The sequence below is a fragment of the Barbus barbus genome, assembly GCF_936440315.1.
Source record: "Barbus barbus genome assembly, chromosome: 4".
In the NCBI taxonomy this organism is placed as follows: Eukaryota; Metazoa; Chordata; class Actinopteri; order Cypriniformes; family Cyprinidae; genus Barbus; species Barbus barbus.
The window spans coordinates 12,055,353-12,126,500 of NC_136732.1; the positions used below are offsets into that span (position 1 = coordinate 12,055,353).

The 71,148-nt window shown below is 36.6% G+C and overlaps 7 protein-coding genes and 1 gene segment (V, D, J or C); 5 read left to right on the top strand and 3 right to left on the bottom strand.

Annotated features, from left to right (window-relative positions):
• Positions 1–5,427, top strand: part of LOC306868064 (uncharacterized protein) — a gene marked incomplete at both ends in the record, with an annotated part of 6,284 nt that extends 857 nt beyond the window's left edge. Inside the window, 3 exons of the mRNA XM_079414056.1 lie at positions 1–324; positions 4,859–5,003; positions 5,087–5,427. The exon at positions 1–324 is cut by the window's left edge and continues 65 nt beyond it. Of these exons, the coding sequence (XP_079270182.1) occupies positions 1–324; positions 4,859–5,003; positions 5,087–5,427 (810 nt within the window). The remainder of the gene's footprint in view (positions 325–4,858; positions 5,004–5,086) is intronic.
• On the bottom strand, positions 801–3,469 carry LOC306860498 (Ig lambda chain C region-like). The segment is given in 3 exons: positions 3,388–3,469; positions 2,263–3,311; positions 801–1,306 (listed from the first exon to the last, which is right to left on the bottom strand).
• A 4,467-nt stretch (positions 5,428–9,894) lies between the features above and the next one.
• On the top strand, positions 9,895–12,073 carry LOC306868938 (ADP-ribosylation factor-like protein 16; the record flags this gene model as incomplete). 2 transcript variants are annotated; one of them, XM_079415417.1, is made up of 5 exons in its annotated part: positions 9,895–9,971; positions 10,193–10,249; positions 10,993–11,109; positions 11,405–11,520; positions 11,606–12,073. In XM_079415417.1, 4 exons carry the CDS (start codon positions 10,202–10,204, stop codon positions 11,778–11,780), a joined length of 456 nt encoding a protein of 151 aa, XP_079271543.1. In that variant the 3' UTR covers positions 11,781–12,073. The 2 variants fall into 2 exon arrangements, with proteins under 2 accessions (XP_079271543.1, XP_079271544.1); XM_079415418.1 differs by lacking the exon at positions 9,895–9,971 and adding an exon at positions 9,999–10,076 and having other exon boundaries at positions 10,202–10,249; positions 11,606–11,892.
• A 1,505-nt stretch (positions 12,074–13,578) lies between these two features.
• On the bottom strand, positions 13,579–36,452 carry LOC306862191 (epsin-3-like). Of its 2 annotated transcripts, XM_079404920.1 has the most exons (11): positions 36,185–36,452; positions 29,972–30,677; positions 24,382–24,500; positions 21,946–22,023; positions 21,745–21,837; positions 19,717–19,803; positions 19,266–19,404; positions 17,495–17,668; positions 17,268–17,363; positions 16,345–16,575; positions 13,579–16,256 (listed from the first exon to the last, which is right to left on the bottom strand). In XM_079404920.1, the coding sequence occupies exons 2-11, from the start codon at positions 30,558–30,560 to the stop codon at positions 15,970–15,972; spliced, it is 1,893 nt and encodes a 630-aa protein (XP_079261046.1). In that variant the 5' UTR covers positions 30,561–30,677; positions 36,185–36,452; the 3' UTR covers positions 13,579–15,969. The 2 variants fall into 2 exon arrangements, with proteins under 2 accessions (XP_079261046.1, XP_079261047.1); XM_079404921.1 differs by lacking the exon at positions 17,268–17,363 and having other exon boundaries at positions 13,585–16,256.
• Positions 36,453–46,099: 9,647 nt separating this feature from the next.
• Positions 46,100–47,258, top strand: LOC306868901 (GTP-binding protein Rhes-like; the record flags this gene model as incomplete). Its single annotated transcript, XM_079415362.1, has 2 exons — positions 46,100–46,643; positions 46,750–47,258. The coding sequence occupies 2 exons, from the start codon at positions 46,100–46,102 to the stop codon at positions 47,256–47,258; spliced, it is 1,053 nt and encodes a 350-aa protein (XP_079271488.1).
• A 1,820-nt stretch (positions 47,259–49,078) lies between these two features.
• On the bottom strand, positions 49,079–55,042 carry LOC306868664 (radical S-adenosyl methionine domain-containing protein 1, mitochondrial-like). Its single transcript, XM_079414946.1, has 9 exons — positions 54,842–55,042; positions 54,609–54,742; positions 52,089–52,293; positions 51,653–52,018; positions 51,374–51,437; positions 50,622–50,769; positions 50,479–50,533; positions 50,057–50,160; positions 49,079–49,934 (listed from the first exon to the last, which is right to left on the bottom strand). Exons 1-9 carry the CDS (start codon positions 54,977–54,979, stop codon positions 49,805–49,807), a joined length of 1,344 nt encoding a protein of 447 aa, XP_079271072.1. The 5' UTR covers positions 54,980–55,042; the 3' UTR covers positions 49,079–49,804.
• Positions 55,043–56,489: 1,447 nt separating this feature from the next.
• LOC306868666 (methyltransferase-like 26) lies at positions 56,490–59,961 on the top strand. 2 transcript variants are annotated; one of them, XM_079414949.1, is made up of 7 exons: positions 56,490–56,851; positions 56,935–57,151; positions 58,135–58,297; positions 58,388–58,447; positions 58,536–58,603; positions 59,176–59,254; positions 59,531–59,961. In XM_079414949.1, exons 1-7 carry the CDS (start codon positions 56,782–56,784, stop codon positions 59,585–59,587), a joined length of 714 nt encoding a protein of 237 aa, XP_079271075.1. In that variant the 5' UTR covers positions 56,490–56,781; the 3' UTR covers positions 59,588–59,961. The 2 variants fall into 2 exon arrangements, with proteins under 2 accessions (XP_079271075.1, XP_079271074.1); XM_079414948.1 differs by having other exon boundaries at positions 56,653–56,851; positions 58,135–58,447.
• Positions 59,962–60,132: 171 nt separating this feature from the next.
• LOC306868665 (ankyrin repeat domain-containing protein 40-like) lies at positions 60,133–70,552 on the top strand. The gene is made up of 5 exons (XM_079414947.1): positions 60,133–60,697; positions 62,078–62,226; positions 63,914–64,474; positions 65,547–65,728; positions 67,672–70,552. Exons 1-5 carry the CDS (start codon positions 60,564–60,566, stop codon positions 67,816–67,818), a joined length of 1,173 nt encoding a protein of 390 aa, XP_079271073.1. The 5' UTR covers positions 60,133–60,563; the 3' UTR covers positions 67,819–70,552.
• Positions 70,553–71,148: the final 596 nt, after the last annotated feature.

A 71,148-nucleotide genomic window follows, 5' to 3' on the forward strand; every position in this document is an offset into this window, starting at 1 on the left:
GCCACACTGGATTGTAATCTGGACACCGTCACTAATAGTGCTGCTCGATGGTATAAACAGATTCATGGAGGAGTTCCACAGTTTGTCTTATATTTCTACCATCCAAACAGTTCTCCTACATACGGATCCGGCTACTCCTCTCCTAAATTCAACTCAAATCACAAAACTAAATCAGATTATAGTCTGATCATCAGTAATGTGGATGTGGATGATTCTGCAGTGTATTACTGTCACACATGGGACAGCTCACAGCATGACAAAAACCTCCTCACTGCTCACATTCACTTCTGCTTTCTGCCTGCAGACTCTGTCACATTAGATACGGTAGGTTAAATTAATATAATAAAACACTGACAGAAAGCTGATTCTAACAGCAGGTGTTTCCTGTGTGTCATGACTGAAGAAAATCTCCACAGATCACTGCATCTGATAGAAGACAAACTTCAGCACTGTGTTTTTAGATCTATTCAGAAGATACATTAAAAAAAAACTCTCAAATTAATAGCATTATTATATGATCATTTCAAAATAACATTTTGACTGTGGAATTAGCAAATGATTTTGACTTTCATGTTTCTAGTGTTCAATAGACTGTTTTATCGATTATTATTATATTAATATTGAATTGATTTCTATTTGTTAATAAATTAAATCATATAATTAAAATTGTTCAGTATTCTAATTGCAAACATAGTTTGTTTTTAATAGTACTTCAAAATGGACGTAATAAATTGATGCTAAAATAATCATCTAAAACTTGTGCATACATGAGGACACAAAGCAACCAGAAAAGTTTGATTAACATGCAGTTTATTCAAATTTATAAAGCACAATAATGTACATTCAAACATAAAATGACATTCGTTCAGAAAATGTAGCAACTAATACTTTCTTTATTTTTAATAATTTCTATCCATGTTTTCTTCTACTCTATGCAAACAAACTGAATTACTCTCACATAAATCAAGAGGAGATCAAGCAGTTCAGTCGCTACAGTCAGATTTCTTGATGGTTTTTCTGGAGGTTTTTGAGGCAGCAGTCGCTTCACATGTCAGCTGTGTGTCTTTGTCCCACTCTGAGCTCTCAATGCTCAAATAACTGCTCATCTTGAACTTCTTATCAGGCTGCTGTTCAGCAGATCCAGTGAAGACGCCTTCAGTAACTGAGTTCCCGTTCACAAGCCAACGCACATCAGCTAAAGCCCCAGACATGTGATTGATCAGACACACCAGAGTGACTTTACTGGAGCTCAGCTCTTCTCTGGATGCACGGAGGATGTTCAGCTCAGGAGCAGCAGCAGCTGCATCTAAACACAAATCATAATCAACATCTGCAGACAGACCTTCATCTCCACAACTCAAATATTACAGTCTGACTATATATTTCAAACTTTATAAATCTCTAAAACTTCAAATATCAACAAATAAACAATTACTATTTTTTTGCATCATTTAATAATTTATGAAAAATGAAAGTGACGTGGCCAAGTATGGTTACCCCTACAATCCCTGCCGGACCTGAGACTCAAACTCACAACCTTTGAATTACAAGTCCGACTCTCTAACCATTAGGCCACGACTTGCCTTAAATAAATAACAATTATTTGCTCAAAGACAATCAGTTGATTTTCGTTTTGTCATTGTCAATTTAAATTGTCAAGTATCAATTTTTATTTTAGGTTAAATTGTACATGAATATATATGGCACTGTGTATATTTGAAGTGCTGGCACGTTTATGCTAGTTTTAATTATCTTTGTGTCTTCACCAGCTCGTTTTCAATGATCCTGCAGTTTGACAGATGATTGTTTAAAGTAAAATCTTCCATATAGTTTATCAGTTAATTCATAAAAGCTGCATGCTTAATAATTATAACAGAATTAACAAAACAGGTCAATTTCTCATGTGCTGTTTCACAAATAATGTACATAAATATATTTTTTTAAATAATTAAAAATATATATTTTACTAAATGTATTTATGAAATTCAAAGCTGATGCTCCTAAAAACAGAAGAACAGTCTGTTCAATACTATATACTACTAATAGCTGAATATAACATACAACTAAAACAGATAAAAGTTAAGGCTGTAGTGAAAGATTTGTTACTGGAGGCTCTGGATAAAACTGTCTGTGACTGAATTCCCACATTTAACTGTAAATAACTGAGGTAAACTAAAAAATAACGAGTTTATATATCTACAATGAGTAGACTATATGTAATACAGTGAGAAAAAATGTAATGACAGTGGAAAGATGACTTACCAGTCACAATGAGTTTTGTTCCTTGTCCGAATACCACAGTGACACATTTCATATGTTCAGCCGTACAAAAACCTCCTCAGTCTGTGAAGAGACACAAACAGAAGTGAAACACTCACTCAAGCTCAGCTGACTGTGTGCTTTACACATTTAATTGATGGAGAAATGATTCAGATTCAAACACAATCACTCTGTTTCAGTCTTCATGTTAGTTGTGTTTGACTGCTGTGTGTTAAAGTGCTTTGAAACACATCTCATATGTGGCTGTTGTTATCTGCAGGTGTCAGTGACTGGGGAGAATCCTGCTGTAGTCAATCACAGTGAATGAAGCTCATAAAGTCTCTCTGAACATGAACACATGGATCTACTGATGACGGACACTAAAGGAAAGGTTCCATACAAACCCATGGGACTTTCTGTCTTCTGAGGAGCACAAAAGGAGAAGTTTAGCAGAATGCCAGCTGCTCTTTTACATTTAATCAAAGCATAAAGTGATCAGTGACTGTCCAACTACAAACAGGGCAAAAAGCATGCAAATGCACCATAAGAGACAAATTTAATACATGAAGGTTAAGTAAAGAACTTGTGGAATATTCTTGGTTCTGTGATATGTTATTAATTCAACATGAATCTGAGATGTGAATTAGTGCTCTTTTCATCTGTAGTCTAGAAGCAGAAGTGAATGTGAGCACTGAGGACATTTTTGTCATGCTGTGAATCAGTGTGATATGTGTTCTTTAGCAGAGTTGTCCTATGTGTGACAGTAATACACTGCAGAATCATCCACATCCACATTACTGATGATCAGACTATAATCTGATTTAGATGAATGTGTTGATGCAAATTTAGGAGCAGAGAAACCAGATCCATATTCGACTGAGCTCCAATCATGATGGAATCTTAACACATGCTGAGGAACTCCTCCTGGAGTCTGTTTGTACCATCTGAAGAAGAACCAGTTACTGTCCCCAGATTACAGTCCAGTTTAGCTGTTTCTCCTTTACTGACTGTGATTAATGGACTCTGAGTCACTACAGTCACTCCACTGACACCTGCAGAATAAACACAACCTTTACATGAGATTGAGTGTCAAAGCACTTTAAATCCTCAGATCTGATGAACACTTACAGGTCAGAAGAGTGAAGAAAGCACAGGATATTGTGATCATCTTGTGATTTGGTGTTGATGTGTGAAGATGAGCAGTGCTGCAGAATAATGCTGAGATCAGATCAGAGAGAGAGACTTTAAGACAGTAAAGAGAAAGACCGCCCACCAAACACAACACACACTTCAACACGGACCAGAATGGATTAATACAGCAATTAAAAATGTATTTGTTCTTTTTTATGTGATATATTTTAATAATCGGTGGTGTAAATGGGCTCTTATAACCAGTGAATAAAACCCTTGCAGTGTGTTACAAAATGGATTAAATAAAATTACATGGAAAAAGTCAAAGACATAAAAGAGAATGTGTCATTTACATAGAACTATATACAAACTCCTGTGTGTGTGTGTGTGTGTGTGTATGTGTGTGTGTGTGTGTGTGTGTGCACCTGGTATTCATCACGTCCTGGGGACCAAATGTCCCCACAAGGATAGTAATACCAGTAAATCTTAATCTTGTGGGGACATTTTTTGGTCCCCATGAGGAAACAAGCTTATAAATCATACAGCATAAAGTTTTTTGAAAATCTAAAAATGCAGCATGTTTCCTGTGAGGGCTAAGTTTAGGTGTAGGGTTGGTGTAGGGCAATAGCACATACAGATTGTACAGTATAAAAACCATTATGCCTATGGGATGTCCCCATAAAACATGGAAACCCAACATGTGTGTGTGTGTGTGTGTGTGTGTGTGTGTGTGTGTGATTGACTATAGTCAATATACAATATGTATACATTGTTTAGGTGTATAATAACATGGGTATTACAGCATAAACATAGTATATATGGAAACTTCCTGTGTAAACCAAATGGTTTAAAACACACAAAGTGTCTGGTGTGAGGTGTAGATTTGGGGGTAGTGTTAGGGAAAGGGGATTGAAAATACAGTTTGTGCGGTATAAAAACCTTTATGCCTATACAGGGCCGGATTATCCATAGACGGGATTAGGCGAGTATACCCTGGGTCACCAGCCAATAGGGGGGCACCAAGTGATTAAGATAATTACTAGACCGTTCAAATATTTTCAATGTTTTGTAGCCTATATATTATTTTGCTGGAAGAGATTCAGGTGCATAGAAAATGAACAGTTAATGATACAATATATACAGAGAGAATATCAAATATATGCATGCATATAAAGAATTACGATTGGGTCAGATCACAGTGTATTTGTCCCCTCCCCCCAGTCAGAGTCCAGCATGTTTATTCACAAATGGATAGGCAAATGGTAAATTTTAAAAAAGAGAAAATATCACAACACATAGCCAGGGCTCTAGAATTCTCTATATCACTTAGAGAATTTGTGATTAAACTAACATTGATTTTGTAGGAATTATGAAATTTTGAAATATGATTGTTTTTCCCCCATATGTGAAATAACCCAGAATATTAAACCAGTGTCATGCACCGTTAGGATGAAGTGATTGGCTGAAGTCTGATCCTCCCTCTTTCAGAGTTTCTCTTCTCTATATGAGTTTCTCAGTCTCTCTGATTCTCTTCATCTCTCCTCTAAACTCAATCTGCTCATCGGTCGAGATGCTGATAATATTCTACTGCGTTATTCTCTCTCTTCTGTCATGTAAGTTACACATTTCACATGTTGTTTTCTCAGGGATGTCAAGGCTGATGAAACTGATTTTATTTACTGTAATTATTTTACAGCTGTCAGATGTGCAAAAGTGGTGACACAGAAACCTCCAATACTGACAGAAGAAAAAGGGAGATCTGTGACTATGGACTGTAACATTGAAAAGGACGAGAATAAATATGTCTTCTGGTATAAACAGATTCCAAGCACAGCTCCTCAGTTTGTGTTGAGATACTATCATTCTCACAGCGCCCCTGATAAATATGGAGATGGTTTTACCTCCAGCCGCTTCACATCTAAAGCTCGGTCAAATATTGACTATCAGCTGATCATCAGTAATGTGGATGTGGATGATTCTGCAGTGTATTACTGTAACACATGGGACGGCTCTGTTAATGAGGGGGTCTCACAGTGATTCACAGCATGACAAAAACCTCCTCACTGCTCACATTCACTTCTGCTTTAACACACGTCGCATGGTCTTGAATTCATTATACAATACGGACAGTTTTTGCAGTTGATTGCTGTACACTTCATGAATATATATTTAAATCACACACACATGTGTGGAAGCCAATAGTGATGAACCAGCCACCTGGAGGCATGCTGGAATGGATGTATTTATTTTGTTTAATAATTATTTACTTAATTCATGTATAATTGAAACAGTAAAAGGAATGTTTTGATGGATACATGTATAAATTTACTTTGGATGTTTGTTTTCTATATTCTATATTAAGGAAATATTTAGCATCTCAAAAAAGGAAAAGAAAAGATGTGCACCAAATAAATATTTCATCTATAGTGGACGCAGTGAGCTGTGACTCTGCTATACTGTACAAACTTTATATTCTATCCCCTAAAAAATGTCCCACAAGGAACAAAAAAACAAGATTTTGCTAAAATTGTGGGCACATTTTGTCAACACAACGTAGAGTTTGCCTGGATCACGCACACACACACACACACACATGCAGGTATTCCTATCATTATGGGGATATAGGGGATATAGGTCCGGATTGAGAACACAGTGTAGTGCCCTAGGGTGACCACATTTGAAGTGCCCCTGTCAGGATCCTGGACTGTTTTGTTGTGTTTTTGCTCCTCATGTGTTCCCTGTGACCCAGTTTCTCCCCAGTTGCCTTCCCATTACAAGGTAATATCTGACTCCTTAAAGTGGGCAGTTTTTGGTATTTTGTTTTGTAATGGCTTTTTTTTCTAATTTTATTAAGAGTGTGTCATTATGTCAAATTCAAAAATCTATATCTATAAGCTTTTCAAAAAATTCTAATTAACAAATAAAATAAGAAACCAATCAAAAGAAATCGATATTAACAAAATTTGTTTCCACTACTTGTTATGTTGATATTACTCGAGTAATGTATCGCAGTCGCAGACATTATTTTGATGAATGCAATGTTAATCAGAATCCACTCACTGCTCAAAATACTGGAGTTATGTTCATTACTAAATTATGCAAGCTCACAAACCCTCTTGTTATAATAACAAACAAAGTGTAGACAGGGTGTAAATAAGAAATTGGTTGTGCAGTGTAGAGAGCTTCATTGATTATAATGAACAGCTTTTAGTGACAGCTTTTAAAGATTATTAAGGGAATTTGCAAATGTGATATTAAATTACAACAGTTCAATACAATAAGTTAATATCAAGTGGTGTACATTGTATGACTTTAACAATGCCTGACTTTGCTCTATTTCGTAAAGGAAAATAGTTTCAAGCAGTCACAGCTGAGCCGCTGCGCATCTCCCTTTATGAATGAATCTAGCGAGTCAGTGATTCAATAAAGACAGTCACTTGCTTAGTTCCTGAATGAATCAGCAGTTCAAACGAATCAAATGAATGAATGATTCGGTGATAAAATCGTGACTTGAAGCCGCCACCTGCTGGCAGTTTTATTTTTATTTTTAAAATGTAATTTCAGTTATTTAAATAATTTCAATCAAACAGTAGCTCTATATTCAAAATGTTATATTTAAAACATTAATCTCACAACATTGTTATGAATTTAAAACATCCAGGCCACCTCTGAGAGCCTCTGTAAATGTCTGTAAATTTACCTACATGCCACTTTTGTGTTCTTCTGTGCCACCTTTGTAGTGGAAACTAATTTTGTTAATATCGATTTCTTTTGATTGGTAACTTCTTATTCTTATTCTACCTATTTTATTTTTTAATTAGAAATTTTTGAAAAGCTTATAGATATAGATTTTTGAATTTGACATAATGACACACTCTTAATAAAATTAGTAAAAAAAAAAAAATTAAAAAAAAAAAAAAACTGCCCACTTTAAGGAATCAAATATTACGTTGTAATGGGAAGGAAAATTTTTGTTATTGATCTTACTTCAAATGTGGTCACCCTAGGGCACTACACTGTGTTAATCCGGGCCTGTGCCTATGTCCCCATAATGATAGGAATACCTGCGTGTGTGTGTGTGTGTGTGTGTGTGTGTGTGTGTGTGTGTGTGTGTGTGTGTGTGTGTGTGTGTGTGCGTGATCCAGGCAAACTCTACGTTTTGTTGACAAAATGTGCCCACAATTTTAGCAAAATCTTGAATTTTTGGACCTTGTGGGACATTTTTTAGGGGATAGAATATAAAGTTTGTACAGTATAGCAGAGTCACAGCTCACTGCGTCCACTATAGAAGAAATACTTCTTTGGTGCACATCTTTTCTTTTCCTTTTTTGAGATGCTAAATAATTCCTTTATATTGTATATAGAAAACAAACATCCAAAGTAAATTTACACATGTATCCATCAAAACATTCCTTTTGCTGTTTAAATTTTACATTAATTTTTCCTCTTAAGTAAATAATTCTTAAACAAAATAAATACATCCATTCCAGCATGCCTCCAGGTGGCTGGTTCATCACTACAGGCTTCCACACATGTGTGTGTGATTTAAATATATATTCATGAAGTGTACAGCAATCATGGCACAACTGTAAAAACTGTCCGTATGTGATGTGTGTTAAAGCAGAAGTGAATGTGAGCAGTGAGGAGGTTTTTGTCATGCTGTGAATCACTGTGAGACCACCTCACTAACAGAGCTGTCCCATGTGTTACAGTAATACACTGCAGAATCATCCACATCCACATTACTGATGATCAGCTGATAGTCAATATTTGACCGAGCTTTAGATGTGAAGCGGCTGGAGGTAAAACCATCTCCATATTTGTTAGGGGCGCTGTGAGAATGATAGTATCTCAACACAAACTGAGGAGCTGTGCTTGGAATCTGTTTATACCAGTTGACATATTGGCCCTCGTCCTTTTCAATGTTACAGTCCATAGTCACAGATCTCCCTTTTTCTTCTGTCAGTATTGGAGGTTTCTGTGTCACCACTTTTGCACATCTGACAGCTGTAAAAAAATAAAAAATAAAACATAAAAATCAATCAGTTTCATCAGCCTTGACATCCCTGAGAAAACAACATGTGAAATGTGTAACTTACATGACAGAAGAGAGAGAATAACGCAGTAGAATATTATCAGCATCTCGACCGATGAGCAGATTGAGTTTAGAGGAGAGATGAAGAGAATCAGAGAGACTGAGAAACTCATATAGAGAAGAGAAACTCTGAAAGAGGGAGGATCAGACTTCAGCCAATCACTTCATCCTAACGGTGCATGACACTGGTTTAATATAGTTATTTCACATATGGGGGAAAAATCATAATGTTTTCATCATTCCTACTAAATGAATGTTAGTTTAATTATATAGTGATATAGAGAATTAAATGTATAATAGTTACTACTAATGTTAAATTTGCACAAATATTAACAAATAACAAAAGTAAACAAATAACAAATATTAAAGCATGACAAATCAAAGCATCTTTTATAGTTTCAAATGATGCTGCTGAAATAAATATTCAAATAAATATTTGTCATTGAATTATTCAAACTTACACTGTTAAAAATAAAATTATTTAGAAGATTTATTGGCATCTGTGTTTCCAGGAAAAACCTTTAACATCCATGAATTTTTTCCATTCCACAAAAAGTTCTTATAGTGGAAAAAGGTTCTTATAGCACATTTATTTATTTTTCAGAATGGTTCTTCTATGGCATTTCTGTGAAAACCCCCTTTTGAACACCATTAAACTCCAGAGCACCTGCAGGCCTGTAAGACCATAAATTATGAGAACAGAGAAACCTCACAATTTGCATACAACTATAAATGTCACTGAGAAAGATCTTTGATCTGATTGTGAAGGACAGGATGTAGCTGCACATGTAAGGAACGCTCAGGTTCATGTTTACTATAATACAGTATAAAGTGTAATGTGCACATGTAGGTAACCTGCAACATTTGTCAAAAACATCAGTAGCCTATACTGGTTACTGCATGGAACACTTTACCACAATGCAATGCACTTACAGTAACTAGGCTACAGTTTTGTCTTCCTGGTTTGCTGTAATACAGCATTAGTCAAACTTAACTTTATCTTGATTAGATTTGTTTGAAGGTTATATTCAAATAGCTGTTAGAGCATGTGTGTGACGAATGAACCAAGTAATATTTTTATTTCCAAGAGTATAACAACACTAACTGACTTACAATATGCAATATGATGGTTTAGATGAAAACAGTGTATCATACAACAGTTTAAAACACTTAACCTGTAAAAATTTACACTTTTTCATACACTGTTTAAAAAAGTGGATGGCAGTATGCAGTGCCTAGCAACATTGCTACCGGTTCTCATACTGTTTTAACAATAATAGATATTATACAGAATTTTCTGCTTAGTTTCCGCCAACTAATTACTTTAGGAGCCAGACACTAGAGGGCGCCAATCACTTAAAGAATAATGATTCATGACGCACGGAGACTTTTATTGTGTAAACAGCGTCGTTGCCGTGGCGACACAGGAAATACATCCATGTAATGATGATTAGCAGTCAGAAATCTGCGCTCTCGTGTTGATAAAGTAATTTCAGGATAAGCGGTCGCTGCGATGTGTTTATTGCTCGGTGCAACAGGAGTGGGAAAAACCCTTTTACTGAAGCGACTACAGAATATCCTTCAGCAGCTGAACTCTTAGATAGACTGCATGTTGTGCTTCTTTTAATGTAGTTCGGTACAGTTTGTGCTGCAGGTGTTATTAAACACTGTTATGAGTAGCTATGTCTTCTTTATCTGGACTAACAGGTGTGTCAGATGGGAGCACAGGCGGATTTGGGTGAAGCTCCTGTCACGCTGCCCACGGTGAGCTGCTTGGGTCCCGCTCAATAATGATGCCCTGTCAGCAAAATAAAGCTTTTCTAAGATTTCAGACGCTATATAAGATACACAGTGTGTCTGAGAGCTAAAATAATTGTGTTGCAGTCATGTACTGTATATGTTGAGAAGTCACTGGTGCTGAGGATGAAGTCAGTATGATTTTTTAGTTTAGGTTAATGGTCGATAAACATGGTACCAGGGTTAATAAGTTTTTCAGTAAATCATATCATCTTAAATGTAAAATTGTACACAAAATTTTTATTAAACAAAATTAAAATTTTATTAATGTGCATTTTTACTAATAAGTTTGAGGTCAAAAATACACTGTTAATTCAGAAAAATGGATTTATGTTTGCTTGTAGAAAATAAAGATCAAAGTTGACTTAAAGATGTCATAAAGATTAATATTGTGTGTGTCTGTGTGTGCGTGCCTAACCATATTTTGGGGACACATTTGTACCCAAAAGTGAACTAAACCTGACAAAATCTTCAAAAAAACTTGCCTTTGGGGATGTCCTCATTTGTAAAACTGGCACAACAAATAAAGTATACAATGTTTTTTTTATTGTAAAAATGCAGAAAGTCTTCTGTGAGGGTTAGGGTTAGGGTAGGGGTGTGGATTAGTTTATATATATTAGCTCTATAAGTCTCTATATGAAAACAATAGAAGTCTATGTAATGTCCCCATTTATATGGCTACGTAAATGTGTGTTTTTGTTTTTTTTTAGGTCGGCACCAACCTCACAGACCTCATCCTCCGGAAGAGAAAGATAACAGTTCGAGAGTTGGGAGGCTGTATGGGGCCCATTTGGCCAAAATACTACTCAGATTGTACGTCTGTTATAGTGAGTGTCAGAAATCCCTCTCCATCAGCTAACAGTCCATTTTCTGGTTGCTTTACAAGAGAAGGTCCATCTGCTTTGACCCTGTGAAATTTAAAGAAAACAGAAAAAGAATGAATAAAATTAAGAAATATTAAGTTAAATGTGACAGAAAAATGTTGTGACTTTGTTTTGTCTGGATTTCTCTTAATTTCTTTAAAGAGTCCTTGAGAGCGACTGGAGGTATATTTACAATGCGATCATGTTTCTCTTCATGTCTGATATCCATCTGTTCTTAACTGAATGAATGAAATTTCAGTTTGTGGTGGACTGTGCCAACATTGTCCAGATCTCGTCGTCTTGTGTCCAGCTGCTGTCTGTTCTCTCTGCGGAGCCGCTGCAGTCTGCTGCTGTACTCATACTCTTCAACAAGAGGTCAGCTGAGTTCACTCGCGCCTGAAGATTTAACTGAATAAATCCAGCACTAACCTAAGGCTCCTCACTCCACTTCTTTCCTCAGGGATCTTCCTTGCACCATGTCTCTTGTGGAGCTGAAGGCGTTGTTCAGGATGGATGACGTTATTAAAACTGCGCCTCAGTCGATCTCAACACTGGAGATCAGCGCTCGCTCCGGACAGGGCCTTCAGGAGCTGCTCAGCTGGCTGTTTTCAAACCGCTCTCATGATACAGGATAGATGAGTGCAGAGAACTGTGAGCTAATATTAAATCACAGGTCACAGTAAACAAACTTCAGACAAACGTGACGAGATGTTCAGTCCTCTCAGTGCTGTGTGAGCTCAGATCAGTCCCACACCACATGTTTGTGCAAACACACTCATTTGAGAAACAGCTGTGGAAAAATTTAGAAGAACTGGAGGACTTTTGATGAGCGTCATGTGGTTCCAAACCCATATGACTTCCTGTGCTCTGTTTAACAGTTTATTATGAAGTTAATTTCCACACAATAAAAGCTCCACTCTAAGCTCTCATATCTCATGTGTCCCACCGAAGAAAGTATTTTTGGAGTATTGAATATTGCGTTTCTTTACAGAATCTAAACTACAGTATTAGCGGCCGTTCACATAGAACATGATTTTGCCTTGAAAAACGTGAGATGGGGGCAGTGGAATGGGGAAAGAAAAGGCAAGATGTAGAATAAGCAATAAGCCCTGTGAAGTATGGTTTACAGTGAATTTATAACAGCTAAGGGGCGTTGCAGAGCGTCCCCTTAGATATAAATTCACTGTAAATCACGGCTTCACGGGGCTTATTGCTTTATTAAAATGGTTGTTCCATATACGTAGCAAGGTTTCACAAAAACAACGTAGTTCCTCAGAAACAGTTGTGGTAGCAACAGTGTGGTTGCCAAGCAACACACAGACGCAGAAACAAAGAGGTGTATGTTTATAGAGTATTTTACAACAGCTTCGAGCGTGGCTCGACAAATCAGAATCCAGGACTGGAACTTTCCGTTTTATAAACACTTTTTTAAAAAGCATTTTTTTTTTTTTTTATTGAATGCACCAATTTTAGAATTTTGTGCCATGTGCGAGATGCTAAAAAATGCACAATTAAACTTCTATCTAGCATATCTTTGCATAGAAAAACCAATGCAGTATAATGCAAGAATGCAGTTGAATGAAAAAAAAGCTGTCTACAGACAATTTAACCTTTTTAACAATTTAAACTTATTTTAATTTGAACGTTGCTTTTTAGAACCGTGCTTTGCACAAGTTGCATAAGCGCAAAGGTCCATCTAGAGCGGAGGAGCACAAATTGTTTACTAAGAGAGGCCAAAATTTGACTTTGATTAAGAGCTCAAAGTAATGTTTTTTAAAATTAGATTGTTATATTCTCTACATCTCAATGTAAAAATAAATGTTAAAAAGATAAATTTGAAATTAATATATCCTTAAGTGGCATGTGTTTTTTTTTTTTTTATATGATATGATGGGTCAAATCAAAGGGCATCAGGTGCTAACATTGGCCCGCAGACCCTAATTTGGGAACCTTCAGTCTAGAGCAAGTTTACATAGAGAAACAACAGAAGAAAAATCATGCAGGGCAGTGAAATTTGGGGGGTGGGGGGGGTTGTGATATCTAGAGTTGCCTTTTCTAAAAGTTCAACAGATTTTAGTTTAAGTGCCATGTTATTAGAACGGTGTAAGACTTTGCAAAAGAAGCAAATGGGTGAGCGCAATGGTCAAGCAAGCCTGTCTACTGCATGTTTACAAAACAATACCAAAAAAATGTGTAAATAGCCCTATGTGATTATGGCATGTAGTATAGGCTATATGAGACAATTTGGTCAAACAATTTCCATTCTTCAATTTGTGTTATTTCATAGTTTTCTAAAATGTGTAATATAGAATAAATGATGAGTATGTGCGTCCAAATATTTGACTTGCATCGTTTTCGTATGTAAGAAAAGGCAATCCAGAGGTAGAGGGTGTGAACCATAAACAAACACAAACCAGACGTATCGTTCATTTTCATCTTCATTCTTGTATTTGATGAGCAACATGTGCAACAGTCTCACATTCTGTTAGTATGTGGCATCAATTCAATCTGAACACCACGGTAAGTACATTCTCTTGCTGGAGGTCTTTTCATTCAACAGTCAATGCCCAAAATTACAAAATCATTATTTATACTTTACATTTTGCTGCTTAAACTATTAGCCCCAAAATCTTAGTCGCTTTTATCTGTCATTCTGGTGTGAGTGACCCATCAGGATGCGATCGGCTGTTCACAGATACCAGTCATGAAAGGACAGCATTGAAAGTCATCAGATACTCCAGACCAATAAAGGGACACTAAAGCAAAGCTAGAGATTGTTGCAGGAAATCAAGAGAATATGATAAAAACTGTATGAGAGACTTTGGACTTGTGCTTGATTATGTACTGGGTTTTATGGGACGAGTAACAAGTGTGTTATCCTTTCCAAAAACTATTATAATACTTAAAGGTGACACTGATGCTGTGGGAGTTGGATTAAATATTCTTAACCTTTAAATTGTGCCATTTCTTATAAAGCGGACATCAATCTGTATTGCCATGTAATGCATAGTTGACATTCACACATGATTATAGTTCAAGGGCGTTCACACATACAGTGATTTATGACTGGAGGTCATCGAGTGGCTGTGTTGGTGGTCATTGTGGATGTTCTTATTGCTGGATGTTATTGATGGGCTGCACAACTGGCCAAATCTTTTGAAAATCTAATTATAAATGGGACGTAGGGTCAGAAAATAGAGGGGTTTATATGTGCAGAGACAATATAAAGAGCTGTTAATTTGCTCACAGTAAATGGCTTGATATACTCATATCGAAGGTATTTTTCGTTCTTCACTTAGGAGTAAAAAGACATTTGAAATATTGTTAGGGAACATCTTAAATGCCACCCACCCTGCTGGGAGCGTGTTTAGATGAATATGTAAATATGTGTTGCAAGCTTTCAACTCAATTTCTTGTATAACACAGATCTCCAGTGTGTTCATGTTTTTTTTTAGTAATGGACGTCTGCCCTTGATGGACTGAACAGAAGAGATGAACCAGAGAAGATATCCATGTCAAAGAAGGCGGAGCCACAGAGCCACACCTACTTATTAATCTTAGTAATCGCCATGGAATAATGGTAGTTCAAATGTGTTTACTAGCTGGACTGAATCAAAGTATGTTTTGGCAAGCTGTTTAGAACTCCCAAAACAAACTAAACATCAGTTTGTCTTTTGATTCTGATTTGAAGTATATCAGGGACTTAAAGGCCGTGTCACGCCAAGCCAGTGCCCAGGTCGTCATTGGCTTAGTGTTTGCGATGTGTTCTGCATCTTTCAATCAACATTTAACTAAATGGAGCTGAATAATGGCACTGTTGTAAAGCTACTATACAGCTGAAATTAAAAGAATAGTTCACCCAAAAATTTAATTCTGTCATTAATTACTCACCCTCATGTCATTCCAGACCCCTAAGACCTTTGTTCATCTTCGTAACACAAATTAAGATATTTTTGATGAATAAAGTCGTTATTTTTGTTTTCTTTGCGCACAAAAAGTATTCTCGTAGCTTCACAACATTACGGTTGAACCACTGATGTCACATGAACTATTTTAACGACGTCCTTACTACCTTTCTGGGCCTTGAACATGTCAGTTGTGTTACTGTCTATGCAGGGTCAGAAAGCTCTCGGATTTCAGCAAAAATATCTTAATTTGTGTTCAGAAGATGAACGAAGGTCTTAAGGGTTTAAAACGACATGAGCGTGAGTAATTAATGGGTGAACTATCTCTTTAATTTTCTAATTAACAAATTGTACAATGCAAGACTGTTATATTTATGTTTATTACCATGAAGCTACTTTGAAGCAGTATAGCGCTATATAAATAAATTTAACTTGACTAGTCATCAGAATTTCTGGCGTTGACAGTTTTTTTGGTTTGGTCCAGACGCAGGCGACGCTAGGTAGCGACACAGTTGATTTTGCCACAAGTTCTTCAGTGTCAGTTTGGTGGGTCTGGACCCTTAACAAACTTCTACATCTTACTGAAACTCACTACAGTATCTCACAGCCGATGGATCAATGTGTGCACCAGTGTCTACTGGTCTCCACATTACATGACTGCTTATTTGCATAATATTGAACTTTTCTCAACTTTGTCACATCACTGGATATGGCCACACAGCATCACCATTTGTCACCATTGTTGAAAATGACTTATTTTTGTCACTGGAAACCACTGTACGTGTGAACGCCTCTTACGAGTGACTGCATAGAGCAAAACCAGGAAGCTATGAAATAAGCAAAGATATTAAAAAGTATGTTCCAGTTTTAAGTCAAGTCAGTGGTTAAATTGTCATTTCAAAAGCTTGTTTGGATCTGCTCATAGGAACGGATTCTGATTGTGTTGGTCTGGATCTCCAAGCATGGATGTCGTTGACAGCGGTAGCAGCGGCTGCGGCAGGTGTCCGGGGACCAGCGGCGGGACCTGCGCAGACTGTATGAAGGTAGTAGGCAGGGAGCTGGGTTGGTTGCTGTAAGCCATGGGCAGAGAGGCATTAAATGGGAGGGATGTGGGTACAGGAGTTGTGGAGCTGGGGCGCATCTGATTTAGTGTGAGACGGGCCGGTTCCTGTTGGAATGGATTAGAGGCCGATGGAGCAGTTATCCCTAAATAGGAAAGAGTATGCAATCAGTTACAATGTTATGGATTTAGAAACACATGGCAACAAGAAGTTTGATAAGGATGCATTCAGACCTGATAAAAACGGGTTGAAATTCTTGGAAGGAGGGTTGGAGGGAATCAAAGAATCCAGGTTGACAAGTGAAGCTCCGGTGGGACCCAGAAACGCCTCTGGTGCAAGGCAGGTTCGAGGACCTGTTTTTGGTAGACCTTCGCCAAGGGAAGACATATCAAAAGGCTCAGGACTACTGTGACCATTTATATTTGCCTGACCTCCATCCATAGCCTCATCAAAAAGATCATCATCTAAAAATATGAATCAAAAATAAAAGTAATGAGCTAAAAAACAAATAAATATAATATAATAAAAAATGCACATTACCATTCAAAAGTTTGGGGAATGTTTTTGAAATAAGTCTCTTCTGTTCACCAAGGCTGCATTTATTCAATCAAAAATACAGCAAAACTGTAATATTGTGAAATATTATTATAATTTAAAATAACTGTTTTTTATTTGAATATATATTCAAATGTAATGTATTCCTGTGATGCAAAGCTGAATTTTCAGCGTCATTACTCCAGTCTTTAGTGTCACATGATCCTTCAGAAATCATTCTAAAATACTGATTTGTTGCTCAAGAAACATTTCGTATTATTATCAATGATGAAAACAGTAGTGCTGCTTCTTATTTTTGTGGACATGATACTTTTTTCAAGAATCTTTGAGGAATAGAAAGTTTACCTTTTATAATATTGTAAATGTCTTTACTGTCATTTTTTTATCAAAGCATGAATTTCTTGGAAAATAAAAATAAAAGACCCCTTACAGACCCCTAACTTTTGAATAGTAAATATAAATTGTTTCTATATGACATAAAATGAAATTATTCACAAAAAAGGGGGGGAAAAAAAAGAAATTACAATTGTAAAAAGTGATTATTAATATTAATATATTAAAATAAATAGGAAAAATCAATGAACAGAGTCATTGTGATTGCCTGAGGGACTTCCTGCCCGAGGGGATGGGGTTTTGAGAGGACCAATAGATCCTTGTTTGTCTGCTACTAGAGGAGAAAAGGGATCCACTCCAGTTCCTACAGAATTTACAACAAATCTAAAATTGTTGGACTTACATAGAATCAACAGCATCTTCAGTTAGTGTATTTAGTATATTTAGCATCTTTAGTTATAATCTACATTGTTAACTAGAAGGTGAAGTCTGTACCACGTGCAGGGGAGATCCAGGTCTGATTCATGGACACAGGGCTCGGGGCGCTCTGAGGGGCATCCCATGGGTCAGGATGTGGCTGTCGCTGAGGCCAAGGCAGGGAACGAACACTTGATGCCGGTGGTGCCATCCATGAACTTCCATGCTGACGGGTTAAAGAGCTGGCTTCTCCTTCAACACAATCCAGCAGGTGTGTGCAGTTCAGATCAGTAATGCAGTATTATTAAGGCAATATTGCTAGAAATTTACAAAGGTGCACCATGTAATTTTTTGTTTATGTTTCATTGGCCAAAACAACAGTGGTCTTGGACTTCATACTGACACATATGTGAGTAGATCAGTGGTTCTCAACCTGGTGTCTGACATCCACTAGAGGGCCTCAGCACACTACTAAATGGCCAAATAATGCCTTAATATTGTTTAAAATTAGACAAAACTAGGTTTAAAATCAAGAAGACTAATTTCATTCATGTTTAAGCTGAAACTTTGTAAATGACTAGTCCTGGAGAGCCACAGCCCTGCAGAGTTCAGCTCCAACCCTAATTAAAACTCACCTACCTGTAGCTTCCTAGTTACCGTTCAGACCTTGATGAGCTTGTTCAGGTGTGTTTGGTCAGGGTTGAAGCAAAACTCTTGACAGTCTTGCATATGCAATCCATTAGAAGTAGATTACTTAATATATGAATGAAATATCATGCTGAACCACATTAATCTCCAGTCCTGTGCGTCTAGGTTTGAAAAGTGTTTAAAAAGTTCTGGTGCGCATGATGCATGGCAGACAGCAAAATAGCAAGAAAAGCTTGATGTGTACAATGAATGCATGTAAGCTGAGGTAAATTTAAATGATTTTGTTTTCTGCTTCAAATATACACTTTCATTTTACAATGTAACATTAACATTGCTGTAATTTAAATTTAGCCTTTGTAAATAAATAAATAAATAAAACATATGCGCAAACACAAATGTAATGCAATGTAAATAACTAGTGTTTCCAATGTCGATAGCGGACTTTGGTCAATTAATTGACTAGTTTAACACATTCCTAGTTTAAAATAATCTAAAACACCTCAAATCAAGATGTAACCAGGTTTCTGATTTTAATTTGTTTCCTTAATAACTGCCATTTTTACTTATACAAATTTACATACATTTGTCAATTATAAAATATTTTATTGGGTAAAAATTGCTATTTTAGCATAAAAAATTAATTTAACAAAAACAAAACTGCTATGCCAAACTAGGAAACTCATGAGGGACATCCATTTACTGGAATTATGAATTTTAATTATTTTTGTTTCTGTACATAAAAAGTTTGAAAATGAGCAGCTAAGCTCATTATAGCAGAAGTATCCGTAATATTTTGGGGTGCCTTGGAGTAAAATAGGTTAAGAGCCACTGGCATAGTAGCAGCTAACATTTTTGGCTACTAGTGTCATTGAGGAACGCCTATACTGATCCCTATTCACAGGCATATTCGTCATCCGTGATTCATCTCTTTTGAAAACTGAAAGAGTCCAAATGCAAGTAAAAACTGGCTATGACAAGTAAATGAATTACTCCAGTTTGAGCGCTGCTTTTAAGGATATGAGAAACAAAATGATTTATATGATGTGGCGATTGGCACAATGACCTGTGCTACAATATTTCCTAAAAAAAGTCATTTTGGTATTGTGATCTCAACAAGGCAATTTTAAACATAATTGTCAAAAAAATACTTGGTGGACCTTTAATGTTGACAAATTGCTGATATACAATCATATTAGCTTACCTATACTATCCCAGGGGTCAGACCTCAGAGGACCAGCCTGGGCTAAGCCACTATGGCCTCCGGATGAATCCCATGAACTGCCAGCAGAAGGCACATCAGGAGCTGGAGCAAAAATCTCTGCAAGATCCAGCATGGCAGACTGCCAAAGGAAAGAACAGAAAAGCACTTTCAGCACATTCAAAAAGATTTTTTAGGTCAATACAGCATGCATTTGTTCACAAGCGTTCACAAAAACCTTGCAACGTTTTCCCATATGCTTCTAAGGGAAGCAGAATGGTGGTCCACACCTCAAACCTGTCTGTGTCAATGTCTGTTTTTATCTCTTTCCTCTTATTTACAGTAGAAATAGCTACACATGATTTGTCAATCCATTTATCTGTTCAGTAAAAGCATTCATAAGACTCCTTCATATGTGCTAATAAAGAGCAAACAGGTTAAAAGAGTCTCATACTCTTCCTCCTTTGGCCTCCATTTCTAGTTTGCTCTCCTCAAGTGCTTTCTGGAGCAACGACTCGTCTCCCTGCCGGCTTCGCTCCTCCTAGTAACCAACAGACATAGAAGACGTCTCAGAGTTCAAGACATCCTTAAGAACACAACTAAAGCATGTGCACACAGTCATCCTATTTTAATTTAGTTATACATGACCAGTTTATATGACCATTTTCAAGCCATTTGTTTCTTCTGCACTCCTTTTGGCAAAATGCACGTTTGTTGTCAAGTTCAAGATAGTTTTTAATTTCCTTTTCAAAGTTGCATTACATTGTGACAAATTCACAAAACAATCCGCACTGAAATACACCATTAAAACTGATAGAATCAGACGTAAAATGACCATGAAGGTTGTTTAAATTCAACTTAAGGCGCTTTGCTAATGTTGTAATATGCAGAGCGGTAGGTGCTACATACAACCGGGAACTGCTGTTTTTTTTTGCATCAGAAATAATAATATGTATCCTATTTGCTCACTATGGTCGTGTCTGAAACCTGTTTTGCTGCCCAGCCAGTCGGTGACTAAACAGGTAGTGTTTTAGTATGAAGTCACCTCCTGAGGAAACTGGTCTGGACTGGACTCAGTTCACTTACAACACACCATAACATCTTGTGTAATGATCAAGAACAAATTTAACTGACGGACAACCAAATTAATATTTAATGACTACAGTGATTTTTTCTCAATAGAAATTGAATCATGAGTTGAAAACTATTTATCATTTATAAACAAATTTAATGTACTGCTGCCTTTAAAAAACCAACAGGTGAATATATCAGAGTAGACAGTATGTTAGGAAAGGGTGAGGCTGTATCTGAAAGTACCTTGATGCTGTCCTTCCTCTGGATATACTGCCTGAAAAACCTAAACACTAAATGAATCGCCAGCTCAAGGATTTCAGTCATTTATAGTATCAATAAATGGTTCTTTTGGTTTGGGAAGGATGTTTTGAGTTCTAATAATTACAGCATGTTTTCAAAGTACATTGAACTCAAGGAAAATCTGATTCCATCATAAAATGACCCTCCAAGGCTCCAGGCTACTTGTGAGATTAATAAAAAATTACAATTTTGGTACAAATACCTGTGCAACTGTGTGCAAATGAAAGGTTAAAACAGATTTGCAGAACTGAAGACTGGCCATTTTTGTCCCCTTGAGTTAATATAGACTTTTCTTTCCATCATAATTTCAGATAAATAATTCACCATATTACAAAACAGGAAAAAGCTTTATGCATTTTGTAGAAAAAATGTAGAATGTATCCCTTACTTTCTGTTCAACCCTGTTATGCTGTAACATTTGCCTTCTTAAAAATGGCTTAATATTTCTAAAATCAAAAAAGTCTTTATGAAAATATGGTTTAAACAGGGTTTTTCTTACTTGTATTTAAAGAAAGCACACTTTTATTTCTATGTAATAACACACTTTAAGTGTACTTTGTATAGATTTAATAGGACATTAAAGTATATTTTAGTCCATTTAAATGCTTATCAGTACATTCAGCAGTACACTGTAACCATATTTCAAAGACAATAGAAGTACTTATGAAAAGTAAGTCCTACTTGAGTGGGTAAAAAAAGCACTAAATTCAGATACCTGCATATATGAATATAAACTAGAAAACATTTAACAGCGATTAACGTGCAATTAAGTGTCTGAAAACATTACATTCAGTTCACAGTATTCTATCTTTCAGTATATTTTCTTAAAGTGCATGCTAAAGTGTACTTCTTTATCACAAGGGTTGCCAAAGGTACATAAATACTATTACAAAACAAAACTAACTACACAATAAATAACTACTGGTGTTTCTCCACAGTTGAGGGTAGGTAGAACTTTAAATGTGCCATTGAAGATCTCATATTTATGAATATCATCACTCCCATGGTAGACTTCTAATGAATATGGTACGTTTATATGTGGGACACTATTTCTTGAAACATCTAACAATATATATTAATCTATGCAGCTCATGAACCAGGGTTGTACCTGCTGATGTTCCTCTTTACTGAGAGTGAGGGCCAGCTGAAGCTGTGCCTCTTCATCCATGTCCAGAACAGCAGGAGGAGGAGGAGGTGCTGGCTAGAGAGATTCAATCACACAACACACAGACAGTGTCATTCACAACATACAGGCAGGTAATTAATGAGTGAAGGGGAGGTGTAGCAGTGACTTCTGGGATTGCAGTACCTTGTGCGCCTCCTCCTTACTGAGAGTCATTGCGATCTGAAGCTGTGTCTGTTCATCAATATCCACAGCAGGAACCGGCTGGAGGAGAAGAGTAATGAGGTTAGCGAAAAGCAAATGAACCAGAGAGTGCCGATCAAGTTATAGCTCACACAAACAAAAGTGTTAAAGTAGCTGTGCAGCTCGCATGCTAACTGTTATTCATCAGAGGAATAAATGAAAGAATTTTCCATTTCCATTATTTTACCACATCATTTTTTTGTTTGAATCAGTGACAATAACCCCAGACTATAAGCAAAGACAACACAAGCTGATGGATCTCAAACGAAAGTATAGCACATATTCCCTAAACATCAACAGGACAAGAGAGCAGCTCAATTCGGTCAGATTTAAGAGCGCTGGATCAATGCTCCAGTCCAGTAACACACTCAGAGTCATTGTGGCTTCCCATAGAATTGCATTATCAGTGAGAGAGGATGCTAATGCGCTCTCTTCACACACTGGCTACACTGTCAGAAGATGACTGAGATCTTTCTGGACAATGCTGAATGGAGACAGCAACATGTCGGTCTCACCTCAAGTGCACTACAAAAACAAATCATTAGCCCACATGCTAATTGGAAATTTGGTGCTGTACTAAATCCTCCAGCCAAATAATGAGTTGTTACAAACTTTTAATTGAAGACAAGTGACCTCCATGAAGCACATTACAAAGGCCATATTAATTCACTAAAGCAAAGGGCTCAGACTAGATAAAAAGTTTCATACAGCCTCTCAAGTGTTAAAGCCCCATGAAATTGCTGTTTCTTATTTCCTACTGATAGTGTTCAACCTTGCTTATCACATAACCAATAAGATATAAAATATAGATATAAAGATACTTGGTTTATGATGGACCTAATTTACTTTTTGTGTAAAATCCACAAAAGTCCAATTTTGATTTAGTAGATTATCTTTATTATAGCTATTGTTAACCCCAAAATTGTATTATTTACTCAGCCTCATGTTGTTCCAAAATGATAAGATTTTCATATATAGTTTTTTATTTAAATTTCTGTCCCTCCATTGAAAGTCCACTCCACCAAAACGCTGACACTTCAAATAGTTCATTAAGACTTTGTAAAAGTAATCCATAATCTATGACTCAAACACTTTAATCCAAGGTTTCTGATGAAACATGATCAGATTGTTTAGTATCAAATGCATCTAGAATACATTTCCCTTATTCTAAACAATGCTAAAGCTTTTTTGTATCTTTACATTAACCAAAACCCCAGTTACTTCAAATTTATTTAAACAGTTTTAATATTAAGCATTATGTGTGGCTTTTATTTGTTTCTAGTTGTTAACTAATAACTAGTAAATAACTTAGTTGGTGTTGCTGTTGGACAGTGTTACTTGATTTGTGTTACTTTTGTACAATAAATATTTTTGCATTTCTGCATTACTCTGAATCAAAGGCATAGAACACATTTACCTTATTCTATAAACCAGAAAACAATACTACACGGTAAAACAAAATTATTTTTAAACTGTACATAAAACAAAGATTATTGCAGTATTTTACAGAAAATACAATTTTAGTCTTTCTACTTCAAAACTTCACATTTATTAACGCGTTACTAGCAATTCACAAGCAATTTGAGTGAAATTTGTTTCCACTCCCAATTGTTTTCAGTGTATAAATTTTGTGTAACTTTATAGTAACCCAGTTACTTCAAGTTTGTTTAATTATTTTTAACATTCAGCATAATGTGTGGCTTTTATTTGTCAGTACTAGTTAACTACCAACTAGTGACTAATGTTTCAGTTGGTCTCAGTGTTATTTAGAAAGATTAATGACTTTTGTTATTCTTGCATGATTACTGTTTTAGTAATCTTTGCATTTCTGCTTTTCTTTTTGATGTTCAGACCGTTTATGGATCAAAGGCACATTTAATTTATTCTATAAACTAGAAAAAAATACAATATTTTTCTACCTTTATGAACTAAGTAACCCAAGTTTATTTAAACATTTATGTGCGGCTTTTATTTGTTACTACTAACTTGTCTCATACTTTATCAACTGGTGTTACTTTAGTAAGATGAATGACTTTTGTTACTTTTGTACAATAAATGTTTGGTCACACTTTAGTTTGGAGACCAATTCTCACTCTGAACTGACTATTAACTACGACTTATGCCTCAGACCCTATTTACTGCTTATTAATAGTTAGTGAGGCAGTTGTTAAGTTTATGTATTGGGTGGATTAAGGGATCTAAAATATGGTCATGCAGAATAAGACATTAATATGTGCATTACAAGTACTAATAAACAGCCAATATACTAGTAATATGCATGCTAATATGTGTGTGTGTGTGTGTGTGTGTGTGTGTGTGTGTGTGTGTGTGTGTGTGTGTGTGTGTGTGTGTGTGTAAAACAGTGAGTGTGAACCTCACCTTCTCGTTCTCCTCTCGGCTCATGGCCAAGGCCAGCTGCAGCTGGAGTTCCTCCTCTCCGCTCGTCTGTGGCCGGGCGCGCTCCAGATCTGGGGCCAGATTAGGGGAGGAAGAGGAGGCTGGGAGGAAGAAAAGAGAAAATGCTTAATTCAACTTCTTGCTTTGGATGAGAAAGGACAGGCACCACCGCTGAATGTTAAACAAGCACCCAAATCACTGTTGTTCCATGCTTGGGCTGGAATTGCTTCCCTGTGCCTGTTTGACTCTGCTGGTGAAACAATGGGGTGTCTGTGTGGGGCAGGAGAGCAGAGAAGGGGCGATGGGGCTTACATTATAATAACCCCCTCGGACAGGTTTTATCTGGCAGTTCATCCATCTATGGCATGTGCTGGACTTCTCAAATGAGAAGACAAAGTCTCATCTCAGTATTTCAGTTATTTTTTTTCATGTTTGATGTCTATATAAGCTTTTATTTGTTACTACTAACTGTTAACGCCTGTTATCATGGATGGTGTTTGCTGTTTTGGATGGTGACAAATTTGATCAATTTTATAAATTTGTCTCTTATTAAAATGTTTTTTAAATGTGTAAATAATCTTGTTCCAGAAATTATATGCCAATTAATATCAAAACAGAGTAGTAAGGGGATCACTACAAGAGGTACAACTAATCAGAATTGTACAGTACCAAAGAGAAAAACTAAATTTGCACAATCCACATTTACAGTTCAAGGTACACTGCTTTGGAACAGCCTGCCAGCTGAACTGAAAATACAAACAGAGTTGAACATTTTTCAAATAAATTTTCAAAAGCAGTGAACACTGATGGTCGTACACAGTCTCAGCTTTTTATTTTTTTTATTTGACTTCTGTTTGGTTGTTGTGTGATTATTGTTTTGCTGTTGTTAAAAACGCCTAACCAGGGACTGGGGCTGCAAATTAGCCTTTGTCTAGAAGCCTATATGTGGAGCATCGGCTGCTTGAAATTGTAGCAATGTTATACTGCATTGTCCCTGTTAAATAAACTAATAAATAAAAAAATGTAGGATATACATTTCGTATTCTCGTGATGCTCTGAAATTTCAGTAAATGAAAATAATCAAGTGAAATTTAGGTTTTTGTTTCAGCAGAAATTGTTTGTATGGTTTACAATATTGATTTACAATCAATATTGTAAACCTAGCACTAGCATTGACACTGACATGTTTCTCTGATGGTGTTTTGACTGTGTCTGTGTCTATTTTCTTCACAGGTAAACTACAACAGGTAAACATGTCAGTGTAAATGCTAGTGCTAGGTTTACAATATTGATTTCTCATTTTTAAACAAATTTCATTTTGATGAACCAAGCTCTTTTTTCTATGTGGATTTCAGTTCATTTGTGAATAAAACCTGACTAAACATTATTTGTAGAGTGCCTCTCATCCAATAATCGCAATAAGCTTTACTTTTGATATGAAACTAAGTCTGAGCTTTCATGTACTGTCAATTTTATTATAAAATTCAAACCATAAATGGTGGTTTTGATGCTCTTTAATGTGGCGCGACAACGCTGTAGCACATCAGTTCAAGCAGCATATGAACCGATCATACTACTAGTTACAGCATGAAATAAACATGAATGAACATTAGAAGGAAACAGTACAACTTACTGAAATGTACGTCCCATGTTAATCACTCAATCAGCCACAGAAAACATTACATTAGGTCAGCATAATATTTAACTCAAAAAAGCCAACTAATGTTCATAAACTTGTATTATAATATATAGTGTTACCTATGCAATTATGCATGCTATTGTCTTTTCTGTACGTTGATCTTTATATAAATATGTTGTTTTATTTATTCATTTACTGTGAATTACATGCTTGTCTGTATTGTTTTTTGTTTTTTAGAAGGAGATAGAACTGCTTCCTCAGTGAACACAGCCCTGGACCAGAAAAGAGGAAAGAAAGAACCAGAAACTGGCAGTGCCGTTTTCCAGTTGCGATCATTTCCACTACAGTGGCTCTGAATGGCGCGTCTGGCCTGGAATGCACTGGTTTACAGATAAGGTCAACTTGTAACATCATCTACTCTGGCTCATGAACATTTGACCCCGAAAACGGTGACCATTACCAAACTTTTCATTAAGCACCCAAGGAAACATGGGATGGGACATTTCTGTACTTTCCCAAAATACCTGGCATCATGACAAATATGTTGGTTTATTGTAAGTAAAAGTGAAACCACATTGCTCCTTGTGACATCAAAGGTTTTTCCCTAAAATGAAATGGTCTATTATTGGCTTATTTGGAAGGGTCATGAATAATAATGTTGAGCTCTGCTCTGATTGGCTGTTTCACTGTGCAGCTAATTTCAGTAGCTCACACAGCAGGAAGGAAACACAGGGAGGAAAATATATATTTCAATACTTTCTCTCTCGGTTATATCATCGGGTAATTATACTGTATATAAAATGCGGGCATCAGGGAGCCGCTATTAATATGCGGGGCACTGAAACTGCTTACAAATGCAAACTCTGTTTATACTATGGAGCGGCACTTACCACACATTTTACAAGATCAGATGCTTGTCAGTGGTGCTCAGGATCTGTAAATCATTTGCCATCATCCTCATCTCTCCTTACTCTGTTTATGTGGTAAGTGAAATCTTATGTAGGCTACCGCTAACAAGGAGCTAACCATGTCCCTTTAGTGGCTCGTGTTATTTTATTAGAACGCGTTATTTGCTTTCCCTGCCTTTCTGAAAACAGACACCAACCCATCCCTGCACTTCACATCCCCTGCACAGCCTGGAACATAACATTTATTTCCATGATCTGCCATTTTCGCTGTTGTCCTCGCTCGTATTTCTTCACAATACCTGCAGAACTTCTGATGGTTCGGCTGGCGGCTGGCCTAGAACGTGGGCGGGTATACGCAAATGTTGGGGGCGTAACTACTGTATTAGTGATCCCGACTGATACATCACAGTCTGTGTTATGTTCTGATTCGCCTATTTTTCAGTGGTCTTTTATATTCACAAGATTTAAATAAGAAGAAAGAAACAATGGTGTTTGAGGCTCACTGTATGTCATTTCCATGTACAGAACTTCTATTATTCAACTATGCCAAGGTAAATACAGTTTTTCTATGGCACCTTTAATAAACTGAGCACAAGTCTATCACTAAAGTACAGTCCATAGAAATTCATTTTGTAATCAAGTTAAACAGACTGTCTGAGGCAAAAGTGTGTTTGATTGAACGGGCCATGAGAAATATTTTCAGTTTTGGTCTCAGACACATTCAGACTGATGCCTTTTAAATGGACAGTCCTAGTGAGAATCCAAAAACAAATTTAGTTATCTTACACATTTATGAACAGCCAAAAGCATTGTAATACACATTTTTAATCTTCATGTTTAAACAGATTTCTTTCCCTAAATGTTCATGCTTATACATTAAACAATGGCCTTTAGGAAGACTCCACTGCATTTCACAGTGTGAGTTAATCTAGAGTTTTCACTATAAACGCACTGTAGATTCACTGTAAATGCAGTGATAAATGCTGTAGAGGCACATTCCCCACATGCATATACTGGAGTTCTGCTCTATAAATATGTGAAGAATTCAATTATTCAGAAAATGTGTTTTGTTTCACTGTGTTTTTCTCTGTAAATATGCAGAGGAAGAACATCTTTGATGTGTTTATGACAGTTTTGATATGCCATCGGTTTCACAGCTCAAAGCTCATCAATTTCATTTTCTAAACTGTGGGCAAAACTGAAGAAGCCAGCAAGGCAAACAACTACTGATACATGGAAAACGAGCTGTGTCAAAGTTTTCCAAAATATTTTATTATTTTATGTCCAAGAGGTGAAAGATACAGTTTGGAAACACATGAGAGTAAATTCATGACAGAACTGTCATTTTTAAGAGAACTATCCCTTTAAAACCGCATCATTCACAGACAAAAACCAACCTGAAGCCTTCAAAAATGAACATATAGTAAGCAAAGAGCCTCACAGAGTGAGTAAATGATTGAACATGGGAAGAATGTAGATGCATATCCGGACCACAGCAACAGATGCAACAAGTGATCAGATCTACTGTATATGGAGTCATCCACACCCTCATGAGGCACTTCACATTAAAACTGTATCACATTCTCACAAAAAGCGGAAGTAGAACTTCCAAAAGAATGAAGCATGTGGATTGAAAGCACAAGGCTGTGTGTGATACACCTCTCTATGTAAACTGTGTGTACATATTTTTCACTATTGACATAGATTATTCATTGGCTTAGTTCACTTCAGCAACTGATTGATTATAAAACCATTTTCAAACCCCCAGTCAATGAAGGATGGAAATACTATCCATTTAAGAGAAATCAAAGTGAAACAAATGTGTGCTCACTCCTGACAAACATTAAAGGTATAGTTCATCCAAAAATGAAAAATCTGTCATCATTCACTCACATTCTTGTCGTTCCAAAACTGTACAACTTTCATTCAACTTCAGAAGAGATTTCTTTAATGAAACCTGAGAATTTTCTGAGAAGCCTGAGAATTTACCCCAAACTTTGATTTTGTTTCAAAATCTTCAAAGGAACTCCAATGAGATTTGTTCCCACATGTCAAGCAAGCAAATTTAAGCTTCCAGTTGCCGTATTTAAAGGGTTAGTTCACTCAAAAATGAATGTGGTAAGGCCCTTGCTGTCTATGGAGGGTCAGAAAGAAAGCTCTTAGATTTAATCAAAATATCTTAATTTGTGTTCCGAAGATGAACAAAGGTCTCACAGGTTTGGAACGACATTTCGGCCATATCTAATCATTATGTTACTGATTACATTTCAGTATTGACTTGGATCTGCAAATACTGTAATACAAGCTTGATCTCTGGATCAATACACACACCATCAAGACTATATTTTAATCAAAACAGTAAAAGACAATGTTAAAAGAGATAGTTCACCCAAAAATGAAAATTCTGTCATTAGTTACTCACCCTCATGTCGTTTCAAACTCATAAGACCTTCGTTCATCTTCAGAACACAAACAACTGACACGTTCAAGACCCAGAAAGGTAGTAAGGACATCAGTAAAATAGTCCATGTGACATCAGGGGTTTAACTGTAATATTATGAAGCTACAACAATACTTTTTGTGTGCAAAGAAAATAAAATAACGATTTGTAGCACTCTTGTGAATGGCGGTGGAGATGAAGAAGAAATTGTTGAACAAAGTTGTTATTTTTGTTTTCTTTGCCCACAAAAAGTATTCTCGTAGCTTCATAAAATTACAGTTGAACCACTGTCACAAGGACTATTTTAACAATATCCTTACTACCCTTCTGGACATTGAACGTGTCCGTTGCTGTCTATGCAGGGTCAGAAAGCTCTCGGATTTCATAAAAAATATCTTAATTTGTGTTCTGAGGATGAGCGAAGGTCTTACGGGTTTGGAATAACATGAGAGTGAGTAATGACAGAATTTTCTTTTTTGGGTAAACAATCCCTATTAATTATTGACCATGACTTAATATTCAACTGTCCCATGAGTGTGTGATTTATCCCAGTCATTCATAAACAGTATGAACAGTCATACTCACAGGAAGGTGAGTGCCTCGCCCTGCCATGCTCTTCCCCATACACTGCTTCCATGCTGGGCTGAGCGGTGTGACGTCCCGGATAGGGAGGTGGTAAAGATCCATAAGCCATGGCACCGCTGGTTCCCATCACACGCTCACGGGTCTTGTGCGCCTGCGATCTCTCCTGCTTGAGCCGCTCGTCGTCCCTGAGCAGAGCCACCAGCTGCTTGGACTTCTCCCGCACGCCCATGCCCTGGTCCTGCCCTTCCCGGTCGATGTACTGGAAATCCCTCAGAGTCTGGATGGCGTAGATGTTCTCCTTGCACTGCTGGGCCACTCGCTCTGATCCTGACTTGATCAGATATTCCAGCAGAGTGAGGGCCTTGTACACGTGCCGCCAGTTCTTGCCATGGTCGTTGAGCCTCTTCCAGATGATACCCATGACCTCGGTGAAGGCCACCACGTTGAAGGTCAGGTCTGCGATTTCCATCAATAGCGAGGTCGGAGGACCCCACGGGTCATTGGAGGTCGCCTCCCTGACCTTGATCTCTGCATCCGTGTAGTTGTTCACAATGTTCTTCATCTGCCGCCGTAAAGAAGAGGTCGTCATGATGACTATGGGTGTGGGATGATGGAGATGATTTGTGGTAATAAGAAATGAGATGCAATGTGTGCCACGAAGAAGCAATGGTCAGGAATCTCCAGCAAAATCTACAGCTTTGTTAGCCTGAAAAAAAAAAGAGACACATGCCCCATTTCAATGGATTGGTTCCCTGGACATCTTTGGAAAAACATGCATCTGATATTTCAATGGATTCATCAGCTTTTTGGCAAACCTATCCTTCTAAAATGAAGTGCACTTTAGCATACTTATTAGAAGAGTACTTATTATCAGAGCTGAGTAGATTATTTACAAATTGTAGTCTGTTACTGACTACGTTTACATGGACATCAGTAATCTAATTATTTACCTTATTCTGAATAAAACAATATTAGCATTAAGGTGTTTACATGAGTTGCTTTTAGAATAATCCTGTCATGTTCCCGTTTTACATGTTATAGTACATAGATCGATTAATGGCATGCGTCATTACGGTAATAGTTTGATTAAGGTGTGTACATGTCTGTACTGCACTTCAATAATGCGACTAAAATAGGAATACTCCACATGTCTTAATTCGATTTGTGTTTACTTCGATTATGACTTTAGCCGGATTAAGGTAATCAAAAATCTCTGTTTACATGGTAGATTCTTAATCAAGAGTATTGTCTTAATCCCTGGAAGTCGTGGCCTAATGGTTAGAGAGTCGGATTCGTAATCCAAAGGTTGCGGGTTCGAGTCTCGGGCCGGCAGGGATTGTAGGTGGGGGGAGTGAATGTCCAGCGCTCTCTCCACCCTCAATACCACGACTGAGGTGCCCTTGAGCAAGGCACTGAACCCCCAACTGCTCCCCGGGCGCCGCAGCATAAATGGCTGCCCACTGCTCCGGGTGTGTGTTCACGGTGTGTGTGTGTTCACTGCTGTGTGTGTGCACGTTGAATGGGTTAAATGCAGAGCACAAATTCCGAGTATGGGTCACCATACTTGGCTGTATGTCACTTTCACTTCACTTCACTTCACTTAATCATATTAAAATCGGAGTATTGATATCCATGTAAACGTAGTCACTGATTCCAAATTGCATGACAAAAAATTGTAGTTAGTAACATAATCCATTACATTACACATGCAATGTAATTAGACTACTTTTTGATTACTTTTAGATTGCTTTGACCTAACTTTTTTTATCTCATTTATTTAAATAGGATAATCTTGTACCATATTGATATAAAAATGCAAAGAGATTAGAAAAGATATTCCATTCATTACAATTAACAACATGAAGTGCATTAAACAAGGTTTACACAAGGTTTCCCAATCTTGGGTTTGTGAGTTTAATGAAAAGCTAATAATGAAATAAATCATACAAAAAATAAATTGTTTTAAAATAACATAAAAATTAAACGCTTACTAAAAAAAAGAAATATTTATTTAATGTAATGTTTTTGGACACAAAACTGTATGTTTTTACAATTAAATGAAAATGCATTATAGTGTAAACTTACATTAAATGCAATTAGATGAACTTGAAAATTTAATTATAAACAGGTACTTTACATGTGCTTTAGTATGTTAGTCAACACAAAGATTATTAAAAACATAATGATTTACCAAGTAATTTAAAGTAAAACTTTTAATTTGACATTATTATAGTGTACTTATTAAAAGTGTGCTTAACTGTGTTAAGAAACAAAGTCATGAAAGTATCTCTAAGTACACTTTTATTTAATTAATAATTTATATTCAAAGAAATTCCATCTTCTTAAAAATATACTTTTAAGAACTGAAGTACACTACAAGTGCACATACATTTAAGAGCACTCATTTTTCACAAGGGTACTGTCTGGCAACAAGTTCTTTTGATATGATATCAAAACACGTAACTCCTCTCTGCAATATAACACAAACCACCTTCATTCGACATGTCTTCAAAGAAATGAGCACCAGCTGAGGAGGAACGCAGACTTGAAAGAAACATCCCGAAAGAAACTTCTGCTCTTTTGGTCTTTAACAGTTAAGCTATTTGTAGCAATAATCTTGGATGTCAAAGGTGCTTTTCAAAGGTGTGCCATTCAGTCAAACAGCTGAAGTGTATGATTTCTGTATACCACTATTTGTTTATTTCAGCGCCCAGGCACCACCAGTTTGGGACAAGTTTTACTACCTGATTGTCCCAAAGACAGGGATCTATTTACGTAAAACTTGTTTGAAAAACTGCTTTATGACACTAGTGGTGCAAAAATTACACACGTTATCAGTTTTGCCTGAATGGCACATGTCTAAAGAAGAGACCAGTAAAACTTTGACACACAACATCCCTCATACAAATAGCTTAGAACCAGCAAAACTTGAAATTCACATTAGGCACGAGTGTTAAGACTACGTGGAGTCGTGAACATTACAATATATTATCCAAGGTAATGTAGATTGTCAGTCTAGACTCAAATATAGAAAGAGGAAAATGCAAACAAGTCTGTAACCATGAACAAACTTCTGAGTTCTCAAGTAAGTGCTATTGGAACATCCTCCAGGTCACTGACACAACTAATCAAACACACAACTACAGTATCACCAACTGCTACAAAAGGGGCTTTCACACCATGAGGAACGCTTTCAGAGCTCCTGTAACTATTGCCGGACGTAGCCAATTTTTGGCATGTTCACACCACAGGAACTGGGAACGATGGTGGTTCTAGGAACACCTTTTGGGGGCTAAATTAACTCCTACTTCAGGGTTTAGCCCAGCACTGTAGGAACTACCAGTGGTGTAAATGTACATTGATTGAACGAACGCATGCCATACGAAACAGCATGCGTCATTTTTAAAGACATGTAAACACAGTTTACACTTACTCCACAAACTAAGTCCATGATGGACAACAGAAACTGTACAAACAACACATTCCAGATCAACAAGAAAGTGCTGCAGGAGTTACTACTAGCAAAATATCTAAGTAGGAAAATGACAGGCTACTTTCATTTTAAAAAACTATAAAGTCTAAATAAAATCCCACCAATTAGATATGGATCAATGAGTCTCGATAATGAAAAAGGAGCAGAATGAATTTGTGTGTAAAACATTCATAAAAACATTAGCAATTAATCAATCAATAAATGTGACCCTGGACCACAAAACCAGTGATAAGTAGCACGGGTATATTTGTAGCAATAGTCAAAAATATTGGGTCAGTTATTATGGATTTTTCTTTTATGACAAAAATTATTATTATATTAAGTAAAGATCACGTTCCATTAAGATATTTTGACAATTTCTTACCGGAAATATATCAAAACTTAATTTCTGATTAGTAATATGCATTGCTAAGAACTTCATTTGGACAACTTTAAAGGCGATTTTCTCAATATTTTGATTTTTTTTTTGCACCCTCGGATTCCAGATATTTAAATAGTTGTGTCTCGGCCAAATATTGTCTTATATTAACCATACATCAATGGAAAGCTTATTTCTTTTTCAACTTTCAGATGATGTATAAATTTAAATTTCGAAAAATGACTGGTTTTGTGGTCCAGGGTCACAAATATGTAAGAAGAGATTTGGAAGGACATTGACTGAAATTCAACTAATGTCGGTGCCAATAGCCTCATGGTTAGTGCGTCGACATACAGTGCAACTGCACTCATGGCGACCCGAGTTTGATTCCCGTCTCGAGGTCCTTTGCCGAACCCACCCCCTCTCTCATCCCAGTGCTTTCCTGTCGTCTCTCTACTGTCCTATCTATATATAATTTTCTTTTTTAAAAAGCCCAAAAAATATCTAAAAAAAAAAAAAAAAAAAAAAATCAACTGGTGTTTCATGAATGAGGCCCATTAAAACAAATTGTGCATTTTTTTTGTTTGTTTTTTATATACACAACAGAGCATATGTAATGGGAAGTGTATCATATTTGTAAACTAAGAAACATCTCTGGAAAAAAAAAGCTTACTTTGATAGCATGCACTGAAAACATTTGGTGAACAAACTTTCACTTCAACTTTCAAAAAATGCAAGTAAAGAAGACTGTAAGACAAGTAAACAAAGACTGAAATAGTATTTTCTTGTAAAACATACTTTGAAAAATCCTTTTAACAGTGCTCTGTTAGAGAGACTGTGTGTTTGATCAGTCAAACTAATAAAAAATATTATTTTTTTACTAGACTGGACTAGAAATATTACTGTTTATTTTATGTTGTTGATTATGCATGTCATTGCATAAGTCTGTACATTGTATTTTGAATGGCAAAGCCATAGAGCCACTGTTAGCTTCCTCTGAAAAATTATTAATAACTTTATATAAACAAGACCACACCCTGAATAAAAAAGACAGGCACACATCAAAGCCATAAGCTTAATACACCGGTGAGAAACTGCTCTCATAGTGCCCAGGCCATGACCTTGATGTGGTGACACATTCCGCTCTCTGGGTTTAGACGACAATCAATAACAACAGTTTGCTTAACAGTTCTGCTGTGAGTCTGTCCTGCGCAAAGAGAGTGGAATTTCAAAAACAAGCGCTGCTGGCACCTGGACACAATACACAATGAGTTCCCACATCAATCTGAATGCAAGGCGAAAATTCAGTCTACATGTCCAAACCCATCAGTATCACCTCTCATATTCTTTTACTATGTGTCATTTTATAAGTACATTTAAAAATTAATAATATTTTTTATTAATGCATTTTGTTAAAAGCTGTATGTGTAAACAAGATCTTTGTATATAGCCAGCTTTACATTCAGCTTATAACAAAAGTATTAGAAAAAATACTAAGTATGATTTAACTATGAACTACATATATTAGAAAAGGTGGTCACACTTTATTTTAAGGTCCAATTCTTGCCATTAACAAACATTAACTACGACTTTTGCCTCAGTAAACTCCTAATTTGCTGCTTATTAATAGTTAGTAAGCTGTTAAGTTTAAGTATTGGAAGGGATGCAGAATATGTGCTTTATAAGCACTAATAAACAGCCAATATGTTTTAATATGCTAATAAGCAGCTAGTTAATAGTGAGAATTGGTCCTTATACTAAAGTGCTACCAAAGAGGTTTGTCATAATTACATCATCAGGAAGTAAATTCTGTAATGACAAGCAAATATATATTTTTCCCCGTTTTTATTTATTTTTGTGCATACGTGGTTATTGGTTATAACTGGCACAATGCAAGGGAATAATCTTTTAAAAATGAAAATATGCCTACTTCATTGAATTACCTACAGAATATCCAAATGAAAAAAAGTTGTACTATGGATTTGTTTCTACTTTTATCTAAATGTAACGTAACGTAGCCTACATCGCGTTATATCTCAGAAATATCTCTGTTCTCTCGTAAACTAGATTAATAAACAGTCCACTTCAGAAGAGAACCACTTTCAATCCGGGTGGAGAGCCAGCTCATATGCCTCGCACGGTTTTGATAAATCACACCCTTAAATTCATTCAGACGCTTCCTGATGTTACGGGACAGGAATAAAGAGCCCCTGTTTATCCTCATAATGCGGTATTGCGGCAGGATGAGAGGGCGACGCTTGCTTGCGTGACTCAGCTGGAATAATAAAGGAAGATTTGGAAATCTTACATGGACCTGCGAGAGCCGAAATCGTAGCCATCTGAACGTCCTTTGTGTCCTTACCTCTCACAGCTTGACATAAAGGTCCCAACTTCGGGCTCCTATCGGAAGCTGTGCTCCTCTCGACATCTCCGCATGTTTTCAGTGTGGATAGTTTTGGGAATCTTGACTCTAATGCAGCAGACGTTCAACTCAAAGTTTCCCCTGCGTGCTTTTGTTGTTTCGCTTTGTGGAGGCCTATCCGGTTTGGAGTTATTGGTACATATCCCGAAAAAAGTCCCGGGCGCCAACCTCGCTGATACACAGCCCCCCTGTTAAAGCCCAGTAAAGTGAATCGAGGGAAGAGGCTGAAGGAGGGAGGGCTGCTTGCGCCTGCAGAGTCAGAGTCAGTCTACTTTAACCCTTTGTGCTCCGAAACGAGACACATGAGCCTGTCCCTGGCAGAAAGCAAATTACTGCTGACATCCTGAATGTCCCGATTTATCAGTCAGCTCTGCCTGGAAATCTGCTCTCAGATGACACTTTCCACCGACAGAATACGCTGGTAAATACGAGTTGTAAATAAAATTAATATTATTTGGATTATATGTATTTTTTGCAGTGAATACAAAATATGTTTCGCATCTCTAAAATGATATAACCTGGCCATATTTTTCTTTTTGAACAAATGGTCAGTAAAATTAGGTGCTTAGACTGATTAAAATAGTCATCAGAATTAATGGTAATTTATATAGGAGATTTTCTGTTCATTTTCTTACAGCCTTGTTTGGGACATACACAGTTTAAATCCCTGATTTGAGTGGTTTTACAGTTTTCTACCAATAAAAAAGCAATTTAAATAAACATCACAATTAAATGAAAATATATTAAAAATAGAAATAGATAATGGCATTTGTGCCTGTAACGCTTTTGGGGGGAAAATAGAAACCAGATTGTTTACCGTATCCGAGGATGGTGAAACTGTCTAATGTGCTCTTTTGGAAATGACAGGGCAGCTCTAGTGCCAGATTTAAGGGGGTAGAGATGAGGGGTGTTAAATTACTTATGCCTCTTCCCACAGATCTACCTACAGCTTATTCTCATGATTTATTCATTGTTTTGTAGAGAGGGGTAATATGCCATATAATGGCTTTAAAGTGTTTCCCAACCTCATCTGTCTTATGCAATCCTTGCAGCCACGTGATGATCTAATTCAGCATAATCATAAATATTATAAATGTCATTAAAATTAGATTGTGATGTACAGCTACATTTGATCTACATTTACATTAACCATATTTTGGAGATAATGTGTGCACAAAACAGAGCTAAATTTGACAAAACCTCCTCGTGGAGTTGTCCTCAATTTATTAAGTACATATGTATATGTAAGTAAATAAATAAGCAATAGAAGTGTGTGTGTGTGTGTGTGTGTGTGTGTGTGTGTGTGTGTGTGTGTGTGTGTGTGTGTGTGTGTGCGTGTGTGTTTAATGGGTATAATGGTACACTCTTTGGTTGGGAATCACTAGAACTGTCAGACTCTTTATCACAAATCCATAATTAGTGAGAAGGAATGCAAGACTATTGAAAAGAATTTCTATTCAAAGTTTCCTTGTGACAAGTGTTTTGGCCAAGCAAGAGTTTCTGGAAATACCAGCTCTGCTCTTGACAAACTGATACTCTCCCTCGTTTCTGCTGAATAAACAAAGACATTCTGAACAGCCGCCAAAAAATACAAAAAGAAATAAAAGCAAGTAAATTCTGCTTCTCAAATCTGTTGTGAGAAGATAAAAAGTGTTTAATCCTAAACAAATTATTTTTTGGGCACTTTCCACAAAAAAAGTATTCTCGTGTCACATAACGTTTTTTAATGAATAATTCTTATTGTTTTTACTTCATTCTTAAAGTAAGGAGTATCTGATATGTTATATATCTTCATGCTTAAAATGGGGATTTTACATTAATTACAAGAAATAAAATAACGCAATCTGTTGTATTTAGACATTTTATAAGGCTGTGAAAAGCTGCAAACCTGACCATTCAAAGGTTTAGGGGCGGTTTTATTCATTTTTTTTTAAATAAATTAATATTCAGCAAGGATACATTAAATTGATCAAAAATGACAGTAAAGACATTTATAATGTTATAAAAAGATTTCTATTTCAAATAAATGTCCTGTTAAAGCATCATAATGATTTCCACAAAAATATTATGCAGCACAACTGATTTCAGTATCGCTAATAACAATTTTAAAAAATGTTTCTTGAGCAGCAAACATTTTCCAAAGTATTATATATTGACTAACATTTTCTGAAAAAGACATAGTTGCTTGATGGACCTGTTTTTGCATTTAACATAACCTCTCCTCGTGTCTTCTTTTTCCCTGAAAACAGACCCTGGGCCAAATTCTTTGTTTCGTAACAAAGACCCGGCGGTGATGTCATCAGAGTGCACATGCAGACAGAGCAGAGGAGGAAGTTAAAGAGCCGGCAGACCGCAGGAGACAGACTCACAAACCCATCACACCTGCTCCTGCTACTCCATACAGATCCAGTCATATCTCCAGCTCAAGACGTTCATGATGCACGGATTGAAATGTTTAGAACTACGCATATATTTTTGCCTGACAAGCATGAGAGGAAATGCAAACACCCATCATGCCTTTGCTGCCCTCACATGGAAGCACTTTTGTATAACAACCAAGTATTTTTCTCTGTTCATTGCTATATTAACCAATATGATGCTGTATTAGTTCAGTAATATACCAACATTTGTGCATTAGTAGCAGACATAATAGACTAAGAATACAAATTAATCTTAGTGTGAATATTAATCGGTGTTAAAATTATCAAGCAAGTTTTTTTTAGGAACAAAAGTAAAGCATCTAAAGCAGGGGTGTCACAGACCTGCACCGTTTAGATGCAAGTCTAATGAAACACACCTGATCCAGTTAATCAAGTCAGTAAGGCTTAATTGAAAACTACATGAGTTGGAACTAAACTCTGCAGGGCTGCGGCCCTCTAGGAACTGAGTTTGATACCACTGATCTTAAAGGAAGGTTTTCTTTTGCAATATCCTATTTTTTAATTGAAGCAACAAGAATAGCAGGCAAGATGAATTAAAACATTTTTAGTTCTCACAGGCCTACAGATTAATTAGTATAATTAATGAAAATTAACCCTCTGGTGCTGCTCGTGTGGCAGTTTATTATATAATTATATTATACATTGCACATTCTTTTCCAAATCAAAACATGAAGAACATTTTTGTAAATTTGTTATTACTTTACAGAAAGTGAAGAAAAAGTCTGTTAAAAAAAAATTGCAGTGTCTGCATTTTTCTTTACAAAGTCAAACATTTACTGTATAAACAGAAAAATGCTTGAAGATTTAGCTTTCTTGTGAATGACTGAACTAACATTTAGTTGTACAACCACGGTTTCTGAGAACTGCTTCACATCTGTGTTGCATGGAGTCTGGCACCTGTGAACAGGTTTTCCAGCCCAGGATGATTGCACTACATACCTCTGCATTTCTTGGTTTTGCCTCAGAAACAGCATTTTTGATGTCACCCCACAAATTTTCTATTGGATTAAGGTGTGGAGATTGGGCTGGCCACTCCATAATGTTTATCTTGTTGGTCTGAAACCAAGATGCTGCTTGCTTACTGGTGTGTTTGGGGTTGTTGTCTTGTTGAAAGACCCATTTCAAGGGTGTTTCCTCTTTGGCACAAGGCAACATAACCTCTTTAAGTATTTTAATGTACTCAAACTGATCCATGATCCCTGGAATGCGATAAATAGGCCCAACATGTAGAATGAGAAACATGATGCTTGCGCCACCATGCTTCACTGTCTTCACAGTGCACTGTGGCTTGAATTCAGTGTTTGGGGGTCATCTGACAAACTGTCTGCGGCCCCTAGACCCAAAAAGAGCAATCTTGCTTCATCAGTCCACAAAATATTGTGCCATTTCTTTTTAGGCCAGTCAATGTGTTCTTTGACAAATTGTAACCTCTTCATTTTTTCAACAACGTGTCTTTGCAGGGGCTTCTTGCCGATAGATTGGTTTCACATAGGCCTCTTCTCATTGTTACAGTACTCACAGGTAACTTTAGACTTCCTTTGATCACCCTGGAGCTGATCATTGGCCATTTTGGCTTTTCTTCGATCCATTCGAATGGTAATTGTCTTCCACGTCTTTCTGGTTTTGGTTGCCATTTTAAAGCATTTGATATCATTTTCTGCACTTCTTTATATGTTTTCCCCTCTCTAATCAACTTTTTAATCAAATTACGTTATTCTTTTGAACAATGTCTGGAACGACCCATTTTACTTAGATTTTCAGAGAGAAATGCCTTCGTCCTTAAATAAGGGCTACTTGTTTGACACCAGTTTTTTCACTGAATGATTTTCCTCTCTAATTAAACTCCACAATGCTATTATTTTGAACATTGTATTTTTGCATTTTATGGTACTAAGCATGAAAATAAATCTTAGAGCACAAGTTCATTCACAAGACACTTGGCAGATAAGTACTGAAGTGAGACAAGTTTAAAAAATAAAACAAAAAAGTTACAAAATGTTACGTTTATTGTTATGAAAATGCACAAAAATATATTTTCACTCAAAAGCTGTGAAAATCAAAGCAAACAAGTTGTGTTCCAAAATTGAGGTTGATATTTCAAACAATGAGCGACCGTTTTTCAGGATCATTTAACTTTTTCTTTAAAAAAAAAAAAAAGCACTAGAGGGTTAATTATTAATATGGTTGCACTGTGTGAGAATTTGCCAGTTTTATTTACACTGTTGTTGTTGTTTTTATTGCCAGGTTTTGTAACTTACAAAACAGTAAGTTACCCATTATTTAGCAAACTTAATGATTTCAAAATGTGTTAGCCTCTACAGTTAAAATGATGTCGATTGTTAAACAAATGTAAAATAAATGTTAGTTGTTACACATCACATTTAATTTTCCAGGTCTGTGAGTGGCATTTTAAGGTGTTTTGTCACATGAGTGTCTCATGTAACTATCATCAATTTAAGAGAACACGCATTGATTCCCATGAAAAGAAAGTGAACAATGTGCATATAACTCTCAGGCTGACTGAATTTAATCAATTTTGACATACTTAATTACTTTTAAATAGTGAATTCTACTGATGAGAACCCATACATGCCTCCAAGTTCTCTGAACAGCTCTGCACAATGGAAAGCAGGGCCATAAAACTGAACACGAGGCCTTAGAGAGGAGTGAGTGATATTGTGATGGCTCGCAAAAGACATGTTCTCTGCTTTTAAGAGTTATGGAATAGACTCAGGAAACCAATGTTCGAAAGTGCAGAGTTGCCATGGTGATGCATATTCCATTCTCAGCGGAGAACATTTAGTCTCAAGCTCTCCAAGGTAAGCATTGTAAAAGAAAAGCAAAAGAACACCGTGCACCAATTCAGTCCATTCAGAGTAGCCTTGAGTGAATGGAGTCGAGCTGAAACTTTCAGAGATGTAGGTGTTCTTTACGCAGCAGAAGGTGAGGATTTTTCTTCTGTTAAGTAATGAGGTTGCCTTGATATGCAGATGCTCTCATATTGCCAAAATGTTCTTGATAATTCTTGATAATGGTGATATTTTTTGGCCTTTTTTGGAACATTTAAATGTTTCAAATTATTACATTATTTTTATGAATTTTCATTTTTACCACATTTAATTTCCGCTACAAACTACTATGTCAAATTAAAAGTTTTACTTTAAAATTTTGAGTAGTTTTAGTAATATTAGCATGTTTTACACTTATTCCATGGTCTGTCTGAATACTGGATTCTGATTGGCTGGCAGGTATGCATTAAAACAGCCAAGTCAGTTTAATCCCCATTCTATATTAATGCGCTGCTTTAATTGATGCACACAAACCCACAATCATCACTCGCAAACACACACACAGAGAGAGAGAGAGCGAGAGAGAAGAGAGAAAAGATTTCCATCCGAACATAATCAAAAAGATAAATGTCAACATCTCCAGACACTGTGCCCTTGTGCCTAATGCCTACTTGGCACACCACCCAGACCTGGACACCGACTGTCTGTATGATCATGCCACCTATAAAAAAAATCTAGTACATATCCTAGTAAAAAAGACTTGAAGACGTCACTTTAAACAGGACCAACCAGACAAGCCCCAGGTGGAGCAGAACCAGCCCTAGCCCAGCCAAACCAGCAAGACACGCCTCAAGAAACAGCATCCCACCCAGCACTTCATCTAGAGCCCCATCCATGCCGACAGGAGCCACACAGACAGAGACTACTCTACAAATGCCCCACAGCTCCTCCACCGCTGACCCCACCTGAGCCGGGGAGGCAGAGCTACGCCCAGGCCATCAGTGGAGGTGTAAACCCGAACAAAGCTGAGCTTCACAACATCCAACACATGCTTAGTATCATGCTCTACACACAGTGGACAGAGATAAGAACTTTAAAAAAAGAAATACATGACTTAGATGTCATCATTTTACAAGAAACCTGGTGTAGAGGGGATGAGTCCACTGGCTGTCCCTCAGGATACAGAGAAATTATATTATCTTCAGTCAAACTCAAATCCACCACACAGGGAAGAGACTCTCGAGGGATGATAACCGGGACTAAATATGAACTGCCAATTGAATTAGTCAAAAAAGACCAGTACAATGTGGCTGAAAATTAAAAAAGGCATCATATCAACATCTCAGCCCGTCTTCCTGTGTGCCATATACATACCACCCCTCGAATCTCCCTATTTCCAAGAAACGTTTCAAAACATAAAGCAAGAAATCAGCCATTTCCAGGCCCAGGGAAATGTGCTGCTTCTGGGTGACTTCAATTCTAGAAACGGTGACAAATTAGATTTCATAGAATCACAACATTCATTACCGGCAATAACACATTTTTTCCTAACATGACTTCTGTATTGTTTTTTGTTTGTTTGTATTTTCTTCCTATACCTATCTGTGTGTAGGCTATATATGACATTTACATTAGTTATAGGCTATATAACATTACTTATAATATTTGAATAAATGTTCAAATGTAAATGTTCAGATGCTCTAAACCATTTTCTTTGTCTCAATGCTTTGGCAATACAAAATTTATTTTTGTCATGCCAACAGAGCTATTTGAATTGAATTGAATTGAATTTTATTGAAGAGAGAGAGGGGGGGGGGGGGGGGGTGAGGGGGCGGAGATTGCACACACACACAGACTTGTTGTCAAAGCTTCCCTGTGATTTGGATAATTGCCTAGATACTAGATCTCTACATTATATTTCTCAGCAAGGAGGTGGCGCTGTTTTTGAAGTAATTAATCGTTTGTAGAGATGCGCAGACACAGCATGCAGGCAACGCACACAACTGTCATCTCTTTCTCTCTTGAAATAAACGCTATAATTAATTTAAATAAATGTGATATTACCGCAATATTTCATCTCTGTGTCTGATTTGAAGCTGGCAGAATGCTAGAGCTAATGTACCATAACATGATGAAAATAAATGTCATTTTTACCCTTCTGGTCAAATATTGCCCTGCAAAGAACAATACTCGTGTTGTCTATAACTTGGCAAATGACCATGGAATAAGCAGGATAATCAACGCTAGCCGTGCATTATCCCTTACTTATTTTGATGTGTTGACTAACATACTAAAGCACATGTAAAATAATTGATTATAATTTGAACTGTAGTGTGTTATTTGATATTACATTTGAAGTTAATATAAGCGCACTAGATTGCAACCTCATCATATATTTGAATTCATACGGTTTCAGTATAGAAATGACATTAAAGTATATTTTAGTTTACCATAAATCTTTGTCAGTACATTCAGCAGTTCACTTTAACCATATTTCAAAGACAATACAGTAATTATGAAATTACATACAGTATACAAATTTTCCTGAGTCCTGCTTAAGTGGATAAGTTCAGATAACTGCATTTAATATAAATTCAAACTATATATTTTCATTTAATTGTAAGTAACATGCTTGCCGTTGTCTGAAATTATTACAGTCAGTTCACACTTAAGTATATTCTTTTAAAATCTTCCAAAGTACTGTATGTGAAAGTGTAGGCTACTTCTTTTTCACAAGCTTAGAGCTCTATTCAAATCAATTGTCAGCTGCAAGAGAGAATGGTGGTCGTGATCTATATAGAATATTGTCGTGATGCTTCGATTAGTTTAATGTCAGTCAGCTGCTTTTCTATTTCTATTAAAAGAGAGCCATCAGCATCGTTACACACATAGGGATTAATGAGATGTGAAACAGACTCATTCATATAGATGCAATTCCCGAGGTGCCAGTCTCATATAGACACACACACACAAACAGAAGGGCATAAACCTTTTGACCAAATATTCCTGTGTGCCCACACAAATAAAATGGGCTTTCCATCAGGAAATCATTCAGTAAATGAAAATTAAGCTTTGTTCAATAAATATTTTAGAAAGTCAGTCATTAGCAACCTCACAATTATCCAGACGACTGAGGGAAATAAGCGGAAATATTGCCACCCACATGTTACTCATGCCTCTATACTGAAAGCTGCACATTGACGTACCTATATGAAAAACAATATTATACAACAGTTGGTTCTGGTTCATGTGTTTATTTGAGCAGTGTTGCAAGAGTGCTTATATTTAGCACAAAAGCACTGGGACTTTTCATTGTCGGCATCACTTTGCTTATCTTATTACAGCATTTCAGACCTGGGCTGCATTTCCCAAAAGCATCGTAAGCCTAAATTGATCGTAGCTCCATTGGTTTCAATGGGTCTACGGTGTACTTAAACTAACGATGCTTTTAGGAAACGCAGCCCTGAGCAGTGTTGACCGTTCCAGACCAGCTTTGGTTGTGTTTCTTTGCGACATGCAAAGCTTGGTTGGAAAACCATTGATAATAATAAGAAATGTTTCTTGAGCAGCATATCAGAATATTAGAACGATTTCTGAAGGATCATGTGACCAGTGTTAGGAAGGTTACTTTGGAAATGTAATAGGTTACAGATTACTGTACAAGTTACCTTATTTAAAATGTAATAGTGTAACTATTTCAATTACTTTATTATAGTAATGTAACTCATTACATATGATCACTTTTTGATTACTTTTCTACATTTCTAATGTTTTCAACGGTTAATCATTTTGAAACAATTAAAGCAGGCAGGGTTCATCTTACAGTATTAATGTCTGACTTTCCAAATCCTTCATCACTTGAAATAAGATTATAATAATTTAATTTTGAAAGAACACAGACACCACAAAATCAGACTTTAGCCTCTTTTTACTTTGAGATTGTTCTGAGGTTAAATACAGATTTAAAAGCATAATACATATTTAATATAGCTATGATGCTGTTTTGAAATCTGTTTTGGAAACACTGGCATCTAACAATGCCTTGGAAAAACAGTTCATCTTAAAAATAAAGCATGCACCCAAATAAAACAGTTATCGAATAGGCGTGTATCCTATTCTGTGCCCTAAACTCCTGAAACATTGGTGTCTCATATTTTAGAGCAATCAATGCATTTAAAGAAATCAATTAAATCTTTATGTGTGTGAAATAATAATCCATAACATGTTCATAAGTAACCGTTGCTATTTTACTACACATTTTTCTCAGTAACTGAAGCTGATTACGGTTACATTTACTTTGCAGTTAAATTAAGTAATTCTGCTACATGTTGGAAACTTTTGACTTCGTCAGTAATGATATAAGCAGGACTTAAGTCTGCATAATAGCTGCATTTAACTGACAATAGGCTACTCTGCAGCTCTACATAATAATGGCCCATATCCAAGTAAGACTGCTGTGGGCAATACCTTAAATAGGCAGCAGAATTGTTCAGATTCACCAGACGAGCCCTAAGCGTTGAATGACGCACCACACGAGACCACCCCATCCATCATCAGCATATAAAAGGCACTGCGGGAAGCGCGTACATCTCACTGCACCGAGACCACAGCACGAGCCGTTCTGGATGATACCTGCAAGGAGCATGGAGGTGAACACAACTGATAAAGCTCTTCTTTCAGTTAATGGCACCGCGACGCTCTCCTGTTGCAGCTATTATTCCGAAGGCACCGCAACAGCTGACATGCATTTGCAGCGCGCGTCGCACTGGAGACATCCAGAGCCAAAGGCGAGAGTAGTGCGCTCCTCCAGCACTGGAAAGCGACCCTCGTCGTCTGAACGCAAACCCAGGAGATCTCTGTATCCCTTTTCCGCGTCTCAGCTCAATAAAACAAAGCATATGAGATATGCGAGTAAAAACGACGAGCTGGTCAGCGTAAAACCCAGTCATTACCGGCGCATAGTTGTGCTCGGCACGCCCCGAGTGGGTAAAACGGCGATTATACGCCGTTTTTTGGGTGATGATGAATTTGAGGAACAGTACGAGCCAACAACTGAAGACTTTCACAGCAAACTCTACCACATTCGAGGAGAGAGATACCAGTTAGACATCCTGGACGCATCCAAAGAGAGAGACTTTCCGGCCAAGCGAAGACTCTCTATTCTGACAGGTCAGTATGTGCACCATGTTTTTACTCAATTAGTGTTCTTTAAATCGTTTAATTATAGCCTGTGGTTTACAAAGATCTCACTTCATGTGCTTTATGACCTCAACAGGTGATATATTCCTACTGGTGTTCAGCTTGACTGACCGAGAGTCTTTCAAGGAGATCTGCTCATTACGCGAGGAGATTTTCACTGCCAAATCCAAGCTGACCAAATCCAAAGAAAACAGACAGCTTCCGATAATAATCTGTGGCAATAAAACTGACTTAAACTCCTCGAGAGCTTTGCAGCACTCCGATATCCGCCAGTCTCTCGTGGAGGAAAGTGTCCTCTTTGAGGTGTCTGCCAAAGACTGCACCAACCTGGAGGAGATGTTCAAGGCCCTGGCGGTGCTGGGGGGGCTCCCCACAGAAACCAGACCCTCTCTCCATCGAGACATCTCCATCCACACGTATCAAGCGTTGAGCAGCAGAAAGAGAAACAAAAGAGTCATGAATGAGCCGTGTGGCGCGGTGCACCCGCTCGCCCGCAGACCGAGTTTCAGTAGCGATCTGCGGCGCGTAATGGACCCGAGCACCCTTAAACGAAACACACCTACTGAGAGGTGTCAAATACAGTAAAAGAGTAACGCTAGGGACTCTGTTTGAAACCTATGAATAATAATTATTCAACGATGTAAGAATTATTATATTCTATAAATCCCTGGCTGGACCATGGGACATATTCTACACATTGACAAAGTATTTGTTAAATGTACTTATTATAACCCTGTTGGAAAATCGGGCATAAGATGGTCAAAACTGGTCATTATCAGATGTAAACTGGTAGACAAACCGGTGGATCAGCAACAAACCAGCAACTCGCTGGTCAAATTAGTTGTTTTTTGGAACACTGAGGCTGGTCATCCACACTGTAGAAAGTGGTAATCTGCAATTGTTATCCCAAAGAGCTATTTCTACTTGATTTAACCCTTAAACATGAGTTTTGTTGGTATATATTAATGTATTTAGATTGGTTAATTGATGTAAATTTATATATTTGACTTGAAAACCGGTTAATATTGATGTTACCGTTTTCAGATTACCATTTTTTCAGACTTACTGCAGGACTAAACTGGTCATAGCTGGAGTAAACTGATTCCAAAACAGCTACCGACTTGGTTTTTCCAATAGGGAAATGTTGTAAAGCAAGTATGCATGTTTTCTTTATATTGAATGTATTACCTCAAATTTGTTAGTATAAACATTTCTTATACTAACTAACGCAGCGATTCTTAATGATAGACCTGTTACCTCAAATTTGTTTCCACTTTGTCTTGTATTACAGACAATAATAATAAAAAAATGAATAAAAAAGTTGTCTCTAAGAAATATTGCGTAGTTTTTTCTCAAAATGCATGCGTTTGTTCAAGAAATCGTGGTCATGGAACATTTATAATGAGAAATGATTCTTGATGCAACCAAATCAGCATCGATCGTGACACATATCGACAGGACAAATGAGAAAATGTAACGTCGCGTATTTGATATTCATGAGCCGAGCTATATTTATACCGTGTCCCCCGCCTCACCTCAGACATTATCTATGCCTCTGCTTTAAGGAGAAACAAGTGTAATCACAGTATGACCATTTATGGGTGAACAACGGGAAGAAAGAAGTGGGTGGTGAAGCCATGGTTCTCATCATCTGCAGTGGATTGAGTCATCATCGCTATGCTGGTGTACAGTTCTCTCATATTAGTAAGAAAAAGCGCCCACACACTCAAATGTGCGAGTCCCGGACAATACAGTAGGCTACATTCACGCTTTGCATAATAGACATTATACAACACGACGCAGCTGAAAGATGAATTCCCTTTAGACTTTGAATATTCATGAATCCAGTGATGAATTTTGCTATCAATTAACGATAACCTATATTAACAGTAAGACAAGTAAGCATAGCACAGACGTTTCAGTGCATACACGGATATTTGCATGACTATTTGTCTGGTAGAGTTATGCAAACAGAGCTCAGTACCATGGACAGCGTACCGCTCGTTTACTTTGATGCGTTTTCTATTATGAATAGCTTGAAAATGTTGTCTGAACTAAATTAATAACTTTCAAAATGATAACTAAAATACATTTTAAGTGTGCTTAAACAAGAATTAATACTGTGAGGGAGTAAAATTAATAATTCATGATTCTTCAATGACCTTCTGTCCAACTGAGAATGTGGGTGGTTTGGAGAAGAACAAGTTAAAATGGCAGATGCTATGAGAAATCACTTCTGTGCCAAATAACTTAAGATCACATCAAATGTCATAGATCAGAGAAGGCAATCATCTAGTTTACTGTGTTCATCTTTTTACAGATTCCTAAATGTATTAAAATAATACTTTAAAATATTAACTGTAAGAATTGCCAATATTTTACAAATCCAGTTTAAAACACACCTCAAGTTCTTAGAAATACTCTGTATTCATTTCATATGTTGTTTTAAAACATTTATACCATTTTCAGAAACCTTTCAATGTGATGACTCTAAAATGATGTGATGTAACCATACACTTTCATTACATGAGTACAAATGTTAATTTTTTTTTTTTTCATATTTTTTCCATATAAAAAATAATTAACTTAAAGTTACGAATAAATGGAAGTAGCAGCAGATCTGGTCTTCTATATTGAAACGTACATCAGAGTGCAATAAATTAATGCCAAAGGGAAAAAAAATGTATTCACAAGAGAGAAATTTGTCATTTTCAATGGAAGTTATGACATTTTGATTAAACAAAAATTAAAATGCTTTTAAAAAGTGAAGCATATGCAAGGGTGTTCACATGCATTCATAACAGGGTAAATTTCTGTTTCTGTTTCCATTCAAAAAAAATTTCTTCAATATTGTATCAAGATCAAATTCTCACATATTTACCTTATGCATCCCCCAACAAACCAAAAATAAATTCAAAGAAAATTCAGAAAATTAAAACATGCTCATCATAGAAAAGAGCGTACTGTATTTGTGAATAAATTAATAAATAACAAAAAAGTGTCACATCACTGACCAATGTTCATTCTTCAAGACTAAACGTTTCTTCACATGGGAGAGTTTGTTTCATTTTTACCTTATTATGCATTACCTTGTGTTCAATCTGTTTCTCATATTTCTCTGATGCAAACTTTCATCTGTCTCTCTGAATGTCTGTCTTTCTGCTGGTGCACTGCTTTTTGAAAAACATCTCTAATTCCAGCAGCATTGTGGGTAAGATGCAGTCCAGTAATGCTAACCCTTCCCAGGAACACCGCAAACCTCTAAAGCATAAAGATAAGCATCAATGAGCATTGATGTTTAACTGAAAAAGCAGTATACACGTCACACTTGGTTTATTTACCAAGTAAAAACACACAGATAATATTTTAGCAGTAAACATTACCTGTCATTAAGTATTAAAAGTCCCCCTGCTTGAAATTCTTGAACTTTTTCAGACATCCCAAAAATTTGTTGGAGGTCATCTTCTGGGTTGAACAACTCCCAGTGCTATAATATAAAAAAAAAAATAAAGCAGAAAATTAACGGCATCAGTCACTTCATCAGCTTTATCTAAAATGGCACCCCAATTTAGAAAAATAAATAAATAAATAAAAATATTATAAACACACTGCGCTTTAAATAGTCAATAAATAATAATAATTTTATGAAAAATGTGCTTAATTGTAATGAAAGTGTCAATGCAAAATATACTACTACTACTAATAGTAATCACCCCAAAATTTCTTTTTTTAATGCAAAACATAACTGGTTGAAATGTTTTTTAGTTGTAAAACGTATGTTGTGTTATCCAGTGGTCCACTGTACCTGCTGGGTGATTCCTGCATTCATACGCAGACCCGTGACCACAACCTCCTCCAGCCTGCAGATACAATTTCAATAACTCAGTAACAGTCTGTGTAATCGCTCCACAGCGACTTGTGCGTGGACTACAGAAGAGACAGACTTACAGGCCACAGTGGTCGAGCTGTATTCGGCGGCGTGTCCCGTGACCGTGATGCTGAACCTCTCGTATCCAAACATCTGGTTCTAAAGTCTGGGTTCGTGCTTCCCTCTGAACTCCTCCCACTGCACGTGGCACAAACCGTCCATGTGCCCCTAACAGATTACATTGACCACAAAAACAAAGATATCTTACTTGTGTGTGAAAGAATGTGTGCGTTTTCTCAAGATTAGCTCAAGTCTCTTGCTCATGCTCAGCAAGCCTGCATTTATTTGATCAGAAGTACAGTAAAAACAGTAAGTATCAATGGAGTATTGATGTATACCTGAAAATACAATGCACGTATCACAATTGGTTTATTTAACAAGGTATTACGATGAATAATAATATTTTGAAATATTATTAAAATTTTAAATAACTGTTTTCTATTTGAAAAAATATTTATTTCTGTGATGCAAAACTGAATTTTCAGTTTTCAGTCTCACATGATCCTTCAGAAATCATTCTAATATGATGCTTTGCTGCTCATGTTAAAAACAGTTGCGCTGCTTAATATTTTTGTGGAAACTATGATACATTTAAGGATTATCTGATGAATAGAAAGACCAAAAGAACAATTTATGTAAAAGATAAGCATTTTGTAACATTATCAATCTCTTTACTGTCACTTATGATAAATTAGATGCATTCTTGCTGAATAAAAGCATTCATCTCTTTTAAAAAAATCTTTTGAACAGTAGTGTATGTGCACAAATGTACCTGGTCCTACACCGATGTACTGACGTCCTTTCCAGTACCCGATATTGTGTTCACTGACAGCATTCTACAATAAACACATAATCCACAAACTACTACATTTTGATTATTTACTGTATATAATATAGCATGTATTAATTTGGTAGATACTTTTATCCAGAGTGACTTGCAGCACGTTACATTTTATTTGTACGCCTAGGAATCCAACACATGTCCTTGGTGTTGCTAGTGCTACAGGAATTAATCTTTTTTCCACCAAGAATGTAAGCAATTATAACTTACATTTTTGGCAAAGTTGGACACTTCGTATTGACGAAACCCAGCCTTCTCCAGGACTCCTCGTGCTGAATTGTACATAACAGCTGTGACATCTTCACCAGGAACGCTTAGTTCACTGCTGTCAACCTGTTTAAAAAGCTGCGTACCCCTTTCCAAAGTCAGCTGATACAGTGAAACGTGATCATCACAAACCGGCAGCAATTTCTCCAGCTCACTCTCCCATGCCTTTACACTTTGTCCCGGAAGCGCAAACATGACATCCACTGACACGCGTCCCGGGCAGAGCGTCCTGGCCTCTGACACGGTCCAGAGGGCATGCTGGGAATCGTGATCCCTTCCTAGTACTCTCAGGTGATCGTCATTCAGCGACTGTGGAGAATAGCATTAGATCTATGGAGACTTGGTCAAAACTACGAAACATCATGTGCATGTAACATACCTGGATTCCAACAGAAAACCGGTTAACTCCTGCTAACGTGAAGTCTTTCAGACTAGCTTTTCCAGCAGGTGTAGGGTTCACTTCCAGAGTGACCTCTGCTTCATCTGAGAGATGAGCGTGTTTGGAGACGGTCTCCAAGACAGCAGAGATTGTGGAGGGCTGAGCCAGACTGGGTGTTCCTCCTCCAAAAAACACCGAGCTGATCCTACAGGACAGCACAGAATTAAAGGGATATAGTTCACCCAAAAATAAACATGTTGTTCCAAACCTGTTTTTAGTAATTTCTTACAAAAAGGAGGGTAACACTTTATTTTGATAGTCTACTTTAGACATTCTACTAACAGTAAGTAACTTTGCAACTACATGTCAATTAGCAGTCATTAGAGTATTAGTTGACTCTCTGCTTAATGTCTTCTAACACTTTATTTTGATGGGTCCACAACATACAACATACTGAGTATGAGAAACTTTGCAAGTATATGTCAACTTATTCTACTAACCCTAAACCTACCCTAACAGTCCACTCTGAGAGTTAGCAGACATGCAGAGTTGGGTATACCCAGTAATCTAATTACTTTTCCTGGTAACGCAGTAAAGTAATGAGTTACATTTGAAATGTATGTAATTTGATTACAGTTACTTATGTCAATAAAATTACGTTACTTAAGTTACAAATGCAGTGCTAAAAAAAAAGAAAAGAAGTAAAAATCATGTTTTGTGCGTCAGTATGCCCTTTAATAAATCACCGGAGAATGCGAGCTATAATGAGAGTCCTGGCTACAACATTTAGATGCAATGAAAGGTTGAATCATATTTCAAAATGTTGCACTAGACATATTTTAGTCTGGCATTATAGTTTGGGAAAAGTTCAACAATTGAACGTGTACAAGTTTATGTCACAGTAAAACTAATAAAGTAAAAAATAAATGACTCATCAGAATGAGATCAACTGCTGGATTAAACCGCGTCTGGATCAAAATTCAAGGGTTATTCCTCACGGCACGTCTTCTTCCAAAAACGAAAAGTAGGCGAGATGAACTTGAACCTTTCTACAGAGGTGACAGGTTTACCCAGGTAGCCAGCGGAATCGGGTCGAATGCGGCTGAGTGTCGGCTCACTCGGCTGTGTGCTGGCAGCGGCTCGCCAGGTCCGGCCCAGTAATGGTTGCCAGATTCGGCTAGATTTTGGATCTGGCCCAATTCTGGTTGAGAAACGGCGCATATAGCCACATTCAGCCCGACTGTGGGCCACAAGTGTCAGTCCTAAAATGTCAAAAATTCAGGTTTTACTCCTTGTGTGAATATTTGGTCCCCACAATGGAGGTTAAACCTGTACACACACAATTAGGCTGAATTATAAAATTACAAAAATATATGTTTTTAAACAAAACTCTTTAGAGTTGTCAAACATTTTGCCTGTCCAAGTTATTTATTCAGCTTTATTATTATTTTAATTAATATTTCTATTAATTTTTAGGCTGACCTCTAATGGACTTTGCTTATAATTTAAAAATGTTCCCTTCATCTAAATTGACACTTTCTGGCTGTGTGTGATTGCAAAAACTAATACCTCAGTAAGAAGCGGTAAACTTTTACAAAATATGATTTCAGATGTAATAATAGTGATTTTATTATGTCCAAATAAAAGTCCCACAGCAAAACTTAGGCTAGTGGGTAGAATGAGCCAATAAGTGATCCTCAGCTGCCATCTTCTGAAATCAGTGAGTGAAACTATATTATTAATAACTGTAACAATATATATAAATAAAATAAAATTACACACACATAAATATATATATACACACATATATATGATGATAGCGCGCTGTGCGTGGGCATGATTACATTATAGCTCAGACGGGAAAGACTGTACCTCGCGTTGGTTTCATACGGATTATTTTATCAGAGAATATTTGTTTTCAACATGACTTCATTTAATAATAGACACTTCAAGCTTTCTGTAGATATACTGTATTTCTCATGTCATTTTAGTGACTCGTTTCTCAGGGTATACAAATAATAGGCCTATTTATGTATATATATATTTTTTTCAGTCAATATGAAATTAATGAAAGAATTATGAGTTTCTCTTTGTAGTGTATTTTTTAGGTTTGATAACTTAAAGTAAACTTGAAAGTAACTTGAAAGTAAAGTAATTAGTAATCGGATTACTTTTTGAATGCAGTAATGTAATCAAATTGCAATTTTAAAGAAGTAATTAGTTATTTGTAGTGGATTCCTTTTCTTTCTTTTTTTTGTAACTTACCCAACACTGTAGACATGTAGTTACAACTTAATGAGAATTAGTTGACATGTAGTTACAAAGTTACTTAAAGTTAGTAGAATGTCTAAAGTGGACTATCAAAATAAAATGTAACCAAAAGGAGTTTATATATATATATATATATATATATATATATATATATATATATATATATATATGTATATATATAAATTTTCATTGTGTTGTTAAGTATATTCTTTAAAAGCATACTGTCTGACAGTATCTCTGCACACTGACCTGGAGACCTGACTGAGCTGCAGTAAGGTTTGTGTCTCTTTCTGCAGACATTCTGTCATGACCGCGTGGTTTTGATTCCGAGGAATATACTTGTTGAAGTTGCAGTAGGAGCATCTTTTTAGGCAATAGGGCCACTTTAAAAAAGGAGAAATACAGACAGTTAAAAGAGAATACATTTATCGTTCTATGTGTTTGCCAGTGACTGGCTTTGACAGACGTGTTTAGACACTCACGTGGATATAAAGTGACGCTTCATCCGCGTGAGGAGGCAGTCTGTGATTAGTAGCGATGGATCTCAACAGGACAGAACCGAGCGCCGTTCCCAAACACCGTAAAGCGTGCTGCTGTGTTAGTAATGTTCGTCTCGACATACTGTACTTGAACAATCCTCAGTGAAGTTACGCCATATTTTCTGCACGGTGCTGTTTTACTGCAACACACTGCGTCACAAAGATGTGAAACACTAATGTTCTGAAAAAAAATAAAATAAATAATAATAATAATGATACACAATCAGTTGTTGTCTACTGTACATGTTTCTGAAGATATTTTTTTTGTTTTGTTTTTCATATCTAGGCTTTTTATATTTACTTTTTTTATTATTATTTAGATGGTCATCTGTAATAAAATAAATAAATAAAATCTTTAAAAAATTAAATTGCAATGAAAATGCATGCCTGATCAAAATAAATTACCTAAACTAAAATACCGTAGATACCCGCACGGTGGCGTGCTTTCACTACCAGCCACTGATTGATTGATTTATTTATTATTTTTATTCTGTACCTTAGAGATGTTATTTAATTTTATTTTTTTTCTGAGCAAAAATAATGACTATCATACTTTCACAATGAAAACATGTAATTCAGTGTAACAATAGTCCAAAAAATCCTGTCAGGCATTATTTACAGCAAGAATCATTAGATGATATTAAAAGACATCATAACAGCCCCCCAAAAACTAAATGTCGCTATCATTCAAACCACTAGGTTCACCCATTTGTCAGCAAGAAGCTTTTATTTTAAAATATGTGACCCTGGACCAGAAAACAATGATAAGGGTCTTTTTTGTTAATTGGGGTTTATACATCAGCTGAATAAATAAGCTGTCCATTGATGTATGGTTTGTTAGGACAATATTTGGCTGAGATACAACTATTTGAAAATCTGGAATCTGAGGGTGAAAAAAAATCTAAATATTGAGAAAATCGCCTTTAAAGTTGTCCAAATGAAGTCCTCAGCAATGCATATTACTAATCAAAAATTAAGGTTTGATATATTTACTGTAGGAAATTCACAAAATCTCTTCATGGAATATCCTAATGATTTTTGCCATAAAAGAAAAATCAATAATTTTGACCCACACAATGTATTTTTGGCTATTGCTACAAATATACCTCAGCGACTTAAGACTGGTTTTGTGGTCCAGGGTCACATATAATACAATTTAGTGAAATAACTTTTTCTTTTATATTTTTACAGGTCAGAATAAGAAGCCTATGTTTTTTCCCATTAACATATCCGTCACCGAATGATGATGCACATTATTTCTCCCATATTTTGACATTTTATTTTCACAAAAGTTCTGTAAAACATTAAAGCAGGCACGTTACTTGCATTTAATATGCTTTATATTTATATAAAATCACTATTGCACATTTAATTTGATGTGGACACCAAAATGGGACATCTTGTCATCAAATTCTTGTCACCAAATTAAGCAAACTTCACATAACTATCATATAGTCTTTTTTGGTGCTGTTTTGGAGCTTGAACTGTTGAACCTGTGAACTGATGTTTTTGTTGCATTGCAATGCATAATATTCTAATTCTAAATATTTGGCTTTCTTGTTGTATTGGTGACAACTGAAGTATTCTTATTAGTATTCTGCACAACTGCAACACACTGGTTAATAATTTTTTCTTCTTCTTCAAAAATTGACAAAAGAACCACGTTTCTTTAAAAATGCATTATTTTTCTAGCTGTTTCAACGGCTTGTGCAAAGCAGAAAACAAGCTGGACCAGAGTCCAGACTTTTTGAAACGGGAAGTTGAAGCGCGATGCATTATGGGATGTGGAAGTGAATGGTTAAAAAGTTCTTTTTGCAACCCTGCAATTCTACGCTGTTACAAAATGAAGGAGCATCTCATGTGACCTGCCATCATCGAAATGCATGAATTTGTTTTGGGCATTTGCACAATTTAGGAAGTGTTTCGGATCGCCGTATTTTGCAGCTTTTAAAGGTCTTGTTTGATTTTGGCTGGTTTACTAACGTCGCTTCTTCCAGTTGCTGTTATAGCTCTTCACGTTTTGCTCTCGGTTGCAGGTACTTGTCGTCGGATGTGTAAAATGCTGAATGCTGCAGCAGCCGACAGAAATAAAGACCCGATCCTCGCTGTATTAAAACGCAGAGTGACATCCGACAGGCCTCTGGTTGCTCTGGAAATATCTTCTGGCACAGGACAGCATGTTATTCACTTTGCCAAAGCATTTCCCAACATTACATGGCAACCGTCTGAAATTGAAGCGCAGTCGATATCGAGGTAAATATATCTTTTTATATGTAGACATGACATCTCTCATTTCTTATGCACCAGTTACATCCACGCTGCTGCAGAAATGCATGGGTTGAGACCATTCAAGTTATGAAAACAAATGTAATTTACTCTATAATGAAGAGGAAATAGTTCATAGTTGAATTACTTTCTGAAATAGTCCTTTAATTGATATTTTTTCCGTGCAATCTTGTTCTCTTAAATAGTACTTTCACAACGATAATGATTTCAGCTGCAGGCTTAATAAATATTAAATAAATATAATATCCACATAATCATTTAGGTACTGAAATGATACCAGTTCGTATAATAAACTTTAATGGAATAATAGCAAATCCAATCAATTCTCGATGAATAAATCAAGCTACTTTATTTCTTGTGTTAGTCAGAAATATAATGACCTGAATGTCATTGCTGTCAACAGAAAAATTAATAGAGGCAATACTCTAACCATAGAGCTACATTAAAGTTTGAGTTTTTGTCCCCAGCTAATTCACAGAAATTAAGTCATTAATTAAAAATAACTTAAGTACAGTCCAATTATAAGCACTTCTGACAGAGCTGTGGGATATTTCACCCAAAAATGAAAATTCTCTCCATTATTTACACTTCAAGTTGTTCTAAACCTCAATTATTTCCAGCCGTTGAACACAAAAGGTGATATTTTGAAAAATGTTGGTAACCAAACAGTTGCTGGTAGCCATTGGAACAAAATACTATGGAAGTCAATGGCTACCGTCAACTGTTTGTTTACTAACATCCTTCAAAATATCATCTTTTGTGTATAACACAAGAGAGAAACTCATACATGTTTGGAAAAACGGAGTAAATGACAAAATTTTAACTTTTGGGTGAACTACCCTTTAAAGGCCCTCCTCCTGACTATTCTTCAGATTAGATTGTAGACCATTAATTAATTCCTGCTATTGAATGCTCAATGTCTAATGACTTATTTAATTTTTGTATTGCAGTATTGAGGCATATCGAGAGCATCATAAGCTGCAGAATGTAAAGCACCCCATCTATCTCGATGCGTCTCAGAGTTGGGAGAACTGGGCTGGAATTCAACCCGAGTCATGTGACCTCATCGTGAACATCAACATGATGCACATCTCACCTCTGGCCTGCACAAGAGTATTAAGCTTGCTTGCTTTTGTTTCTCTTTCTCTCTATTTGTTGAGTGTCTGCATAATAAATCACCGAACCTTTTTTTGCTTGTTTCAGGGTTTGTTTAATGGTGTTGGAAAAATACTGAAGCCACAAGGATTGCTTCTGACTTATGGGGTATTTGTAGCGTGTTAAGCTGATTTTTTTAATGCATTTGCTTACATTTATTGGCTTCTAATGGCTTGCATCTGATAATGTTTTGCAGCCTTATGCTTTCAATGGATCAATTACTCCTCAGAGTAATGTTGACTTTGACCACAGCTTGAGATACAGGTTAGTGATAAGGAAATCGCTGGCAAAGGTACAGCGTCTATATTGCTGTATAGCGTCTGAAGATTCTTGATCTTGATTTTTTTATTTTTTTTTTAAACTCTTGTGTGTTTAGATGGTCACTACAATTCTCAAAATGTTCTTTTTTGTGAATTTGCTCACCAAAAGAAAAACACTAATAAACTTAATATTTTTCTTGTTTTCCATTACGAACATCTAAAAGTTACTCTGAAAAAGGAGCTTATCAACAGTAAATTGAACCAAATTAAGTTTGCTTAAATCGCACAAACAAAAGCTGTCAGGGAGGTCAGAAAAGGGTTTTTTGCCTTTTAATCAAGTTTATTTTTCTTACCCCACTGATAGATATTTTCTCTTGTTTTAAGCATAAACTTAATATCTTATAGACCTAATATTCATTTAGATTAAACTCTATATGTCATGTTTTAGGAACGTTTAGATATTTGTACTGGAAAACCAGACAAAAATACTGAGAAAGTAATTTTTTTGCTATGTGATTCCCAAAGGGTAACATCTTAATACAAGTTCTTTTCCAATTACCCTGTGTCATATTGCAGGAATCCAGAGTGGGGTCTAAGAGATGTGTCATTACTGGAAACGCTAGGCCAGGAAAATGGACTGCGGTTGGAAGAAATTGTAAGTGTTTTATTACCAAAATGAATGGTTTAATTCAAAACCTGGTGCAGTGCATGCTAGATGAAAATATACTTTAAGATGCTATGGTCCATGTCAAGCCGCCTCATTAAAATTCTTGCTGTAAAGGCTGAAATCCATTACTTGACCATGATTGCAAATTAATCTGACTTCATGCCTTATACACCTCATCCTTGCTTTTGATTGGCTTGATTATGTGATGATTCACCACCTCGAGTCATCAAAGGCTTGTAAATGCATCTGTTTCTGTTTTTCTAGGTTGACATGCCTGCCAACAACAAGTGCTTACTATTTCACAAGGACAGTGTGGTTTAATAGAATAACACTGTATTTACATTTGCGTGGACTCGGCAGTGTTTTAACGGTTTAAAGATATTGAATACAAAGGCTTTGTTGAAATTGATCATCACTCTCTTTCTGGAAAAGATGTGTTCTTGTAGGATGTATTGTTTCAGACCAAAGGAAATTAATAATGTTTAAAATGATGTGCACATAGAGCTGTATCTATGAATTTCGGTTATCTGGATAATAGTTCTGAAGTGTTATTTCAATATTTACCCTGCTAACCATAGTTTCTGCTAAGAATGTCTTGTAAAATCCACTTTAAGCTTGTTGACCAACCACTATGTGCCAAAAGCAAGAAAGCTGATAAAATGTGTATTTTGAATAAAATGTGGTTTTGCTTTAAAGCCAAATGTATATTTTTATCACATTGATGGATAATATCAATTCAATCATAGTTAAACGAATATAAATGATCCTTAAATATGGAAATTCCCACATTTCTAGGCAAAATGTGTTGAAATGTAATGAAACAGTAATATTAGCTGCACTGTACCTTTAATTGCTGCTCTTCCATTATGCAGCTGACGTTCCTTGATCAATAAAGAATATCAGTGGATTATCTGTTTATTGACTACAGATTGTGTATTCTTTGACTTCTTATCTTAGTTTTGAAGTATGTTTTACTGGCTATCGTAAGTAGGAACCAAAGATCATGATCTGAAGGTGTTACACAGAAACTTGCCCCCAACATGGGAGGTGCAGCGGATACGAGTGGATTGCGGTAGTCGGCGAAAGATTATTTGAACACAACCCGGTTTATTATACTGTGCAGTTTTGATCCGATTTCAGTCTAAAGACTGTAAATAGACTCCACTGTCGAAAATCCTCCAGAACAGACGAGTTTAAGCCACGGCGGAGCAAGTTGAGTGTCTATTTTCGTATCCTGTCTTAAAAGCACAGTGTGTCAGTTTCGTATGAAGCTTTTATTTCCATAAAGACTTGAATAATGTCCACGACATCGCTGGATAAAGAGCTGCAGGAGCGTCTGAGAGAGGCCAGTGCCATCGGAGACATTGAGGAGGTGAAGACTTTAGTGGAGAGCGGAGTCAACATCAACTCTCAGAATGAGATTAACGGATGGTGCGTATTAACACAGCCTGCTTTAGTCTATACACTTATATTCATCTTTTCTTTAACAGAAATTGCCCTTAAAATGTCAGAGCTGCTGGGCATAATTTATACTTGACAGCGAAGCCATGGCCAAATATGTCACCAGACCCCTTCGTAATAATAATAATAATACATTTTCTGGAATGTAACACTTTACAAGAGGTAGAGGAGTTTCTTTCTTCATCTGAACAGATTGGGAAAAATTTAGCATTACATCACTTCAGTGCTGTCAGAATGAGAGCCCAAACAGCTGATAGAAATACCACAGTAATTTGCATCAAAATGCATAATAACATTTCCTCTCTGTTGTCCTCTCACATCAAAGCACCAACATATTTCTTTAGAAATGTTTTTTGATCTCTGCATATTTCTCTCCTGATTCAGATGACACTTTCACAGCATAAGGCAATATTATGGACAGACGACTTGTATTTTAGCTTGAAGCAGTGGTTTGAAATTAAAAACGTCTTAATGATGGATTTGTTTATTATGAAGATTTTCACTTCACTTGTGTCAGTTACTTGTGGATTATTTGGATCTCATTCTGACGGCACCCATTCACTGCAGAGGATCCTTTGTGGAGCAAGTGATGTAATGATACATTTCTCCAAATCTGTTCTGATGAAGAAACAAACTCATCTACATCTTGGATAGCCTGAGAGTGATGAAGTTTTAATTTTGGTGTAAACTATACCTCTCTACACTATACTATCCATCCTAAATTCTGTATGATATTAGTCATTTTCAGTACTATTTAGGGCAGATAGGGTGGATGGTATGCACATTGGGATGCAGGGCCTCTCTCTTTTTCTGAAATATTAAAATGGTTTCATTTTAATATGCAGAGGCAACATCGGATGAACCAATAATGTGAGTTTGGGGCGGGATTTTATGTGTTTTAATTGCTAATCAACTCACTACCTTCTTGCACCTGATTGTTTTACATTGTATAGCATGTATGTTGCTTATAGTGTTACTTAACTCGGGTTTAAATGTGGCCTTAATAGGGTTTAAAATGCATCAGTCCAGGGTCATGATGTAATGCAGAAAGCCGTTTATAATGTGCAGAGCAGGACTGAGGAAAGCCGAGTAGTTTATGAGTGCTGTAGATAAGCCCTTACCTTTCATCTAGCCTGGCAGCATTCCTGACATGCTTAATTAGACAGCCTGTCTTCTGTTTTCTCACTGTGGATATTTGTTGAGCAGCTGATTTGAGGTGTTAGATTTGTTCTGACATTCATGCCAAGCCTTGACTGCTTTGTTTTAGTAATGCCTGAATGCATTCAAACTCATTTGACTGATGCAGTGCATACCATGTTTAAGAAGTTCTGATGTCCCTTCTTCATCCAGGACGTGTTTGCATTGGGCCTGTAAAAGAAACCACAAACACATAGTGGCCTATTTGTTGAACGCCGGAGCCGACAAAGATGTTCTCACAGCAAAAGAAGAGTTCGCCGTTCAACTCACTTCCAAGCCTGAAATCAGAAGACTGCTTGGAAGTATGTTTTCAGAAAACCTGCCTTCTGTATCACATGACATGATGTATTAGGTGCTTGGATACTTTCTAAGCTCTCATATAAAGTCTAGATAATTACAGTCTATAGCCTAAATGACTGGTATATGTATACTAGAACAGGGTTTATCAGCTTTGGCCCGTGACGTCCACTTTGCTGCAGAGCTTAGCTCCAATCTTGGTTAAACTCACCAGCCTGTAACTTTCTAGTAATCCTGAAACCCTTGATTTATCTTGTTCAGGTGGGTTTAATAATTAGGGTTGGAGCTCGAGGGCCAAAGTTGAGAACCTCTGCACTGGAATATAAATGTGTGCGGAAAGTATCCATTAATACTAATTGGGTATTAAATGTACAGACCGATACAAATACTCTTATGCATTCATATGACTCACGTTTATAAATTGATATACGTTTGTATATTAAATCAAATGTCCTAAGTCTATTTTTGCACAATGCACAGTGTTTCAGTATCATGTTGGTTGTTGACTAATGTTGACATTTTTATTCAGTATTTACATGGTCAATTTACAATGCACTTTCCTGAGATATAAAGATAATAAATGTTAAAATAATAAAAAAGATAACACATTTTACAGAAGGTCCTTCAAACCTTGGTTTACATTTTTTATTATTTGAATTTTTATAATATTGCGATGCCAAATTTGTCGCATTCAAAACTATCGTTTTTAGTTTTAAATGTTTTGTTTTTTATTTTTTTAGAGAAAATATTACAGAATTTATCAGTGATAACATTATCAATTTTCATATTTTGCATCATTTCTATATATATAGAAATAATATTCGTTATATTTATATAAGTAAAGTAATAATTCATATTTGCATAGTATTAATTCTTGAAAACCCTAAAATACATATTTAAAACCTTCCATCTTACACTGTTTTAAAATCTTGATCAACTTTTTAAAGCTTTAGCTTAAAGGTAACCTTCACACTACAAATGTTATTATATTGTTAAATGTAATGTTTAGCAAATCTTTAAATGAATATCCATTTTCATATTGTATGAAATCACTATTGAATTTATTTTGTAGTGTTTTTTTGTTTCGTTTTTTTTTTCAGATATTTTTAGACAAAATAAAATGGAATTTAATACTGGCCATCGATCCATCATTGGCCATAATAGTATCATTTATAATTGAATTATCAATTTATTATAACATATGTGAGCCTGGAGCACAAAACATAAGTGCAACACATAAGTTGCACGGGTAGGCTTTATTTGTAGCTACAGCCAACAATATATTGTATGGGTGAAAATTATAAATTTTTCTTTTATGCCAAAAATCATTAGGATATTAAGTAAAGATCATGTTCCATGAAGATATTTTGTGAATTTTAAGAACTTCATTTGGACAACTTTAAAGGTGATTTTTAGTTGTATCTCAGCCAAATATTGTCCTAACAAACTATACATTAATGGAAAGCTTATTTATTCATCTTTCATATGATGTATCATATGAATGATGTACATCTCAATTTCAACAAATTGATCCTTATGACTGGTTTTGTGGTCCAGGGTCACACATAATAATTTTTGTACACTGTAATACACTAAAATGCAAAATGAAAACAGAAAACTTTCCGTATATGCTCATTAAGCACTTTAAGGTCCTTACACGTGTCACATTCATGCTTGTCATTCCGTCTCCAGTGGAAGAGGAAGATGTGCCTGAGGTGAAGGAACCAGAGCTGCCAATCATTCCAAACTATCTCTCCAACCCGCCTTTCCTGTACAGCAAGATGGATAATGACAACCTGAGCATAGCACAGCGGAACGGCACCAACAATCATCCAGAGCCCCTGGAGTCAGAACCAGCGACTTTATCGCCGACACAAGAGCAGCAGCTTCCGCCTCAGCATCAGCAGCCCAAGAGCCTTTACTCAGACAGCCAGAGCCAGCAGGAGTTACCCTACATCCCCATGGTGGAGCAGAACGGCATGGTGAACGGCGGCCTGCCCATGGAGCTCTCCTCAGAGACTCATCACACCAACCACTGCGAGTTTACACACCCTCATCCTATAGCACAGAACGGCCCAGTGTGTCCCACGCTTCCTTCTCCCAGCGGAAGCAGCGGCCAGCCGCAGGTCCCCAGTGCCAGCGTCACCCGGCAGCAGTCCATCCCGCAGCAGATCAACTGCTCCCAGCTCGGTGGATCCATGCCGGCCTTCCAGCCCTTCTTCTTCACCAGCACTTTTCCCGTTAATGTACAAGGTACAGTGAGGATTTGTTAGGAAACTTATTGGTCAGTGAACTGAAGAGTATCTAAAGGCCCTTCCTTTCATATGATTCGATGCACCTCTGACCTCCACATGAAAAGCACTGCAGATAGCAACGCTGAAAGGCGATTTCATGAGGTTGCTAGGTAGCAAGAAAGTAGATAGTGTGGGATACACTGTAAATGAAAATAGTGTAAGAAAATGAAAGTAACCTTAATCTGTTACTTTAAATTACTATAATTTTACTTTAGTGTTTATATGAACTTGTAAAGCTGTAGTTATAAAATGTACATTTGTAATAAAATTATAAATTTATACATTTTGTTAAAACTATATATTTATAATAAGATTTATAGTAACAGATTAATGCTAATGAATTATTTTTCATACACATCATGTGTGTGTGTGTGTATAGTAAAAATAAATGAAGAAAATTACACATACATACGCACATCATCAGCAAATCAGTAAGATTTTTAATCTTTAAACTTTTTAGTCTCTTATTTATTTGATCAGAATTATTGCAATTAAAATTAATTTTCTATTTTAATATTTTAAAATAGAAAGTTTTCAGTGTCGCATGATCCTTCAGAAATATTCTAATATGATTTGCTGCTCAATAAATAAATGTTTAAAATGGTTCTGCTGCTTAATATCTTTGTGGAAACTTACACTTTTTTTCCAGGAATCTTTGATGAATAGAAAGTTAAAAACAGCATTTATTTGAAATCGAAATCTAACATTAAAAATGTCTTTACTGTCACTTCAGATCAAGTTAATGCATCATCACTAAACAAAAATATTAATTTCTTTTAAAAAAAAAAATCTAAATGACCTCAAACAGTAGTGTATTTTACTCAGAATCACAGCTGCTAGTTTACATTTAAGGCGTTTTACATACATACTGACTTAAAAAAAAATTATATCTGGTAAATTCGATCTTTCCAACACAACTTAGTGATAGATCTCCACTCTTTCTTTAAATGTACAAGCACTCAAACAGACCGGTTTGAGGAATTCAGAGAGATTCCTCAAGTCACAATCTTAGACTTGCCATCTCTTCTCAGAGCTTGTCCTGAAGGTGCGCATCCAGAACACCAACGTCAGAGAGAATGACTTCATCGAGGTGGAGCTGGACCGGCAGGAGCTGACGTACCGCGCACTCCTCCGCGTGTGCTGCCGCGAGCTAGACATCAGCGCAGAGCACGTGGAGAAGATCCGCAAGCTGCCCAACACTATGCTCAGAAAGGTGAGGCCTGGGACTAATAACAGCTCAGTCATAGGCAGCTGCCTTCTAGTATCCTATTTGGACGCTGTACATTAGCAGTACACAAATAGCAGCTCCACTTACAATTGAGCATTCAACCAGTTTAGCATTAGCATGTTGATGTCAGACACACAAAAAATGGGTAAAATAGTCTGATTTTAATCAATGTTTTTTATTGTAATTTAATTAATTATTTTCAGTTACTGTAACTTTGTTTTCATTGAGAGTTTTTGGTGATTTAATTAGAAAAAATGACTACGATTTTTTTCCCTCAAATCTTGCAGCCCTAAACCTTAATTTACATGTCAGGAATAATATCTTAAAGCGGAAGGTGGAAACTTAAAGGGACAGTTCACCTAAAAATGTACTCACCCTCAAGTTGTTCCAAGCCTGTTTGTGTTTCTTTCTTCTGTTGAACACAAGATATTTTTGAAGAATGTTGGTATTTAAAATAAAAAAAGTTGACAGTAGCCACTGACTTTGAGCCATTGAGTATTTTTTTGTCATACTATGGAATTCAATGGCTACTGTGAACTTCTAACATTCTTCAAAATATGTTCCTTTGTGTTCAACAGAAGAAAGAAACTCCTACAGGTTTGAAACAACTTGAGGGTGAGTAAATTAACTTTCGATGTGAACTATCCCTTGAATGAATTTGTTTAAATATAAATTTGTGTTCCCCTAATATTTGTATTCTGTTGTATTCATCTAAAAGCAATAAAACGTTCGAAGCTGTGCTACATTTATAAATATTATTACAGGTAAAGAATGTTGTTTGGCATGACAACAGAGTTTTGCACTGTCATCCTGGTGGCAGTATTGTTGTTTGATCTTGCACATGAATGAATACAAAGACAACACTTCCTGCACAAATGCATATTTCTAGCTGTTGGTGGAGGAATGGGGATTTAGTTCTGTTCCTCATGCTTTAGTTTGGGCCTCTTAGTCATCTTGATGCTACATAAAAGTGACATTCTGTTTGGTTAAGCAAGATCCTCTCCTGTTTCAGCATGTCTGCATCTACAGACGAGGTTTGTTGAGCTGGTAAATCTGAGCTGTGCTTTTTAACGTTGAGTAGAATGCAAAAAGAGCCACAAACTTGAATTCTAATGGCTGACATTACTTTTGGCCATTTTTTTATATATATCTGCAGCAGACACTAGCGGAGTTGAGTTTTTATTGTTTTTAAACAGAAAAAGATGAGTACAAAAGCCTCTGAACAGCCCTGCTGCATCATGGGTATGTCTCTGCTGCTATATCTAGTAGCGTTACCTGTCATTTGCAGTCCCAAAAACAACAGAGGAATAGAGGGTACTTCAGATTAGGGCAGCGCGATAGTGATTAAACGGCTAATCTTGATTATTTAGCACACAAATTATAATCATGGTTATTAATCATGATTATTGGCATCTTAGAAATGTATTTTTTAGATTGTGCAATAATTCTGACATTCACAAGCACCAATCAAGCGAATGTCAGTAAATGCTTGGTTTATTTGACCTAATCAAGCTTTGATGCATTATTTAATTATATTATCTTTCATAAATAAACACTATTTTCATAAAAACAAGAGGCGTGCAGTGAATCAGTGAAATACTTAATATGAAAGGGTTAGTTCACCCAAAAATGAAAATTACCCCATGATTTACTCACCCTCTCAAGCCATCCTATGTGTAAGCAAGCCTTTCTTCTTTCAGACGAATTCAATCAGAGTTATATCAAATGTCTTTGCTCTTCCAAGCTTTATAATGACAGTGAATGGTGGTCAAGATTTTGAAGCCCAAAAGCATGTCCGTCCATCAAAAAAAAATGCTCCACAAGGCTCCGGGGTGTTAATTCTGAAGTGCTTTAAGCTTAAATATACAGCCCTATTCCAGATCATTCAACACCACATCTGTTTAAATGTATTCGTTTTCTTTTAACAGGATAAAGACGTGGCACGGCTACAGGATTTCCAGGAGTTGGAGGTGGTGCTGGAGAAAACCGAAAGCTTGTCTCTGTTCTCCGGAGGTCAGGGAGGTCTGACCGACAGGCCCTGCTACAACATGAAGGCCTCCAGGCTCACCTACTAGCTTCACATTACAGACTCAGAGAAGTTTATCTGGGACCTGCTTCCTGAAATCCCAAACACATTTCAGATCCCAAAATATGCTCACGTGTTTGGTTGGTAAACGGTCCATATAAGATGTTAGCCTTATTCCTCCTCTCCTTCATTAACAGATGTATCTTTAGTGCCTCCTCCTCCATTGTAACCATAGATAGCTTGTTCTACGGGTTTGACTTGTTCTGGCGTGGATGGGGTTTTCAATTTGAATATTCAAATCCATTCAGCTCACGACTGGACTTTTGCATACTGTCAGTCCGTGGAGTGTTCAGATCCGCCCCACTGCCTTGCCTTCATATCGGGTCACTGTGTGAGAGTAGGCATTTCATCATACATCCAACAAATGTACACTGTCCTATCGCAAGAGGTCTGTCCAACATGCTGGCCAATCAGTTGTGTAGTGGTTTGTATGCCTGCATTGATTGGAGGAAGCCAATTTCATACCAATGCTTAGAAATCAAAAAATGTTTTGTTTGCCAGACAACTCTCTGTGCACTTTACCAAAACCTTGCCATTATGAGGGAAGCGTCCTTTATATTTAACCCTTGAGAATTCAGTGCTGTATTTTGAATGCTGTTCCATCACTCACTTTAAGCCAAATAACTCGTTCTATAAACTACCATGGACTGTTTGGAGTAGATCGGCCTCATGTATGAACGCAAAATGCCCTTGTTTCTCTTTAACTTAATGACGTAGCAAAAGATTTCATGGTTTTCCCCTAGGTGGAGCTGAATTGGAGATGACTAATAGGATATTTAACCACTGAGAGCTTCCAGTTAGCATCATATTGACTTCCCTTGAGTGCTTAGTTCTTACATATTTGAGAAGCAGGATCTGTGTTCAAGATATAGAGGGTAATAGTAATGCCATTTTACTAAACACTTCGCTGCATTGTTGATTATGAACAAAATAAATTTCTGGTCGCATTTTTGGTGGGGAATGCTTGAGGTTAGGTTTAGAAGCGGCACATAAACACTACTTTGTTGTAAATTAGCTTTTTGACTCGATAGAGTTTGTGTGGTACTGTGAGAAGAATTTCTAAAGATTTGTCTTACGAATTGTTTTTAGTTTTCTCTGAGGGTTTGACTGTCTAACCAAGCATATGATCATTAAACATTTGTTAACAATATGCTACTATTGTTGAGATGTGACATTAGCCCCTTGGAAAGACATTGATAAATTATTGACATCAAGTTTTTTTTTTATGTGCAGTTTTTAGTATTATATAATACTAGAATCTGAGGATTAAAAGACACTTCAGTCGAAATGATTTCTGTTCACTCATATGTTCTCTAACTAAAAGACAGCTGGGAAACCATTTATAGGATTTTCTTTGCTTTTTATGTGTTTGTGTAGTTTGAATGACAGTTTAACATAATAATGGGGAAGACTGCTGACTTGGCAATGGTCCAGAAGACAATCATTGACGCCCTCCATAAAGAGGGTAAGTCACAGAGGGTCATTACTGAAAGGTGTGGATGTTTACAGAGTGCTGTATCAAAGCATATTAAATGCAAAGTCGACTGAAAGGAAGAAATTGGGTAAGAAAAGGTGCACAAGCAACAGGGATGACCGCAAGCTTGAGAATACTGTCAAGCAAAGCTGATTCAAACACTTGGGAGAGCTTCACAAGGAGTGGACTGAAGCTGGAGTCAGTGCATCAAAGAGTCACCACGCTCAGACGTCTTCAGGAAAAGGGCTACCAAGCCACTTCTGAAACAGAAACAACGCCAGAAGCATCTTACCTGGGCTAAGGAGGAAAAGAGCTGGACTGTTGCTCAGTGGTCCAAAGTCCTCTTTTCAGATAAATTTAAATTTTGCATTTCATTTGGTAATCAAGGTCTGGAGGAAGACTGGAGAGGCACAGAATCCAAGCTGCTTGAAGTCCACTTTGAAGTTTCCACAGTCAGTGATGATTTGGCATGCTGTGATGTCTGCTGGTGTTGGTCCACTGTTTTATCAAGTCCAGAGTCAATGCAGCCGTCTACCAGGAGGTTTTGGAGCACTTTGTTTCCATCTGATGACATGCTTTATGGAGATGCTGATTTGCTTTTCCAGCAGGACTTTAGCACCTGCCCACAGTGCCAAAATCACTTCCAAGTGGTTTGCTGACCATGATATTACTGTGCTTGATTGGCCAGCCAACATGCCTGACCTGAACCCCATGTGGAATCTATGGGATATTTTCAAGAGAAAGATGAGAGAGAGTCGATCCAACAATCCAGACGAGCTGAAGGCTCAATAGTGCCTAAGCAGAGCCACAGGCTGATCGCTTCCATGCCATTCCTCACTGATGCTGGAGTTTGTGCTAAAGGAGCCCTGACAAAGTATTGAGTGCAGAAATGAACATACTTTAAAGAACTTGAACTTTTCTGCTTTGCAAATCCTTTTTTTCATTGATCTTAGGAAATATTTTAATATTTTGAGACTTTCATGAGCTGTAAGCTCTAATCATCAAAATTAAAACAAAACTTTTGAAATGTCTTTCTTGTAATGAATCCAAAATATATATGAAAGTTTCACTTTTTGAAATAAGTTACAAAAAAATGCAGTTTTTCACGATATTCAAATTTTTTAAATGTACCTGTATTAACCTAATTAATGTGATTTAAATAAAAATATAAAGCTTTTAAAATTGTTAAAATTCACACACGCATATGCAACTCGAATTCCGGAAATGTTGGGATGTTTTTTTAAATTTGAATAAAATGAAAACTAAAAGATTTTCAAATCAAATGAGCCAATATTTTATTCACAATAGAACATAACATAAATGTTTAAACTTGAGAAATTTTTAAATTTTAGGCACAAAATGAGCTCATTTCAAATTTGATGCCTGCTACAGGTCTAAAAATATTTGGGACGGGGGCATGTTTACCATGGTGTAGCATCTCCTCTTCTTTTCAAAACAGTTTGAACACATCTGGGCATCGAGGTTATGAGTTTCTGGAGTTTTGGTGTTGGAATTCGGTCCCATTCTTGCCTGATATAGGTTTCCAGCTGCTGAAGAGTTCGTGGTCGTCTTTGACGTATTTTTCATTTAATGATGCGCTAAATGTTCTCTATAGGTGAAAGATCTGGACTGCAGGCAGGCCAATTCAGCACCCAGACTCTTCTACTACGAAGCTGTTGTAATAGCTGCAGTAAGTGGTTTTGCATTGTCCTGCTGAAATACACAAGGCCTTCCCTGAAATAGACGTCATCTGGAGGGGAGCATATGTTGCTCTAAAACCTTTTTGTACATTTCAGCATTCATAGTGCCTTCCAAAACATGCAAGCTCCCCATCAATGTTCCCTC

What these genes read in the sequence shown, in the direction of transcription:
- LOC306862191 (XM_079404920.1), bottom strand. Translation starts at nt 30,560, where the DNA reads ATGACGACCTCTTCTTTACGGCGGCAGATGAAGAACATTGTGAACAAC. An exon ending in GTAAAGAGGAACATCAGCAG is followed by an intron (nt 19,804 to 21,744) that starts GTACAACCCTGG and finishes GTTGGTTACTAG; the next exon opens with GAGGAGCGAAGCCGGCAGGG. An exon ending in TGGAGGCCAAAGGAGGAAGA is followed by an intron (nt 19,405 to 19,716) that starts GTATGAGACTCT and finishes TTCCTTTGGCAG; the next exon opens with TCTGCCATGCTGGATCTTGC.
- LOC306868664 (XM_079414946.1), bottom strand. Translation starts at nt 54,979, where the DNA reads ATGTCGAGACGAACATTACTAACACAGCAGCACGCTTTACGGTGTTTG. An exon ending in CAGCTCAGTCAGGTCTCCAG is followed by an intron (nt 52,294 to 54,608) that starts GTCAGTGTGCAG and finishes GCTGTCCTGTAG; the next exon opens with GATCAGCTCGGTGTTTTTTG. An exon ending in ATGCAGGAATCACCCAGCAG is followed by an intron (nt 50,161 to 50,478) that starts GTACAGTGGACC and finishes TTTATATTATAG; the next exon opens with CACTGGGAGTTGTTCAACCC.
- LOC306868666 (XM_079414948.1), top strand. Translation starts at nt 56,782, where the DNA reads ATGAATTTGTTTTGGGCATTTGCACAATTTAGGAAGTGTTTCGGATCG. An exon ending in GTATTTTGCAGCTTTTAAAG is followed by an intron (nt 56,852 to 56,934) that starts GTCTTGTTTGAT and finishes TCTCGGTTGCAG; the next exon opens with GTACTTGTCGTCGGATGTGT. An exon ending in GACTGCGGTTGGAAGAAATT is followed by an intron (nt 59,255 to 59,530) that starts GTAAGTGTTTTA and finishes CTGTTTTTCTAG; the next exon opens with GTTGACATGCCTGCCAACAA.
- LOC306868665 (XM_079414947.1), top strand. Translation starts at nt 60,564, where the DNA reads ATGTCCACGACATCGCTGGATAAAGAGCTGCAGGAGCGTCTGAGAGAG. An exon ending in CAGAATGAGATTAACGGATG is followed by an intron (nt 60,698 to 62,077) that starts GTGCGTATTAAC and finishes TTCTTCATCCAG; the next exon opens with GACGTGTTTGCATTGGGCCT. An exon ending in AATCAGAAGACTGCTTGGAA is followed by an intron (nt 62,227 to 63,913) that starts GTATGTTTTCAG and finishes TTCCGTCTCCAG; the next exon opens with TGGAAGAGGAAGATGTGCCT.